The sequence below is a fragment of the Salmo salar genome, chromosome 21 (genome assembly GCF_965601325.2).
Source record: "Salmo salar chromosome 21, fSalSal1, whole genome shotgun sequence".
Taxonomy (NCBI): Eukaryota; Metazoa; Chordata; class Actinopteri; order Salmoniformes; family Salmonidae; genus Salmo; species Salmo salar.
Window position 1 is genome coordinate 50,345,666 of NC_138311.1, and position 72,089 is coordinate 50,417,754.

A 72,089-nucleotide genomic window follows, 5' to 3' on the forward strand; every position below is an offset into this window, starting at 1 on the left:
CGATCAACCTCCAAATGCATTTCCATCGCCCTTACCTCGATTTGTATATAGCCATCAAAATATATATATTAAAAAAGTTATGTTTCTTATTTTCCATAGTTAGCTATTCATATTGGTAGTAATGTAGGCAATTTTTGCAAAGGATTTTACCTCTCACCAGTCTCGCCATTACCAAAATTACATTATTGCAAGCAATTATTATATTCGCAAACAATTGTTGTGAATCATCCTCTATTGTCCCTGACATCTTTTACTCCTTCTCAACAGTTGTAGGATACATACATACACCCACACCCTCATACACACTCAACCCTTTCCCCCACACAACCATAGGCTCACATTCTCAACAGTTGTGGGATACACACTTACATACACACTCAACCCTTTCCCCCACACAACCATAGGCTCACATTCTCAACAGTTGTGGGATACACACTTACATCCACACACTCATACACACTCAACCCTTTCCACCCACACAACCATAGGCTCACATCTTCAACAGTTGCATTATCCCAGAGCCCAACTCAAGAAAGGTCTTGATTTAGGAATGCATATATGAGAAGGCCTGCAATACTGTCCAACAAAATAGCCAGAAATTTGAATATTTTATTAACCATTGTCACGTCCTAGATGATGGAGGTCAAACGTACCCCTTTTCCCTGAAACACCCACAACACGGTCCCCCGTACTGACCATATTCCCAAGCATCTCCATGCAGTCAGACTTTTGATTTTGTGCCACCAGGGCCACAATAATATACCCCCTCTTTGAATGTCCGAGTGTGATCCCCCTCCCCATGGGTTACTACAGATAGTGTTGCCAGCACTGCCACTGCCTAGGTGGGGACACCCCACCGGAAGCCCCACTGGCTAAGTACAAGGTCGTCAAGGTTCTCATTAGCAGCTTTGAGAATTTCCTTGTCTATTATGCTCTCCCTTTAGGGGGCTTTGGCTTTGCAGGACCAACCCTGCCAAGCAGGCTCAGAATCTTGAGGGGGCAGGGCTGCTCTAGGTCTCTGACCACATTTTGGCTGCATACAGATCGCTTACAGCAGGCCCAAAAAACAGTTAGGGACTTCTCCTTGGTATCCGGGTCATTCAGGTGGGGATCTAGGGTATAGGGTTGTGGACCGTTCCATCAATATAGGATCATAAATAAATAAATGATATGTATAATTTATTTTAAAATGTAGTTCCCATGATAGAACAATAAATAAATTAAAGGTATATTTTAAAACGCTGTTCCACCATGATAGGACAATGAATAAATAAATAAATAATAAGATGTATAATTCATTAGAAAAAGTATATCCATCGTCTGAACAACATTGAAAGCTCTCTCACAACCCCCGCTCACAGCAATACGTTGGTTCTGGGATATGCAAGCATTTCCTTTCTCACTCAACGCCACACTTTCCCAAACATAAAAAACAAACACCACACCATCCACACATACTGTGCCTTCTGTTTACTGAGTTTTCCTGATAAGTGCATGAATAAGTGCATGAATTGGACCATGTTCCTGTCCTGCTACGAGTGTCAGGGAAAATGTATGTAGTAAAAAGTACATTATTTTCTTTTGGAATGTAGTGAAGTAAAAGTAAAAGTTGTCCAAAATATAAACAGTAGCGTAAAGTACAGATAGCCCAAAAAATTACTTAAGTAGTATTTTAAAGTATTTTTACAAAAGTACTTTACACAACTGCTCCAGCAATATCATAATTTCAACATATTTATTGTATGAAATGGTATAGAAATGAATAGCCTAGTTTGTGACAGATGCAATTATACAACGGGTGGGTCTAATCCTGGATGCTGATTGGTTAAAACCCCATTCCAGCCGGTGACTTTTCCGCAAGTTACCACCGGCTAATGCTATGACATTGAATTGCCTATTTACTTTGTTCCATCTCACTGTGGAATTCACTGTCACATCAGCTCAGCAAGGCAATTTATAAACTGGATTGCCACTATGAAAATCATGTAGAAATGATCTCACATTTCTTTCAGACTAGCATTTGGTTTAACCTCCCTGGGCTTGCGTCCCACCCTAGTCAACAGCCAGTGGAATCGCGTAGCGCGGAATACAAATACCTCATAAATGCTATAACTTCAATTTTCTCAAACATATGACTATTTTACACCATTTTAAAGACAAGACTCTCGTTAATCTAAACACATTGTCCGATTTCAAAAAGGCTTTACAGCGAAAACAAAACATTAGATTATGTCAGGAGAGTACCCTGCCAAAAATAATCACACAGTCATTTTCAAAGCAATCATATATGTCACAAAAACCAAAACCACAGCTAAATGCAGCACTAAGCTTTGATGATCTTCATCAGATGACACTCCTAGGACATTATGTTATACAATACATGCATGTTTTGTTCAATCAAGTTCATATTTATATCAAAAACTGCTTTTAACATTAGCATGTGATGTTCAGAACTAGCATACCCACCGCAAACTTCCGGTGAATTTACTAAATTACTCACGATTAACGTTCACAGAATACATAACAATTATTTTAAGAACTATAGATACAGACCTCCTTTATGCAATCGCTATGTCCAATTTTAAAATAGCTTTTCGGCGAAAGCACATTTTGCAATATTCTGAGTAGATAGCCCGGCCATCACAGGCTAGCTAATTTGACACCCACCAAGTTTGGCCCTCACCAAACTCAGAACTACTATAAGAAAAATTGGATTACCTTTGCTGTTCTTCGTCAGAATGCACTCCCAGGACTTCTACTTCAACAACAAATGTTGTTTTGGTTCCAAATAATCCATAGTTATATTCAAATAGCTCCGTTTTGTTCGTGCGTTCAAGTCACTATCCGAAAGGTGACGCGCGACCGCATTTCGTGACAAAAAAAATATTCCATTACCGTACTTCGAAGCATGTCAAACGCTGTTTAAAATACATTTTTATGAGATTTTTCTCGTAATATAGCGATAATATTCCAACCGGGCGACGTTGTATTCATTCAAAGACTGAAAGAAAAACATGGAGTCCTCTCGTGGACGCGCATCTCCAGTGTCATTGTTCCCAGCTTGACCACTCACAAAAGCTCCTGCTGTTTTTCGCCCAGAGACTGCAGAGACGTCCTTCCACTTTCTGGCGCCTTCTGAGAGCCAATGGAAGCCTTAGAAAATGTCACGTTACAGCAGAGATGCTGTATTTTTGATAGAGATGCCACAGAAGGAGAACAAATTGTCAGACAGGGCACTTCCTGTATGGAATCTTCTCAGGTTTTGGCCTGCCATATGAGTTCTGTTATACTCACAGACACCATTCAAACAGTTTTAGAAACTTTAGAGTGTTTCCTATCCAAATCTACTAATTATATGCATATTCTCGTTTCTGGGCAAGAGTAGTAACCAGTTTAAATCGGGTACGTTTTTTTATCCGGCCATGCAAATACTGCCCCCTAGCGCCAACAGGCTTTAGCAGAGATTTGCTGTCTGTGTCTTACCGACTTTTCCAACATTGTTTCAATATTGAAATTCTATCTCCAGTTGTCCCATAGTAATGAACGTGTTGGGAGTCGGGAACACAGCTTTTCTCAGCCAGTCGAAATCATGAATCTGCTGGCATAATTTTTTATAAGAAATGTCAATAGAAAACAAGTAAATCTAAACTAAATGCAGCTAGTTTGTGGTCTTTCCAGCTTCAATTTGAAGTGATTGTGTTAGATGTGTTGCTGGCTAGCTCCTCTGAACAACAATGTCCTGATGAGAGAGCACATTTTCTATGCCAGGCAAAATTGTGCATCATTAGCCCATTGTTATGGATGTGTCCAAATAAATATCACTAGAAAACAGCTTAAACAAATGCAAATGCAGCTACTGTCATTATTCTGGCTGCACTGTTTTATGTGACTGTAAGTTAGCTGTAGTTGGCTAGCTATCAAGCAAGGGATAAGAACATTGAAAACCAGTATGGCAATGGAGCATTTAGAATGAACGACTGGGTCATGTCCACAGATCCAGAAGAAAAAGACTTAACAACTGGGTCTCGTCTCTGGCAACCGAACTGATAGAACGAACGACCAGCCTGCTTGGGCAGCAACCTTAGATTTGTGTTGGGACTATAGTTAGTGGAAGGATGAAATAGTATGAATAAATTCATCAAAACAATGTTTTTTATGAAAATATGTCAAACATTATTTTAATATGTTGGTAGCCCATTGTATATATGTGATGAAGCCCTCGAAGCCATTTAATGTCAGTTTCATTGTGGACTTTTTCCCATAACACAAGCACGCAAGGGAGTTTCATGACTTCCATTTCAAATGTCAACTCGTGCAGCTTTCGAGACTCAAGAACTGAGCATGTGTAAAACCCTTAGATTGACAAAGTTTTCCCATTATAAAAGTCGACATCAAAAAACTATTTACTTTAAACCATCTCTGAGTGAATTCATCTAAAGCCTCTATTGTGCCTAAAGTCATTTTCCAGTGCTTTGTCGCTGTTTTATTAGTTCTAGCATGTTAAAATGTTTTACGGAAAAATGACTGGAAATAGGTGTCTCCATAATGACCATCTAAATAGCCTACCTACCAATGGTAAAAAGTTGACACCACGTATGTGAATGCTGCTCTATCTCCATAACTCAGCTGCAGCGTTCTCTCAACCAGTGCTCTCCATACACACACACACCTCCGGCCCTTCCCCTCCCCACCCCCACCACTCACTCACTCAGTAACAGCCTGCACACTGCTTGATAGTCAGCAGCATCAGGTCACAGTGAAATATATTAAACAATATATATATAAAAATATATAAAGACAAATGCCACAGCGGCCGCAACAGTTCTATCAATTGACAATTCTCAAAATGATCTAGAATATATTAATGGTTAAAGTATAAACACACAACACAGAGGATGTTTAAGGAATCATTTTATTCTGAAACAGTCACACTGTAGTGTGCTGAAGGAAGTCATGTGTTTATGGTCTGCAAAAGGACTTATCAAATGATTAGTAAATGGTTGATAATGACATTCATGAAACATCTCATGAATTTTTTTATCATTATTAGATACTATAAAAGTTGTTTATAAATGTGTGAATAACTAGCTTACTAAAACAAATTTGGGAGTAATGATAAATTGCTTATTAATAAACTATTTACTAATCCATTATAAATTATTTTTTACAAGGTGTTATTATAAAATGTTACCAAACTCTATATTAATTCAGAAAAAACTGCTTCTGAGAGAGCTGCTCTGGTGTGACCCCTGACCTGGCAGCAGTGATGTAGTGAGAGTAGTGGTAGTGAGAGTAGTGAGAGTAGTGGTAGTGAGAGTAGTGGTAGTGGTGAGAGTAGTGGTAGTGAGAGTAGTGGTAGTGGTAGTGAGAGTAGTGGTAGTGAGAGTAGTGGTAGTGAGAGTAGTGGTAGTGAGAGTAGTGGTAGTGGTGAGAGTAGTGGTAGTGAGAGTAGTGGTAGTGAGAATAGTGGTAGTGAGAGTAGTGGTAGTGAGAGTAGTGGTAGTGTTCATAACCAGTATGTTGAGGTTGAAGTGTCTGCTACAGTCTTCTGCACTGTTGTGTTTAATCATTCATGCATATAGTAGTTATTTATAAATGTGAGAATACCTAGCTGACTAACATTTAGCAAATGTGGGAGTAATGATTAAAATATGGTGCATAAACTGTAAATGCCTTACAAATGGTTTATTACTGAACACCGTTAAAAAGTATTACCCATAATTGCATATCCATATTCTTAAATTTTACCATCAACTTCTTACACAACACACCATTGAGTTAGACTTGGACGTTATCTGATATCACGCAGTATTGTTCATTTCAACTTTACTACACTTGTTGAAGGCGTTGTGTCTCAATTGAGCCACTAGAGGGCAATGTTAAGCAATATATAGACCGAGTTTACGGAACATGATTTAGACTGATCAGGTGAATCCAGGTGAAAGGTTTAATCCCTTATTGATGTCACCTGTTAAATCCACTTCAATCAGTGTAAATGAAGGTGAATTGCCTTAAGACAATTGAGACATGGATTGTGCATGTGTGCCATTCAATCAATCTAAATTATTTATGAAGCCCTTCCTACATCAGCTGATGTCACTAAGTGCTGTACAGAAACCCAGCCAAAAACCCCAAACATCAAGCAATGCAGGTGTAGAAGCACTGGGTGAATGGGCAGTACAAAATATTCATGAGCCTTTGAAAGGGGTATGGTACTAGGTGCCAGGGGAATTGGTTTTGAGTGTGTCAAGAATGTCAACAGTGTTAGGTTTTTTACACTCAACAATTTCCGGTGTGTAACAAGAATGGTCCACCAATCACAGAACATCCATCCAATTTGACACAATTGTGGAAAGCATTGGAGTCAATATTGGCCAGCATCCCTGTGAAACACTTTGGACACCTTGTAGAGTCCATGCCCTGATGAATTCAAGCTGTTCTGAGGTCAAAAGGGGGTGCAATTAAATATGTTTTGTACACTCAGCGTATAATAATTTATGACATCCTCAAAATGTGCTTTTAGAAAACGTACAAACTATTTATCATTAAATAACATGGAACTACCACAGACATTGGTATTTGGAATATACAACCCAAAATGACAACAATGTATTTTATAAAACAAGCTTATACCTTCTTATGCATTCTCCTAGTCATTCCAATTCAATCCAGCCAAATAATTCTGTATCAACACCACATGGATCTATGATGACAACACAGAGATAAATATTGAAAGAGTATTGTTACATGAAAAAAGCAATTACAACAATTGTTTATTTATTTATTTATTTCACCTTTATTTAACCAGGTAGGCAAGTTGAGAACAAGTTCTCATTTACAATTGCGACCTGGCCAGGATAAAGCAAAGCAGTTCGATAACATACAAAAACACAGAGTTACACATGGAGTAAAACAACATACAATCAATGATGCAATAGAAAGAAAAAAAAAAGACTATATACAATGTGAGCAAATGATGTGAGATAAGGGAGGTAAAGGCAAAAAAATGCCATGGTGGCAAAGTAAATAAAGTATAGCAAGAAAAACACTGGAATGGTAGATTTGTAGTTTGAAGAAAGTTCAGAGATAAAATATAAATAATATGGTGCAAAGGAGCAAAATAAATAAAATAAATAAATACAGTTGGGGAAGAGGTAGTAGTTTGGGCTAAATTATAGATGGGCTATGTACAGGTGCAGTGATCTGTGAGCTGCTCTGACAGAGCTGGTGCTTAATGCTAGTGAGTGAGATAAGTGTTTCCAGTTTCAGAGATTTTTGTAGTTCGTTCCAGTCATTGGCAGCAGAGAACTGGAAGGAGAGACGACCAAAGGAGGAGTTGGCTTTAGGGGTGACCAGAGAGATATACCTGCTGGAGCGCGTGCTACAGGTGGGTGCTGCTATGGTGACCAGTGAGCGGAGATAAGGGGGGACTTTACCTAGCAGGGTCTTGTAGATGACCTGGAGCCAATGTGTTTGGCGACGATTATGAAGCGAAGGCCAGCCAACGAGAGCGTACAGGTCGCAGTGGTGGGTAGTATATGGGGCTTTGGTGACAAAACGGATGGCACTGTGATAGACTGCATCCAGCTTGTTGAGTAGGGTATTGGAAGCTATTTTGTAAATGACTTCGCCGAAGTCGAGGATTGGTAGGATGGTCAGTTTTACGAGGGTATGTTTGGCAGCATGAGTGAAGGATGCTTTGTTGCGAAATAGGAAGCCAATTCGAGATTTCACTTTGGATTGGAGATGATTGATGTGAGTATGGAAGGAGAGTTTACAGTCTAACCAGACACCTAGGTATTTGTAGTTGTCCACAAATTCTAAGTTAGAACCGTCCAGAGAAGTGATGCTGGACAGGCGGGCAGGTGCAGGCAGCGATCGGTTGAAGAGCATGCATTTAGTTTTACTTGTGTTTAGGAGCAGTTGGAGACCACGGAAGGAGAGTTGAATGGCATTGAAGCTCGTCTGGAGGGTTGTTAACACAGTGTCCAAAGAAGGGCCAGAAGTGTACAGAATGGTGTCGTCTGCGTAGAGGTGGATCAGAGATTCACCAGCAGCAAGAGCGACATCATTTATGTATACAGAGAAAAGAGTTGGCCCAAGAATTGAACCCTGTGGTACCCCCATAGAGACTGCCAGAGGTCCAGACAGTAGGCCCTCCGATTTGACACACTGAACTCTGTCAGAGAAGTAGTTGGTGAACCAGGCGACACAATCGTTTGAGAAACCAAGGCTACTGAGTCTGCCGATGAGGATGTGGTGATTAACAGAGTCAAAAGCTTTGGCCAGGTCAATGAATACGGCAGCACAGTATTGTTTCTTATCGATGGCGGTTACGATGTCGTTTAGGACCTTGAGCGTGGCTGAGGTGCACCCATGACCAGCTCTGAAACCAGATTGCATAGCGGAGAGGGTGCGGTGGGATTCGAAATGGTCGGTAATCTGTTTGTTGACTTGGCTTTCAAAGACCTTAGAAAGGCAGGATAGGATGGATATAGGTCTGTAGCAATTTGGGTCAAGAGTGTCACCTCCTTTGAAGAGGGGGATGACAGCAGCTGCTTTCCAATCTATGGGAATCTCAGACGACACGAAAGAGAGGTTGAACAGGCTAGTAATAGGGGTTGCAATAATTTCGGCAGATAATTTTAGAAAGAAAGGGTCCAGATTGTCAAGCCCAGCTGATTTGTAGGGGTCCAGATTTTGCAGCTCTTTCAGAACATCAGCTGAATGGATTTGGGAGAAGGAGAAATGGGGGAGGCTTGGGCGAGTAGCTGTGGGGGGTGCAGTGCTGTTGAATGCAGTAGGGGTAGTTAGGTGGAAAGCATGGCCAGCCGTAGAAAAATGCTTATTGAAATTCTCAATTATAGTGGGCTTATCGGTGGTGACAGAGTTTCCTATCCTCAGTGCAGTGGGCAGTTGGGAGGAGGTGTTCTTATTCTCCATGGACTTTACAATGTCCCAGAACTTTTTAGAGTTGGAGTTGCACGAAGCGAATTTCTGTTTGAAAAAGCTAGCCTTGGCGTTTCTAACTGCCTGTGTGTATTGGTTTCTAACTTCCCTAAAAAGTTGCATGTCGCGGGGGCAGTTTGATGCTAATGCAGAACGCCACAGGATATTTTTGTGTTGGTTAAGGGCAGTCAGGTCTGGGGAGAACCAAGGGCTATATCTGTTCCTGGTTCTAAATTTCTTGAAAGGGGCATGCTTATTTAAGATGGAGAGGAAGGCATTTAAAAAAAATAACCAGGCATCCTCTACTGACGGGATGAGGTCAATATCCTTCCAGGATACCAGGGCCAGGTCGAATAGAAAGGCTTGCTCGTTGAAATGTTTCAGGGAGCGTTTGACAGTGATGAGTGGAGGTCGTTTGACCGCTGACCCATTACGGGTGCAGGCAATGAGGCAGTGATCGCTGAGATCTTGGTTGAAAACAGCAGAGGTGTATTTAGAGGGCACGTTGGTTAGGATGATATCTATGAGGGTGCCAGTGTTTGCGGCTTTGGGGTTGTACCTGGTGGGTTCATTAATAATTTGTGTGAGATTGAGGGCATCAAGCTTGGATTGTAGGATGGCTGGGGTGTTAAGCATGTCCCAGTTTAGGTCACCTAGTAGCACGAGCTCTGAAGATAGATGGGGGGCAATCAGTTCACATATGGTGTCCAGAGCACAACTAGGGGCCGAGGGGGGTCTATAGCAGGCGGCAACGGTGAGAGACTTGTTTTTGGAGAGGTGGATTTTTAAAAGTAGAAGTTCAAATTGTTTGGGTACAGACCTGGATAGCAGGACAGAACTCTGCAGGCTATCTCTGCAGTAGATTGCAACACCGCCCCCTTTGGTCGTTCTATCTTGTCTGAAAACGTTGTAGTTAGGGATGAAGATTTCAGAGTTTTTGGTGGACTTCCTAAGCCAAGATTCAGACACAGCTAGGACATCCGGGTTGGCAGAGTGTGCTAAAGCAGTGAATAAAACAAACTTAGGGAGGAGGCTTCTAATGTTAACATGCATGAAACCAAGGTTATTACGGTTACAGAAGTCATCAAAAGAGAGCGCCTGGGGAGTAGGAGTGGAGCCAGGCACTGCAGGGCCTGGATTCACCTCTACATCCCCAGAGGAGCAGAGAAGAATAAGTATGAGGGTACGGCTAAAAGCTATAAGAATTGGTCGTCTGTGACGTCCAGAATAGAGAGAAAAAGGAGCAGGTTTCTGGGGGCGATAAAATAGCTTCAAGGTATAATGTACAGACAAAGGTATGGTGGGATGTGAGTACAGAGGAGGTAAACCTAGGCATTTAGTGATTATGAGAGAGATATTGTCTCTAGAAACATCATTGAAACCAGAAGATGTCATAGCATGTGTGGGTGGAGGAACTGAGAGGTTGGATAAGGTATAATGAGCAGGGCTAGAGGCTCTACAGTGAAATAAGCCAATAAACACTAACCAGAACAGCAATGGAAAAGGCATATTGACATTAAGGAGAGGCATGCTTAGCCGAGTGATCAAAGGGTCCAGTGAGATTCAGACAGCTAGCCGGGCCATAGGTAGCAAGCTGGTGGAAGATGGGAGGGAGGTCTGTTTTTAGCCACCTCGTGCGTTTCCGTCTGTGGGTTAGTGGGGTTCCGTGTGGAAGGGGGGACCAGTCCAAGTTGGCAAAATAGTTAGTTACAGTGGCCCAAGAAAAGTGTCCGATAGACCTATTCAGATCGCAGCCGAAAAGACAGCTAACGATTAGCAGGCCGCAGATGGGCGATCAGGTTACGTCGCGACGGAGGGGCCAGTTGGATAACTCCCTCGGGCAGATAACGTCGGTGGTCCAGTCGTGAAGACCCGATGGGGCTCCGCATCGGCAGTAAAACGGGTCAGGATAGGTGAGTTGTAGCCCAGGAGTTTAACCTGTCTGGGCTAGGGGGCAGTATTTTCACGGCCGGATGAAAAACGTACCCAATTTAAACAGGTTACTACTCTGGCCCAGAAACTATAATATGCATATTATTAGTAGATTTGGATAGAAAACACTCTGACGTTTCTAAAACTGTTTGAATGGTGTCTGTGAGTATAACAGAACTCATATGGCAGGCAAAAATCTGAGAAAAAGTCAACCAGGAAGTGGAGGATCTGAGAATTGTAGTTCTTCTTTCTAGTCCCTTTCGAAACTACAGTATCTGTGGGGTTACGTTGCACTTCCCAAGGCTTCCATTGGCTGTCAAAAGCCTTCAGAAAGTTGTTTCAGCCTTCTCCTGTTACTGGGCAGATAATAGGAGCTCAGTTACTGAGTGGACTGCCTATGGACAAAGGGATTGAATATGTGCTGTCACGCGAGCGCGCCGTTCCTTCTTTTTCTCCTTGAATGAATACGCTATTGTCCGGTTGGAATATTATCACAATTTTACGTTAAAAATACCATAAAGATTGATTTTAAACAGCGTTTGACATGCAGAAAGAGGAGGAAGGGAAGCGCTACTAAGGTACACAATAGTAAATGTTGGTAGACAGAAGGTGCTCTTTGGTAAAAGGGGTGAGTTGGTCATCAAAAAGAAAGGAGGACCAAGGCACTCTTCATATAATAGATTAAAATGCCTTTATTAGTATGGCATGTTCAATAGAAACAATGTTTTAAAAATCCGACGCGTTTCGGCTGCATGGCCTTTGTCAGGGAGTACAAAGAAATAATACAATGTTCTCTTTTTAACAGCTTTTCCAATTAGCCCTAATTTGAAGAGGGAGTGGTTACAAGATTGATTGGACACACCTAGTAAGCAATACTATACACACTTTAAAGTGAAATGCTGTAGCTATGTTATTATAAAAATACAACTCCAAGCTCGAAGTATCAGAACACTTCGAAAGCTAGTTCTAACCTTAACTTGTTATGGCTAGGGGGCAGTATTTTCACGGCTGGATAAAAAACGTACCTGATTTAATCTGATTATTACTCCTGCCCAGAAACTAGAATATGCATATAATTATTAGCTTTGGATAGAAAACACCCCAAAGTTTCTAAAACTGTTTGAATGGTGTCTGTGAGTATAACAGAACTCATTTGGCAGGCCAAAACCTGAGAAGATTCTGTACAGGAAGCACCCTGTCTGTCCATTTCTTGGCCTTCTTTGTCATCTCTATCCATTACAAAGGATCTCTGCTGTTACGTGACACTTCCTACGGCTTCCATGGGCGCTCAGAGCCCGGGAAAAAGCTGAATGACGTAATTCAAAGCACTGGCTGAAACACACGAGCGCTATTGCTAAGTGGTCTATCAGAGGACAAAGGGCTTAGGCGCGTGCACTGGCCGCCCCCGTCTTTCTTTTTTTCCCTCTATTTACCGAAAAGTAGATTCCCGGTCGGAATATTATCGCTTTTTTACGAGATAAATTGCATAAAAATTGATTTTAAACAGCGGTTGACATGCTTCGAATTACGGTAATGGAATATTTAGACATTTTTTGTCACGAAATGCGCCATGCGCGCGACCATGATTTACCATTTCGGATAGTGTCTAGAACGCACGAACAAAACGCCGCTATTTGGATATAACGATGGATTATTTGGGACCAAACCAACATTTGTTATTGAAGTAGAAGTCCTGGGAGTGCATTCTGACAAAGAACAGGAAAGGTAATAACATTTTTCTTATAGTAAATCTGATTTTGGTGAAGGCTAAACTTGCCGGGTGTCTAAATAGCTAGCCCGTGATGGCTGGGCTATGTACTTACAATATTGCAAAATGTGCTTTCACCAAAAAGCTATTTTAAAATCGGACATATCGAGTGCATAGAGGAGTTCTGTATCTATAATTCTTAAAATAATTGTTATGCTTTTTGTGAACGTTTATCGTGAGTAATTTAGTAAATTGTTAGTAAATTCCCCGGAAGTATGCTAGTTCTGAACGTCACATGCTAATGTAAAAAGCTGGTTTTTGATATAAATATGAACTTGATTGAACAAAACATGCATGTATTGTATAACATAATGTCCTAGGTGTGTCATCTGATGAAGATCATCAAAGGTTAGTGCTGCATTTAGCTGTCTTCTGGGTTTTTGTGACATTATATGCTAGCTTGAAAAATGGGTGTCTGATTATTTCTGGTTGGGTACTCTGCTGACATAATCTTATGTTTTGCTTTCGTTGTAAAGCCTTTTTGAAATCGGACAGTGTGGTTAGATTAACGAGAGTCTTGTCTTTAAATAGCTGTAAAATAGTCATATGTTTGAGAAATTGAAGTAATAGGATTTTTAAGGTTTTGAAAATCGCGCCACAGGCTTAAAGTGGCTGTTACGTAGGTGGGACGAATTCGTCCCGCCTAGCCCATAGAGGTTAACTGTGGTTTTGGTTTTGTGACATATATGCTTGCTTTGAAAATGGCTGTGTGATTATTTTTGGCAGGGTACTCTCCTGACATAATCTAATGTTTTGCTTTCCCTGTAAAGCCTTTTTGAAATCGGACAATGTGGTTGGATTAACGAGAGTCTTATCTTTCAAATGGTGTAAAATAGTCATATGTTTGAGAAATTGAAGTTATAGCATTTTTGAGGTATTTGTATTTCGCGCCACGCGATTCCACTGGCTGTTGAATAGAGTGGGACGCTAACGTCCCACTGGCCCAGAGAGGATAACTTTATTTAGAACACTTAATAAAACAAGAAAAACATGACAGCCAAACAGTACTGTCAGGTATACAAAACACTGAACAGAAAATAACCACCCACAAACTCAATGAGAAAAAAACCCCTACTTAAATATAGTCTCTAATCAGAGGCAACGAGATACAGCTGACTCCAATTAGAGACCAATCCCAAACACTTCCAACCTACACAGACAACCTAGGATAAACATAGAAATAGACTAACATAGAACATAACCCAAAAATCCCGAAACACACAAACCAAACACCCCCTGCCACGCCCTGACCAAACTACAATAACAAATAACCCCTTTTACTGGTCAGGACGTGACAAAAGCATAAATTATTGGATTAATTAAGAAATTAACAGGTGGCAGAAAGCTGATGATGAATGTTAATAAATTGTCAATTAAAAAAGGACTATCTATCTCATCCAACAAATGAGCTAGGTGAAAACAACAATAGAGTTTTTGATGCTGCTAATTTGCCAGTACAGTTTTAACACCAGACACACTGGCAGCCTCTTTTGAAAATACCTTTCTGGCCTATGATCTGGCCACCACAAAGATTTCATATAAAGTGTTACAATAATAGAGCACGGGACAACCATTGTAATTACAAGGTCAATTATATTAACACAGTTTGACCCTTCTACAGTAAAACATTCTTTCAAACACCTACTGGGTACCTGTACATTTACAACGTTGTTTTATAATAGCAGCATCGTATATGATACAACAACACCAGGTAATGGATATACAACACATCATTCTTGTTATTGTTATTTTAGAGTTTGTAACGGCTGTCATAGGAGAGAGAGGACCAAGGCGCAGCGGGTTGCGTGCTCATCATTATTATTATTTATTCAAATGTGAACACGGAAAAACAATAAACAAAGAAACGACAGGAACAGTTTTACAGGCTATAATAACAAGCAGTGCAAAATCAACTACCCACAAATCCCCAGGTGAAAGCACGCAACTAATATGTTCCTGATCGGGAGCCACACAGACCACACAGAAATAAACAAACTAGAAAACCAACCTAGAATACAAAACCCAGAACATACACCAAAACCCCGTAATACATAAATAAAACACCCTTCTCCAATACACATAACCCCTGAACCACATAAAACAAATACCCTCTGCCACGTCCTGACCAACCTACAAATACAAATAACCCCTATACTGGTCAGGACGTGACAGAGTTGTACAATAAGGGATCACACACAGCAACATAGCGGTCAATAGATATCAAGATCAAATTGCCCAGAGATAAATAAGTACACAAACAAGTATTGTAGAATTTAAAAACACAGAAATATTACCCAAAACCCCAGCATGATTCCATTATTGCTACCGTCGTTACTGGTATCACAATCAGTCCTACCAGGAGATCTGACACAGCCAGAGAGAGGATGAGCAGGTTGGTGATCCGGGCAGTCGGGCCACTCTGGCTGATCCGGGCAGTCGGGCCACTCTGGCTGATCCGGGCAGTCGGGCCAGTTGGAGTGTGGAGCTGCTTGAAGTGAGAGATGGAGATGACCACCAGTACGTTCAAGAATACTGTAACTGCTGAAATCAATGAGATTAATAGGAGCAGTGCTGTGTAAATAGAAGTCAATGGCGAAGCCTTTCTGCAAGAAGAGTCTCTGTCTTGAAAACAGTATTGAACAGCTTTGTGTTCCTCCATTTGTAATAAAGGGTAAAAATGTTGAGGTCCTGCTCCTGCTTGGTCCTGTGTGTGACCCTGTCAGGTCAGCCTTCTGACAAACTCAGAGCTCTGCCTCTCTATTTATCTGACAGCCACACCCCTCCCTGGAGTCTCTCTGCACACACACACACACACACACACACACACACACACACACACACACACACACACACACACACACACTCACACACACTCACACACGCTCACACACACACGTGAGCTCACAAACTAATAAACGGTTATATAAACAAACAATTTATGAAACATGATGTAATGTATGACAAGAATGGATGTTGCTGTGTCCACCTAGCCTGTCCTTCTGTCTTACTGATTGTTAGATATGAAGGTAAAGGTACATTTTCTATAATTCTGAGCATTTTAATGGGGAAAATATAGTATGGGTGATGTGTTGGTCTCTCAAAGGTAATCATACATGGGAAATAGGATAACTGTTTAAGACTAACAGTTTTGGGTGATGTCAGTGCTCAGTTTGGACCATAATCCACAACCTCAGGAGACATGACAGCACGCCACATGTGAGCTGGCCAGTGTGTAGTCCTTAAGGTGCCTTTTAGCAAACTCCAAGCGGGCTGTTACGTGCCTTTTACTGAGGAGTCGATTATGTCTGGCCACTCTAGCATAAAGGCCTGATTAAGATAGTTAGAGTCTTGGTGTTTTCACATTTTTTCCATTTAAGAATCATGGAGTGCATTGTGTTCTTGGGAACTTTCAACGGTGCAGAAATGTTTTGGTACCCTTCCCCAGATCTGTACCTTAACACAATCCTGTCTGGGAGCTTGATGGACAATTCCATCAACCTCATGGCTTGGTTTTTTTCTCTGACATGCACTGATAACTGTGGGATCACCAAGTTTGAAACCACCAAGACTCTTCCTAGAGCTGGCTGCAATCAGGGGAGAAGGGCCTTGGTCAGGGAGGTGACCAAGAACAAACTGGTCACTCTGACAGAGCTCCAGAGTTCCTCTGTGGTGATTGGAGAACCTTCCAAAAGGACAACCATCTCTAAAGCCAATGAGTCTTTTATGGTAGAGTGGCCCGATGGAAGCCGCTCCTCAGTAAAAGGCACATGACAACCCACGTGGAGTTTGCCAAAAGGTACCTAAAAAGACTCAGACCATGAGAAACTTTATTCTCTGGTCTGAAGAAACCAAGATTGAACTCTTTGGCCTGAGTCACGTCTGGAGGAAACCTGGCACCATCCATACAGTGAAGCAAGGTGGAGGCAGCATCATGCTGTGGGGATGTTTTTCAGCAGCAGGGACTGGGAGACTAGTCAGGATCGGGGGAAAGATGATCGGAGCAAAGTACAGAGAGATCCTTGATGAAAACCTGCTCCAGAGCACTCAGGATCTTAGACTGGGGCGAAGGTTCACCATCCAACAGGACAACGACCCTAAGCACACAGCCAAGACAATGCAGGAGTGTCTTCGGGAGAAGTCTCTGAAAGTCCTAGAGTGGCCCAGCCAAAGCTCGGACTTGAACATGATCGAACATCTCTGGAGAAACCTGAAAATTGCTGTGCAGCAACACTCCCTATCCAACCTGACAGAGTTTGACAGGATCTGCAGAGAAGAATGGGAGAAACTCTCCAAATAAAGGTGTACCAAGCTTGTAGCGTCAGACCCAAGAAGAATCGATGCTGTAATTGCTGCAAAAGGTGCTTCAAAAAAGTACTGAGTAATTTTGAAAACATTTCTGAAAACCATTTTGTCTTTGTCATTATGGGGTATAGTGTGTAGATTGATGAGGGAAAAAACAATTTAGTTCATTTTAGAATAAGGCTGTAACTTAACAGAATGTGGAAATTGTAAAAGGGGTCTGAATACTTTCCGAATGCACTAAATATATATATATATATATATATATATATATATATATATATATAGTTGAAGTCAGAAGTTTACATACACTTAGGTTGGAGTCATTAAAACTCATTTTTCAACCACTCCACAAAATACTTGTTAACAAACTATAGTTTTGGCAAGTTGGTTAGGACATATACTTTGTGCATGACACAAGTAATTTTTCAAACAATAGTTAACAGACAGATTATTTAACTTATAATACACTGTATCATAATTTCAGTGGGTCAGAAGTTTATATACGCTAAGTTGACTGTGCCCTTAAACAGCTTGGAAAATTCCAGAAAATGATGTCATGGCTTTAGAAGCTTCTGAAAGTCTAATTGACATTATTTGAGTCAATTGGAGGTGTACCTGTGGATGTATTTCAAGGCCTACCTTCAAACTCAGTGCCTCTTTGCTTGACATCATGGGAAAATCAAAAGAAATCAGCCAAGACCTCATAAAATCAATTGTAGACTTCCACACGTCTGGTTCATACTTAGGAGCAATTTACAAACGCCTGAAGGTACCACATTCATCTATATAAACAATAGTACACAAGTATAAACACCATGGGACCAAGCAGCAGTCATACCACTCTGGAAGGAGACGCGTTCTTTCTCCTTGAGGTGAACGTACTTTGGTGCGAAAAGTGAAAATCAATCCCAGAACAACAGCAAAGGACCTTGTGAAGATGCTGGAGGAAACAGTTACAAATGTATCTATATCCACAGTAAAACGAGTCCTATATCGACATAACCTGAAAGGCCACTCAGCAAGGAAGAAGCCACGGCTCCAAAACCATCATAAAAAAGCCAGATTACGGTTTGCAACTGCACATGGGGACAAAGGTCGTACTTTTTGGAGAAATGTCCTCTGGTCTGATGAAAGAAAAATAGAACTGTTTGGCCATAATAAACATCGTTATGTTTGGAGGAAAAAGGGGGAGGATTGCAAGCTGAAGAACACCATCCCAACCGTGAAGCACGGGGGTGGCAGCATCATGTCGTGGGGGTGCTTTGCTGCAGGAGGGACTGGTGCACTTCTCAAAATATACGACATATGAGGAAGGAAAATGATGTGGATATATTGAAAAGTCAAGGTATTGGAGTAGCCATCACAAAGCCTTGACCTCAATCCTATAGCAGATTTGTGGGCAGAACTGAAAAAGTGTGTGCGAGCAAGGAGACCTACAAACCTGACTCACACCAGCTCTGTCAGGAGGTATGGGCCAAAATTCACCCAACTTATTGTGGGAAGCTTGTGGAAGGCTACCCGAAACATTTCACCCAAGTTAAACAATTTAAAGGCAATGCTACCAAATACTAATTGAGTGTATGTAAACTTCTGACCAACTGGAAATGTGATGAAAGAAATAAAAGCTGAAATAAATCATTCTCTTGTCACGTCCTGAGCATAGAAAGCTGTTATTTTCTGTGGTAGAGTAGGTCAGGGCGTGACAGGGGGTTTTTCTAGTTTAGTTTTTCTATGTTGTTATGTTCTAGTTTTGTATTTCTATGTTGGGTTTTGTTTGGGATGATCTCCAATTAGAGGCAGCTGGTCATTGTTGTCTCTAATTGGAGATCATACTTAACTAGGTGTTTTTCCCACATGGGTTTGTGGGAGATTTTTTTTGAGTACGTGTATGTTAACTCTGTCACGGTTTGTTGTTTTTTGTTCTTTAGTTTATGTGTATGTATTGCATAGTTTCACAGTGAAAATAAAATGTGGAACAACACACACGCTGCACTTTGGTCCGCTCCTTCCTACGACAACCATGACATCTCTCTATTATTCTGACATTTCACATTCTTAAAATAAATTGGTGATCCTAACTGACCTAAAATAGGGATTTTTTTCTGGGATTAAATGTCAGGAAAAACTGAGTTTAAATGTATTTTGCTAAGGTGTATGTAAACTTCCGACTTCATTACCAGTCGAAAGTTTGGACACCTACTCATTCCAGTTTTTTAAAACGATTTTATACATTGTAGAATAATAGTGATGTCACGGTTGTCGTTAGGAAAGGAGGACCAAAATGCAGCAGGAATGTGGATGCTCATCTTTACGTTTATTTAACTCAAAAGAGAACACCAAAATAATAAACAACGAATACTCACGATCAACACAACAGTCTCGTTAGGCTCACACACGCTAAACAAGAAACAGGCAAAACAAGAAACAATCTCCCACCAAAATACAAACCCAAACACAACACCTGCCTTCAATTGAGAGTCCCAACCCCAATTAACTAAACATAGAAACAAATTCACAAGACAAAACATAGAAATACATGAATATGACACAGTGCCCAAAACCCCCGGAATTAATAAATCAAATGACCTTCTACAAAAACCACCATCCCGAACCACATAAAACAAATACCCTCTGCCACGTCCTGACCAAACTACAATAACAATTAACCCTTATACTGGTCAGGACGTGACAGTACCCCCACCCCCCCCTGAAGGTGCAGACCCCGGACGCACCTCCTAAATAAACATAACCCAAAACAACGACAAAATATCCCCCTAAACTAAAGGGAGGGAAGGGAGGGTGGCTGCCGTCACCGACGGCACTTGTGCTACACCCCCCCTCCCCAACCCACCTATGCAGGTGGTGGTTCAGGCTCCGGCCTACTGTCCTCCAACATGCAGACCGACCCGATCAGCCTCGGGCCATAGGCAGACCTCCTCCTTTCCACACTGTAGGCAGACTCAATCATTATTATTAGTTCTATATTGTCAGGCTTACTCAGTTCCAGGTTGCTGCTAGACTCCCTTGGTTTCGGGTCATCGGCAGACTCTGGGCAGACGGGCCACTCTGGCTGATCCTGGCATACGGGCCACTCTGGCTGATCCTGGCATACGGGCCACTCTGGCTGATCCGGGCAGTCGGGCCACTCTGGCTGATCCGGGCAATCGGGCCACTCTGGCTGATCCGGGCAGTCGGGCCACTCTGGCTGATCCGGGCAGTCGGGCCACTCTGGCATCTCCTGACTGACGGGCAGCTCTGGCGACTCCTGACTGACGGGCAGCTCTGGCGACTCCTGACTGACGGGCAGCTCTGGCAACTCCTGACTGACGGGCAGCTCTGGCATCTCATGACTGACGGGCAGCTCTGGCGACTCCTGACTGACGGGCAGCTCTGGCGACTCCTGACTGACGGGCAGCTCTGGCATCTCATGACTGACGGGCAGCTCTGGCGACTCCTGACTGACGGGCAGCTCTGGCGACTCCTGACTGAGCCGACGCACTGGAAGCCTGGTGCGTGGTGCTGGGGTTATCAGCCTGGGAACACGCACCTCCAGGCTAGTGCGGGGAGCGGGAACAGGACGAGTCGGACTGGGCTGACGCACTTGAAGCCTGGTGCGTGGTGCTGGTACTCGCCGTGCCAGACTGGGAACACGCACCTCCAGGCTAGTGCGGGGAGCGGGAACAGGACGAGTCGGACTGGGCTGACGCACTTGAAGCCTGGTGCGTGGTGCTGGTACTGGACGTGCCAGACTGGGAACACGCACCTCCAGGCTAGTGCGTGGAGCGGGAACAGGATATATTGGACCGTGGAGGCTTAGTGGCGGTCTCGAGATCAAACCTGGCATCGCCTTTTCTGGCTGGATGCCCACTACCCCCTGGTAAATGCGGTCGCTGGTATAGCGCGTACCGGCGTAAAAATACTTGGCCTCGCCATAATACGCATTACCCCGAAGCACGAGACCTGTCCATTAACTGGCTTCCCAGAAAAGGTACGGGGATTTGGCCTGGGGCTCCAAACATGCCCCGTCAAACTACCCATATGCCCCCCCAAAAAAATTATTGGGGCTGCCTCTCGGGTTTAATCGCCAGTCGTGTTCCTCGGTACACAAAAAAATCCCCCTAAACTAAAGGGAGGGAAGGGTATACCTTCCCTCCCTTTCGTGCAACACCCCCCCCCCCCAACCCACCTATACTGGAGGTGGCTCAGGTTCCGGTCTACTACCCCCACCCAACCTGTCCACTCCTGCAGAATACTCAGGGCTGCAGAGCGTCTCTGGGGGCTCCGGACTGTAGGCCGACTCTAGCTCCAGACTCTAGGCAGACTGACTCTGTTCCGAACCGTAGGCAGACTCACTCGGTTCCGGACCATAGGCAGACTCACTCGGTTCCGGACCGTAGGCAGACTCACTCGGTTCCAGACTGGACACTGTTGCCGGATACTCTGGACTGAAACTGTCGCCGGATACTCTGGACTGGACACTGTCGCCGGATACTCTGGACTGGACACTGTCGCCGGATACTCTGGACTGGACACTGTCGCCGGATACTCTGGACTGGACACTGTCATCGGAAGCTCAAGACTGAGCTGACGCACTGGAAGCCTAATGCGTGGGGCTGGTAGTGGAGCTACCAGACTGGAGACACGCCCTTTAAGGCTAGTGCGAGGAGCGGGAACAGGCTGAATAGGACTGGGCTGACGCACTGGAGACCTGGTGCGTGGTGCTGGTACTGGATATACCGGGCCGTGGAGACGCACTGGCGGTCTCGATCGCACTTCCTGCACAACCGTCCTGGCTGGATGGAACTAGTAGCCCTGTACGAGCGAAGTGCTGGTACAGGGCGAACTGGGCTGTGCAGGGGCCTGATGGTTGCCGTGCGTAGAGTGGGCGTAGGGTAGTCTGGACCTAGGAGGCGCACCGGTGACCAGATGCGCTGCGCAGGCATCCTCCTACGAGGCTTGATGCCCACTCTAGCACGGCACTTGCGAGGGGCTGGGATCACTCGCACCGGACTGTGCGTGCGTATGGGCGAGATCGTGTGCACTTCCGCATACCTAGGCACTCTCCACTCCATTCGTCCTTCCCAAAAAGCACGGGGAGCTGGCTTAGGGCTCACCCTTGGCCCAGCCAAACTACCCGTGTGCCCCCCCCAAAAAAGTATTGGGGTTGCCTCTCCGGCTTTCTTGCCAGCCGTGTTCCCCGGTAGCGTTCCCGGTATTCACCCGACTTCCTCCATGGGCCCTCTCCGGCCAGAATCTGCTCCCATGTCCAAAACTCCCGATAGTCCATATTAGTGTTCCTTTGCTCCTTAACCCGCTGCTTGGTCCTTGGTTGGTGGGAGATTCTGTCACATTCTTCTTCGTCAGATGATAAAGAAAAATCATTGTCGGACCAAAACGCAACGGGGTTATGTGCACTCATCTTCTTTTATTAAATTGGCAAAGAAGGAAAACCCAAAATAAACACGTACACAAAACACAATGACGAATAACAGGCCAGTAAGGCATAAAAGCTATACCTAGCACAATCTCCCACAAACTACCAACACAAACACATACCTAATTATAGGACTCTCAATCAGAGGCAACTAGGAAACACCTGCCTCCAATTGAGAGTCCAACACCCAATGACCTAAACAAAGAAAACTAATACTAGAATGAACCTAGAAATACAAAACATATAACATAGCCCAAAACCGGAAATAATAAATCAAACACCCTTCTAAACAACCAGCCACCCCGAACCACATAAAACAAATACCCCCTGCCACGTCCTGACCAAACTACAATACAAATAACCCCTATTACTGGTCAGGATGTGACAGCGATTTAAAAGTTTGATATCACAACATTTTCATTTGAAGTCAGAGCAATCTCGAGGGAATCCTATTAGAGTCAGAAAAAGGATATTAATATGATAGGTAAGCCATACAAAACCTTGCAGAGAGCCTATCCAACAGACAATCTCTTAGAAAAAAATATAAACTATTGGAACCAAGACATAAAAATAAGTGATATTGGCGAGATTACAGTTGACAAAAATGTACACAAAATCCAGTAAAAATGTATGTATATAATTTATTGTACAAGAGACAAAATTCACAAATTCTACATCACAATGGCAGAGTCATGTCTGAAGTGTAAACTAACAATGACTCAATAATCCATGCCATCTGAGAATGTTACGAAGTCAAAAAGTAATGTGCGGAGATAGAAAGTTGGCTGTCAGAAGTATCACAATGTGAATTTACTTTTAAACCGTCTGTCTGCATAGTTCCAGACATGGCATCTAAGGGTGCAGTGAGATACCCGATGGGTTGGACGGTACTTTTCTCGTCAATCATCTTTAAACAAAACGCATACTTTAAAATTGGAAATCAACCAATCTTCTGTCATTAACGCAATGGACATGTCAAAATCTTTATCTTCTAAATATTGAAAGTATGTGGGTGATGGAGAGAAAGAGAATGGTGCTGTTTGAGGCCATGTGACGGAAAGTGATGTGGGTGCTGGAGATGGGGTGTGTGCTAGTGGGCAGGTGTAGTTGATCTTTACATTATGTAGTCGTTTGTATGTGCATGTGTAGGTTTTGTATTGTTTATAAAAGATGAAATAAAAATACAATTAAATAAATAAATAATATTGTCCCCATGATGTAACTGAGCCAAAGTCTCCCTCAACTTTAAGAAGTATGATGCAGAATTCAGTTTGTATGGACATTTTTACAAGTCTACGGAATGTTTCAATGGAATGCCACAATTTTTATTTCATTTACTATAAGCGTGTACAGCATAAACATATGCCCTCATCAACTTCCCTACTGTCAGCTTTCCTACACACTGGCCAGCTGACATGTGACGTGCCGTCATGTCTCCTGAGGTTGTGGATTATGGTCCAAACAGAGCATGGACATCACCCAGAATAAATTTTCTCATTAAAATGCTCAGGATTTGAGAAAATGTCCCTTTCTCTTGTAACTAACTATCAGGAAGTCTAAAGGACAGGCCACAGCAACATACAATCCTGTCATACATTACATCATTCTGTGCTCACTTGTGTATGTTTTCATGTTTTTGTGTGCAGAGAGACTCCGGGGAGTGGAGTGGCTGTCAGTAACTCAGGGATAAATAGAGAGGCAGAGCTCAGAGTTTGTCAGAAGGCTGACCTAACAGGGTCAAGAACAGGACCAAGCAGGAGCAGGAGGACATCAGCATTTATATTTTCTATTACAAATGGAGGAACATAAAGAGGTTCAATACTGTTTTCAAGACAGAAACTCTTCTTGCAGAAAGGCTTTGGTATCGACATCTATCTACATAACACTGTACATCTTCTTCTCATTGATTTCAGCAGCTACAGTATTTTTGAACATACTGGTGATCATCTCCATATCTCACTTCAAGCAGCTCCACACTCCAACCAACCTGCTCATCCTCTCTCTGGCTGTGTCAGATCTCCTGGTGGGACTGATTGTGATACCTGTAATGACTGTAGCAATAATGGAACCATGCTGGGGTTTTGGGGAATATTTCTGTGTGTTTCTTCTCTACATTAGTTGTTTGTGTACTTCTTTATCTCTGGGCAGTTTGGTCTTGATATCTATTGACCGCTATGTTGCTGTGTGTGATCCCTTATTGTACCACTCTAAAATAACAATAACAAGAGTGATGTGTTGTATATCCATTACCTGGTGTTGTTCTATCATATATGATGCTACTATTATAAAAGACATTGTAAATGTACAGGCACCCAGTCAGTGTTTGGATGAATGTTTTACTGGTGAAGGATATATTTGGGGCAATATAATTGACTTCATAATTTCAATGGTTGTCCCATGCTGTATTATTATAACACTTTATATGAAAATTTTTGTGGTGGCCAGATCACAGGCCAGAAAGGTGTTTTCAAAAGAGGCTGCCAGTGTGTCTGGTGTTAAAACTGTACAGGAAAATAAGTCTGAGAGAAAAGCATCAAAAACTCTAGCTATTGTTGTTTTCACATATCTAAGTTGTTGGTTTCCATTTCTATTTTGTTTTTTCTTTCTTTCTTTCTTAAGTGACAATTTATTATCCTTCATCATCAGCTTTCTGCCACTTGCTAATTCTTTAATTAATCCTATCATTTATGCTTTCTTTTATCCATGGTTCAAAGTGACAGCTAAACATATTTTAACTCTGAAGTTAAGGCGTTCATAGAACCTATATATTTTTTTCTAAGTTTGAAAAACATAGGTTTGACAGAGTTATGTTACACAATTGTTCTTTCATGTAACAATACACTGACAATACATAGATTAATATGGTGTTGATACAGAATTATTTGGCTGGATTGGGATGGAATGACTTGGAAAAAGTTTAAGAAGGCATAAGCTTGTTTTATAAAATACATTGTTGTCATTTTGGGTTGTATATTCCAAATACCAATGTCTGTGGTTGTTCCATGTTATTTAATGATACATAATATGTAAGTATTCTAAAAGTACATTTTGAGGAAATGATGAGTCATTCTATATCTTGTTTAACATCACCCTCTACTGGCTTGATTGTTACACAACACCTTAAACAAGTGTACCAAATTTGAAATGTTCAATACTGCATGATATCAGATAACGTCCAAGTCTATCTCAATGGTGTATGTAAGTAGTTGAGGGTAAAATGCAAGAATATGCAATTTTGTGTATCACTTTATAATGTTCAGTAATAAACCATTTGTAAGGCATTTACAGTTTGCTCACCGTTTATTATTACGTCCACATTTGGTAAATGTTACTCACCTCGGTATTATGACATGTATAAATAACTACAAAATGCATTAATGATTCAACTCAACAGTGCAGGAGACTGTAGCAGACACTTCAACCTCAACATACTGGTTATGAACACTACTACTACTCTCATTACCACTACTCTCAGTACATCACTGCTGCCAGGTCAGGGGTCACACCAGAGCAGCTCTCAGATGCTGTTTACTCTGAATTAATATAGAGATTGGGTAACACACAAAATAATTAATAATGGATAAGTATATTGTTTATTCATTATTTATTTATAATTACTCCTGCATATGTTTTAGCAAGCTAGTTCATCACAAAATCATAAACAACTTTCATAGTATGTAATAATGATTTATAAGATCATTCATAAGATATTTTATACATGTCCTTATAAACTAATTACTGATCATTAGTAAAGTCAATTTGCAGTCCCTAATCTAAAGTGAGGACTATTCATACTTTCTTAATACTTTATAAATGTTTTGAACAGTGACCAGTGTAATTTATCATAAAAAATATGGACATGCTGTTGGTAGATATTCCAGCAGTACCTGACGCTCCTTAACCTGTTGGGGCTACAGGTTAGCAATGAACCCTGAGACGGGATTGCTAGCAAGGCTGGAAATTCAAAACATCAAAAATCTAATAATTTCAATTTCTCAAACAATCAACTATTTTACACAATTTAAAATTTACACAATTTAAAATGACCTCTCAAAATGACCTAGAACATATCAATGGTTAAACAATAAGCACACAACACAGTGTATGTTAATTGGAAATATATTCAACATTTTATTCCACAACAGTCACACTGTTGTAGTAGTGTTCTGAAGTAGTAATGTGTTTTGTCTGAAAATGATAACTTTCTTGTTTGTTGGCAGTGACTACAAAAACCAAAGTGTGAATTGCAGTCACTCATTAGAGCAGTTCATAGACTGCTTACAGGGTAAGGGAACCAATATCTAAATACAATATTTAACTGAACATTACATTTAAAGGGTTACTACCTTTAATACAATACAAGTGAAGTTGTCGTTATCCTTATGAATTCTTCAAATGGGGGGACGAGATGCATAAGGTGTTTTCATTTCTAAACGGTAAAACAGATATGTATGAACATAGCCTCAAATAAAAGGTGACATTCTACAACGTGGCCTCATATGAAACATTTGATCTCAAATCCAAAATGCTGGAGGAAAGAAACAAGTTTAAAAACAGTTTTACTGCAGTTTTACACATGCTGGGCACACACTGGTTGAATCAACATTGTTTCTTTTTGAACCAACATGGACTAGACCTTAAATTGACGTCTGTGCCCAGTGGTCAGAGATTGTTTTCAGCATGTACAGTGGCCATAGGATGGCAGTAAAATTCACAATCTGTAAATGAGAGGGATAACTTGACTCATTCTATATGAAAGATAATTATGTATGTTCTATGAAGTCAATTTCTATCTGAACTTTCTGTGTCTGTATCAAACTGAGAAGAGACTATCTGTCTGAATAATACCAAAGCCTTTTCATTACAGGAGACTCAATGAATATAAAGGTTTTATTATGAGTGATGAAAAAAAATATGCACAAAACATGTCAAACTTTCCTTCAATTTACTCCACCTACCACCCACACCCTTCAAGTTAACCCTAACAGTCCTGAGGCCCCAGCATAAAAAATGGTCTGCAGGATGGCTTGGTTGGTGTCGTTCAGTCTCTCGCTCAACGTCAATGGGCACTCTCTGTGGAGGAAGTTGGCCAGGTTGCCCTGCGGAGGGATTATTCGAATTAGTCAAATGTTCAGCTCTATGTATAGTCCACCTCCCGATTGATTGTGTCGTGGTTGCTGCTTGAAGTTTCATCAACACAAAGCTGTCATGGAAGTTACTTGAATCTGGCTGTAACGACTGCCGTGAGAGAAAGTGGACCAAAACGCAGCGATGTTAGTGTTCATCATATTTAATTAAGAAAAAACACTATACAAATACAAAATAAGAAACTGACAGCCAAACAGTCCTGTCAGGTGAAACACAATGACAGAAACAATTACCCACAAAACCCCAACGGAAAAACATGCACTTATGTGTGACTCACAATCAACAACAACGAACTTCAGCTGTGCCTGATTGGGAGCCACACCCTGGCTGCGCCCGGCTGGTGGGCGGCGATGGCTGCGCCCGGCTGGCGGACGACCCTGGCTGCGCCCGGCTGGCGGGGGGCGATGGTTGCGCCCGGCTGGCGGGTGTCTTTTGCTGCGGGCCACTCGGGCAGCTCCGAATAGGCGGGCCACTCTGGCAGCTCCGAACAGGCGGGCCACTCTGGCAGCTCCGGACAGGCGGGCCACTCTGGCAGCTCCGGACAGGCGGGCCACTCTGGCGGCTCCGGACAGGCGGGCCGCTCTGGCGGCTCCGGACATGCGGGCGGCTCTGGCGGCTCCTGTTGCGCTCCCTCTCCTCATACCATCGCCTCTCCGCTCTCGCCGCTTCGATCTCCCACTGCGGGAGGCGATACTCCCCAGCCTGAGTCCATGGTCCCTCTCCGTCCAGTATTTGTTCCCACGTCCATGAGTCCATCATGCTGCTCTCCTGGTGCTACTCCTTCCGCCGCTGCTTGGTCCTTGTTTGGTGGGTAATTCTGTAACGACTGCCGTGAGAGAGAGTGGACCAAAACCCAGAGCCCAGAGCAGACAGTGGCAACCGATGTGGTTACTGTGGCGTAGGCTAGTGTATAAGGAAAGTAGCCTACCTTAAAACCTGTTGGGGATCTGATCCCGGTATTGGGATTTATTGTCAAGTGACCATGGCGGGAAATTCAAAACTGCAAGAATCTAATAATTTCAATTTCTCAAACAATCAACTATTTTTCACCATTTGAAAGATAAACATCTCCTAAATCCAACCACATTGTCCGATTTCAAAGAGGCTTTACGGCGAAAGCATAAAGTTAGGTTATTTTAGGAGAGTACATTGAAAATAGCTGTGTGTAATGTTTTGTCAATTCAAAGACAGGCGTCACCAAAAGCAGATAACCAGCTAAAATTATGCACTAACCTTTGACAATCTTCCTCAGATGACACTCCTAGGACATTATGTTATACAATACATGCTCCATCAAGTTCATATTTATATCCAAAAACAGCATTTTACAGTAGCGGTGAAATTCAGAATTTTTTTCCCCTCAAATGCTTCCGGTGAATCAACGTTACAATTTACAAAATTACTATTCGAAAACATTGGTAAATTATAATATTGTCATTCAAAGAATTATAGTTTAACATTTCGTAAATGCTACTGCATTGCCAGATTTCAAAATAACTTTACTGGGAAATCACACTTTGCAATAAACGGGGTGCTGTGCTAAGAACAATAGGCTAGGATATACAGGTTAGCACCATCTTGTAACCATCTAATATCAATAATACTATTGTCAATAATCCCTTACCTTTGATTATCTTCATCCATTGGCACTTCCAGGAATCCCAGGTCCACAACAAATGTGGTTTCTTTCGACAAAGTTCATAATTTATGTCCAAATAACTCCAAGTTGTTCCATGTTGTTAGCGCTTCGGTAGGCTACTCAAAAGTAGGGCGGGGGGGGGGGGGGGAGTCCCGACGAAAAGTAAAAAAATAAATCTATTTACGTTCGTTCAAACATGTCAAACGTTGTTTAGCATCAATCTTTAGTGCCATTTTTAACGTGAAACATCAGTAATGTTTCAACCCGACCTCTCCTGTGTCTTGAAAACGTTTTTGAAAAATGTCTCGCCTTACATGAACAGGTGCGCGCAATAATGAAGTGTCGACATCCCAGGGACGTCACCTTCTCTTCCTTGTCATCTGGTCTCTGTTCATCATAGACGCTTCAAACAACTTTATAAAGATCGTTGACATCTTGTGGAAGCCGTAGGAAGTGCGAAATGAATCCTTTGTCACTGTGTGATCTATTAGCAATGACTCGAAAAATAGTACAGCCACAAAATTCTCATTTCATGGTTGTATTTTTCTCAGGTTTTTGCCTGCCAAATGAGTTTTGTTATACTTACAGACACCATTCAAACAGTTTTAGAAAATTCAGAGTGTTTTCTATCCAACTCGGTTAATAATATGCATATTCTAGCTTCTGAGTTGGTGTAGGAGGCAGTTAAAAATGGGCACATATTTTTTTTTTTATTCTCAATACTGCCTCCTATCCGCAACAGGTTAAACCACTCGAGTGTTGCTTTAGCAGTATGCTTAGGGTCATTGTCCTGCTGGAAGGTGGTCCCAGCTTAAATCTCTGGAAATACAAACAGGTTTCCATAAAGAATTTCCCTGTATTTAGCGCCATCCATCATTCTTTCAATTCTGACCAGTTTCCCAGTCTCTGCCGATAAAAAACATCCCCACAGCACAATGCTGCCACCACCGTGTCACGTCTTGACCAAAATAAGTTGTCATTTTCTATGGCAGAGTGGTCAGGGCGTGACAGGGGGTGTTTTTGTGTTTGTTCTATGTTCTCTATTTCTATGTTGGATTTCTAGTTTGTCTACATCTAGGTTGGGGTTTATTGGCTTGACCTTGGAGGCAGCTGTTCCTCGTTGCCTCTAATTGGAGGTCATATTTAGTAGGGGTGTTTTATCCTGTTTGTGGGTAGTTGTTTCCTGTTTAGTGTATGTTCACCTGACGGAACTGTTGTCGGTCGTTTTTGTTCTAAGTGTCTTCATAATTAAAGTAAAGTATGAGCACTTCACACGCCGCTCCTTGGTCCCCTTTGTACGACCCGCGTTACACACCGTGCTTCACTGTGGGGATGTTGTTCTCAGGGTGATGAGAGGTGTTGGGTTTCCTTGATGGCCATAGTGTTTTCCTTGATGGCCGTAAAGCTACATTTATGACTAATTTGACCAGAGTACGTTCTTCCATATGTTTTGGGAGTCTCCCACATGCCTTTTGGCAAACACCAAACATATTTGCTTATTTTTTTCTTTCAAGGAATGGCTTTTTTTTGGCCACTCTTCCGTAAATCCCAGCTCTGTGTAGAGTACAGCATAAAATAGTCCTATGGACAGATCCTCCAATCTCCACTGTGGAGCTTTGCAGCTCCTTCAGGGTTATCTTTGGTCTCTTATTTGCCTCTGTGATTAATGCCCTCCTTGCCTGGTCTGTGAGTTTTGCTGTGCGGCCCTCTCTTGGCAGGTTTGTTGTGGTGCCATATTCTTTCCATTGTTTAATAATAGATTTAATGGTGCTCCGTGGGATGTTCAAAGTTTCGGATATTTTTTAGAACCCAATCCTGATCTGTACTTCTCCACAACTTTGTCCCTGACCTGTTTGGAGAGCTCCTTGGTCTTCATGGTGCCGCTTGCTTGGTGGTTCCCCTTGCTTATTGGTGTTGCAGAGTCTGGGGCCTTTCAGAACCGGTGTATATATACTGAGATAATCTGACATATCATGTGAAACTTAGATTGCACACAGGTGGACTTTATATAACTAATTATGTGACTTCTGAAGGTAGTTGGTTGCACCAGATCTTATTTAGGGGCTTCATAGCAAAGGGGGTGAATACATATGCATGCACCACTTTTCTGTTTAGTATTTTTTGTAAATTTTTATTGCACTTTACCAATTTGGACTATTTTGTGTATGTCCATTACATGAAATCCAAATAAAAATCAAATTAAATTAAAGGTTGTAATGCAACAAAATAGGAAAAACACCAAGGGGGATGAATACTTTTGCAAGGTGTTGTAGGTGTCCTGTACGGTAGACAGCATTCACCCAACGGTGCGTTCGGCTGCACGTATCACCCTCTGAAGCTCCTTACGGTCTGCGGCAGTGGAGTTGCAGTACCAGGCTGTGATGCAGCCGACAGTATGCTCTCAACGGTGCTCCTGTAGAACACTGTGAGGGCCCTCCTGGACAGCCCTAATTTCCAAAGCATCTTTATCCGGGTAGTCTGAGATTAGAGCATTGTAGTAGCCCAATCTTGAAGTGACAAAAGCATGGATTAGTTTTTCAGCATCATTTTTGAACAACAGGCTTCTGATTTTTGCAATGTCATGAAGATGGAAAAATGCTTGATATGTTCCTCAAAAGAGAGATCAGGGTCCAGAGTAATGCCGAGGTCCTTCACAGTTGTATTTGAGACAACTATACAACCGTTTGTCAGATCAAACAGCAGAGCTCTTTGATCCTTTGTTCCTAGAACTAGCATCTCTGTTTAAAGAAATCAAAATATGTTTTATATTTCAGATTCTTCAAATAACCACTCTTTGCCTTGATGACAGCTTTGCACACTCTTGGCATTCTCGCAACCAGCTCCATGAGGTAGCCATGTGGAATGCATTTAAATGAACTTGTGTGCCTTCTTAAAAGTACATTTGTGGAATTGCTTTCCTTCTTATTGCGTTTGAGCCAATCTGTCAAGGGCGTCGTAAGGATTGGACCAAGGTGCAGCGGGAACGTGTATACTCATCTTCTTTATTTATTTAAAAGAAGGAAAAACAAAAGAAACACGTATACAAAAACAACGAATGACACTAAACAGTCCTGTCAGGTGCACAGACACAGAACAGGAGACAACTACCCACAAACACCCCTATACATAGGACCTTCAATCAGAGGCAACGAAGAACAGCTGCCTCCAATTGAAGGTCAATCAACAAACCCTAAACATAGAAATAGAAAGACTAGACTGAACATAGAAATACACTAACATAGAACATAGACCAAAAACCCAGGAACACTCTGAACAACCACCCCTCTTACATAAGCACATAGACCAACAAACCCCGAGACACTCTAAACAAACACCCCCTCTTACATAAGCACATAGACCAACAAACCCCGAGACACTCTAAACAAACACCCCCTTTACTGATCAGGAAGTGACACAATCAGTTGTGTTGTGACAAGGTAGGGGGGGTATACAAAAGATAGCCCTATTTGGTAAAAGACCAAGTCTAATAGGCAAAGAGAAATGACAGTCCATCATTACCTCTATGGGCTAGGTGGGAAGCGTAAGCGTCCCACCCGTGGTGCACTCCATCAACAGCAGGTGCATTTCAAGAGCGGCAAATTTGAATCCAAATAAATGTCAAAATTCAAATTTTTCAAACATACAACTATTTTACACCCTTTGAAAGATAAACATCTCCTTAATCTAACCACGTTTTACGATTTCAAAAAGGTTTTACGGCGAAAGCATAAATTTAGAGTATGTTAGGACAGTACATTTACAAGAGTTGTGTGTAATGTTTTGTCAATTCAAAGACAGGGTCACCAAAACCATAAAACCAGCTAAAATGATGCACTAACCTTTTACAATCTCCATCAGATGACACTCCTAGGACATTATGTTAGACAATGCATGCATTTTTAGTTCTATCAAGTTCATATTTATATCCAAAAACAGCGTTTTACTATGGCATTGATGTTGAGGAAATCGTTTCCCTCCAATAACCGGCAGTCAAGTCAGCACCACAAATTAAATAATTAAAATTAGAAAACATTGGTAAAATATTATATTGTCATTTAAAGAATTATAGATTTACATCTCTTGAACGCAATCAACTTGCCAGATTTAAAAATAACCTTACTGGGAAATCACACTTTGCAATAATCTGAGCACTGCGCCCAGAAAAATACGCGTTGCGATACAGACTAGCCGTCATGTTGGGGAGATCTAAAATCGAAAATACTATGTAAATAATCCATTACCTTTGATTCTCTTCATCAGATGTCACTTCTAGGTATCACAGGTCCATAACGAATGTAGTTTTGTTCAAAAAAGCTCATCATTTATGTCCAAAAATCTCCGTCTTGTTAGCACATGATATAAGCCCGCCGGACTTCACTTCATGAACGAGGGGAAAAAATATATTTACGTTCGTTCAAACATGTCAAACGTTGTATAGCATAAATCATTAGGGCCTTTTTTAAGACATGGTCAGTATATCCGAAAAATGTTTTGAAAGTTTATTCAAGTGCAGTCTCAAAAACCATCAACCGCTATGATTAAACTGGCTCTCATGAGGACTTCCACAGGAATGGAATACCCAGAGTTAACACTGCTGCTGAGTTCATTAGAGTTACTAGCCTCTTGCAGCCCAAATGATTGCAGCCCAAATAAATTCTTCAAGTAACAGAGTTCAAGTAACAGACACATCTCAACATCAACTGTTCAGAGGAGACTGAGTGAATCAGGCCTTCATGGTCGAATTGCTGTAAAGAAACCACTACTGAAGGACACCAATAAGAAGAAGAGACTTGCTTGGGCAAAGAAACACGAGCAATGGACATTAGACGTCCAAACTGGAGATTTTTGGTTCCAACAATCATTGTGAGATGCGGTGTGGGTGAACAGATGATCTCTGCATGTGTATTTCCCACCGTAAAGCATGGAGGAGGTGGTGTTATGCTGTGGGGGTGCTTTGCTGGTGACGCTGTCTGTGATTTATTTAGAATTCAAGGCATAGTTAACCAGTATGGCTTCCACAGCATTCGGCAGCGATTTGCCATTCCATCTGGTTTGGGCTTAGTGGGACAATCATTTGTTTTTCAACAGGACAAGGACCCAACACACCTCCAAGTGGTGCAAGGGCTATGTTACCAAGAAGGAGAGTGATGGAGTGCTGAATCAGTAATCTGGAGACAGGTGTTTTATACAACAGCCTTCTGTGTTCTCTTTTTGACCCCTGTGCATATTTGCAATCAAAAGCCAGAATTGTCTACATCTTAGCTATCATCCTCTGCTTCCATCGGGCATTTCACTGATTTCAAAACTCGGTGTTCCGTGACAACACCATTGATTGCCGTTTCTTTCCCATCACTGTCATCAGAAGACTCTACAATGTCTGGTTCAATGAAAATGTGTTTACCTAAATCAGGGATTTCCTCATCGTCTGATACATTTTCAGAATCAGAGTGTCTCAAAATGGCACGATCGTCCTCCAAAATTTGGAGAGCTGTAGCAACACTTCTTGATATCTTAAAAAAAAGCTGAGGTAGAAAGGGTTATTTACACATACTGAGCAGCTCATGTTATAGACAGACGCACGCTACATGACAGACGCATGCTACATGCCGAACTCATCTCTCGGCATGTCCAGCCCATCCATTATCTCAGCCAATCATGGTTAGCGGGAAGGTTCATGTCTTTTTCCATGGCTAAACCAACAAAGCTTGTAATTTAACAATTGTTTTCATATTTATAGATTGCATACATGTTTGTTATTAAGCTACGTGAAAGTTCACATGTTCCAGCATATATGTATATTTTTTGTTATTGTATATTTTCTTCTACTTCTTACATTTCTCTCCAATTTCGTAATATTCAATTGTTAGTTACAGTCTTGTCCCATCGCTGCAATTTCCATACGGAGTCGGGAGAGGCGAAGGTCAAGAGCCATGCGTCCTCCAAAACACGACCCTGTCCAGGCTGCACTGCTTCTTGATGCACTGCTTCCCTAACCCGGAAGCCAGCCGCACCAATGTGTCGGAGGAAACACTGTATAACTGGCAACCGCTGCCAGCAGCATACCACCCTTCATCCCACTGTAGGCTTGTTTCTGAAGCTAAGCAGGGTTGGTCCTGATCGGTCCCTGGTTGGGAGACCAGATTCTGCTGGAAGTGGTGTTGGAGGGCCAGTAGGAGACACCCTTTCCTTTGGTTTAAAAACAATATCCCAATGCCCCAGGGCAGTGATTGGGGACATTGACCTATCTAGGGTACTGTCTTTCAGGTGGGACATTAAACAGGTGTCCTGACTCTCTGTGGTCACATAAGATCCCATGGCACTTATCGTAAGAATAGGGGTGTTAACCCCGGTGTCCTGGCTAAATTCCAAATCTGGCCCTCATACATCACTGTCACCTAATCATCCCTAGCTTGCAATTGGCTCATTCATCCCCCCTCCTCTCCCCTGTAACTATTCCCCAGGTCGTTGCTGTCTTGTTTTGTACGCTTTGTACAAAATAATAAAACGCAGTACTACAGGATATTTCTTAACATAACTCTTTATTAACTAGCTACAACTGCATGTTCGCCTATCTCCAACCATGATCCACTGGCCATGACCTAACCATCTGGGTGGCCCCAACCAATCACAGCACAGCACGATACGGCGGCAAAATGCATCCAACTATAATTCAGTATGCTTTCACATATGAATATTACATCCCCCTTCTTTTAAAACAAAAGAAAAATGTTTTACATATTCTAAGCGTTTCTTTTGAATACATGCTCTGTAGTTTGAACTCAAGGTAAGTAACCATTTATATTGCATAATACACCAGCTGAATCAACATAGACTCTGAAACAATGATCCAACATACTGTTACTTTTCGAACAAGGGATTCTCAGCAACTCAGCTTTCACTGTAGAAATTACATCTTAACATTTCAAACAAATACAATACCAAAGCATGTCAAGTGAACTTTCAATAACAAGTTTACAGTCTGGAACTCTTTTAGGGCAGCGATCCGCCTACACCCTTTGACATTTCACAGGTCTAGAACAGCTCTGGGCTTGACCTCTCTTCCTGACCTTGTGCGATATGATGCTGAGCATGCTTCTGTGTCAGTCAACAGCTCTTGTGGTGTTGCAGGTAAGTGTGGTGTATGTTGTGCTGTGTGTGTGTGTTTAGTCCATCATGTTCTCCTTCATGGGAACAGTTCATCTCATCAGTGTGTTGTTCTTTTGTGTTCAGTAAGTGACGAAGATTGCGGCGGAAAACACAGCTCCTTCTGCGGTGCGGACGTGATATGAACGTTCAGTGTCAGCTGGCTGGATGACGACTGCTGGCTTCCAGAGGCCATGCTCCTGGATTCTAACTGACTCTCCGTCGATCAGTGGTGGCAGTGGTCTAGCTGACCTGTCGTAGTATCGCTTTTGTTGTTGTTGTCTCTGTGCACGTTTTTCATGCATTTCCTTGTAGCTGACGACCTCAGGTTGCAGCTGCTGGTTGGTGCTGGGAAGGGTTGAGCGAAGTCTGCGGCTTATCAACAGCTGGGCTGGTGATTTGAAGTTGTCAACTGGAGTGTTGCGGTATTCAAGGAGACTGAGGTAGGGGTCTCTCTTGTCTGCTTTTGCTTTGTCCATGAGTGATTTAGCAATCTGCACAGTTTTTTTGGCAAGGCCATTACTTTGAGGGTAATGTGGGCTTGTGGTAACGTGTGAACTCCCATGCTTTTGTGAAGGATTCAAACTCATTTGATTTGTAACAGGGCCCATTGTCAGATATTAAAGTCTCTACAATGCCATGCCTGGCAAAGGCTGCTTTCAGCTTGTGTATCACAGCTGCAGATGTGGTGCTGTGAAGCTTGTCGAGTTCGAAGTATCTGCTGTAGTAGTCCACTGTTACGATGTAGTCCTCGTTGTTCCAGGTGAACAGATCTGTTGCCACAACCTGCCAGGGTCGGTCTGGGATACAGTGAGGTAACATTGGCTCTTTGGTGTTTGAGGGGCATCGTTCAAGACAGATGGCGCATCTACCAACAATGTCCTCTATTTGTTTGCATATTCCAGGCCAAAACATAATGTCCCGTGCTCTCTGTTTGCACTTTTCCATGCCCATGTGTCCAGCATGCATCTTTGTCAAAATCTCTTCTCTGAGACTGGTAGGAATAATGATTTTCTCTCCTTTGAAAATGATTCCGTTGATCTGTGATAGTTCATCACGATGGTTCCAGAATTCTGAGATGCTCTGAGGGCATTTTCTCCTCTCCTCAGGCCATCCATCCTGTATGACTTTCCTCAGTTGCGTGAGTTGTGAGTCCTTTTCTGTTTCTGCTTGGATCTCCTTCAGTTTTGTGTCACTAACTGGTAAGTTGCTGTACACAGTATGTACTTGCATGTCCATGCCTTCACTGAGGCTGCTGTCCTTGTAGGTAAGAAACTTCCTGGAGAGTGTGTCTGCGACAGGGATGTCTTTGCCTGGACGGTGAGTGATTGTGAAGTCGTATTTTTGTAGTTGAAGGATCATTCTCTGTAGCCTTGGCGGGGCTGCGGCTAGTGGTTTCCTCATGATTGACTCGAGGGGCTTGTGGTCGGATTCCACAATGACTTGTCGTCCATATATGTACTGATGGAAACATTTACATCCGAACAGAATGGCATAGAGCTCCTTTTCGATTTGAGCATAGTTGATTTCACAGTCTGTGAGAGATTTGGAAGCGTAGCCAATGAGCTTTCCTTCTTGCAGTAGCACTGCACCTAGTCCATACTTCGACGCATCCACTTGGAGTCTGAGCTCTTTGTTGGGGTCGTAGTAGGCAAGGATTGGTCCTGGTTCTCTCGTGATCAAGTCTTTCACATTCTGGAAAGCAATGTCGTGTTGCTTGTCCCAGAGAAACTCACTGGACTGCTTTAGCAGTTGACGCAGGGGTGCATTAGCATTGGAGAGGCTGGGAGCGAACTTGGCTAAGTAGTTGACCATGCCAAGCACTGTTTCCAGCTCTGCACGGTTCTTTGGTGCCTCCATTTCTTTTATGGCTGAGACCTTCTGTGGATCTGGCTTGATTCCATTCGCTGTGAGAAGATGTCCGAAGTAGCTGACCTCTGTAGCACCGACTGTGCTCTTCTCGGGGTTGTGCCGGACTCCTCTCTCGCGGGACCTTTGCAGCATCACGTGGAGGTTTTGGTCGTGCTCCTCTTTGGTTCGACCATAAACAAGGATGTCGTCCACAACTGCCACAACTCCGTCGAGGCCTTCGTACACTTCGTCGATCTTTCGCTGAAACTCGTCTTGGGCTGAGATAATCCCAAAAGGCAGGCGACGGAACCTGTAGCGTCCAAACGGTATGTTGAATGTTGTGAGCTTAGATGACTCTTCTGTGAGCTTGATAGCCCAGTAGCCTGATCTAGCGTCCATGACACTGAAGTAGTGTGCTCCCGCTAGCTTGTGTGTGATACCATCTAGCGTCGGTAAAGGATAATGGGGCCAGTTGATAGCCTTGTTCAAGTCTCTTGGGTCGAGGCATACTCGGAGCTTGCCTGTGCGTGGTTTCTCCACCACCTCTAACGCGTTTACCCAGTCAGTCGGTTCTGTAACCTTGGTGACTATGTCAGATTGCTCCATGCTCTCCAACTCTTTCTTCAGACGGGCACGGAGAGCAAGGGGAATCTTTCTCGGTGGGTAGACCACAGGGGTTGCGTCTGGGTCAAGGTGAATGGTACATTCTCCTGGGAATAATCTGTTAAGTTGCGTCAATTCGAATCTGGTATCGGAACAAAATAGTCAGCACATAGTAACTTCTGATTTCTTTGTACTTTAATTAATGCAAACACTTGAATGGTAAATGTGTGGCTCGTATATACGGGCTCCCTGTAAACCCCGCAGGGCAGACAGAGAACTGGTATGACATCACAAGTTCTTCCTTAAATACTGGACAGACTTAGTTCCCTCTCCATGAGGGCCTGTCATAGTAGAGGCTAGAATATGGTTTAGACTTATTCCAGCCTATCGTTGGCGTGCAGGTTGGTCCCAACCTCTAGACGCACTCCTGTTTCCTGGCGTAGCTGTTGTCTCTGGCGGATGTCTCATCTTGTGACTGCAAAATGCACAGTTCTCTAAAACCCTTACACCCCCCTGCATATACCTTTCACCCATATCCTGTTATTGCTATTATTCTACAGAAAAGCTCTTGCAAAACCCTGTTTTAAAGCATCAGCATTCTGTCCACATGACCCACTTCCTCTAACATATAGCAGTATTCAATTATCTTATAGTTAATAAACTTATCATTATAGCATCTGTGTTATATTATATAGGTTATGCAAACAGATTGTTATATTATATAGGATATGCACACAAATACTTGGTCAAACCCTAACAATCCCCCTTTTCACACCTGATAGGTGTAAACACATAAGTGGTTAAAATTTCAGGGAAATTTTGAGATTCCCCCTTTTGACACCCCCTAGGGTGTCACTCAACACAATAGTACATTTTCAATTTAATGATTAGATGATTAGTTAAAAACCCACACGTCCTTCCGGCTACACCTAACCTGTACTAGGTTGACTACCAGTCACCTAGGAACTTCAAACCCTCACATCAGGAAAGACAAATAGTACACAGGATAAATTCAGAACATATTATTTAAAACGTATAAAAAGAAGACTTTCTTGCGGCAGGGGCTACACCTAACATGTGTGGGACAGACCCTTTGTCCCAGAACTTAAAACCTTCACATCCACTTGTCACTACATTCAATACATATGAGAACATTTTGGGTAAGCTTTATTCATCCACTTCCTCAACAGCAAACCAAGGATCATTGCCCAGAGCTGGATTCAGTATCCACTGGGGTCACTTCCATCAAGGGCATCATTCCGGTTGCCCATCTGCTCCGTTATCAATCTCTCCAGAACTCTGGTGATTAAACCTTTCATACTTGGCATATACTCACCAATCACACAATATCAACACACTCATACCGGTGAAAGAAGCCCACAACACAGTGATTATAACATTTTTCCATTTTTCCAAACATACTGTCGCATCACCCAGTCAGTGAGGTATCCACCCCAGAGTTCTCTACTAACTCGTTAGCCAATGTGGTTAAACCTGCCAGGGCCTTGGCCACTGATCCATCTGGAGCTGTGATATTTGGGATGAAAGTACAGCACATTGATCCGAATATCACACACACACCACCCTTCTCCACCAGTAACATATCCAATGCTATTCTATTCTGCCAAGCCATCAAACTAGTTGCCTCTGTCTGTTCTGCTAATCCTTTTATCGCATCTCTAGTATAGTTGATGAACTGCTGTTGGTTATAATAAATATAATTTATCCAATCTACATTTTTATTGAGGGTTGATCACCAGAAGATGCTTGATTCCAATCCAGCCTAGCTTTAACCTCCATGGGCTAGGCGGGACGAATTCGTCCCACCTACGTAACAGCCACTTGAAGCCTGTGGCGCGATTTTCAAAACCTTAAAAATTCTATTACTTCAATTTCTCAAACATATGACTATTTTACAGCTATTTAAAGACAAGACTCTCGTTAATCTAACCACACTGTCCGATTTCAAAAAGGCTTTACAACGAAAGCAAAACATTAGATTATGTCAGCAGAGTACCAAGCCAGAAATAATCAGACACCCATTTTTTAAGCTAGCATATAATGTCACAAAAACCCAGAAGACAGCTAAATGCAGCACTCACCTTTGATGATCTTCATCAGATGACAACCCTAGGACATTATGTTATACAATACATGCATGTTTTGTTCAATCAAGTTCATATTTATATCAAAAACCAGCTTTCTACATTAGCATGTGACGTTCAGAACTAGCATACCCCCCGCAAACTTCCGGGGAATTCGCTAACATTTTACTAAATTACTCACGATAAACGTTCACAAAAAGCATAACAATTATTTTAAGAATTATAGATACAGAACTCCTCTATGCACTCGATATGTCCGATTTTAAAATAGCTTTTTGGTGAAAGCACATTTTGCAATATTCTAAGTACATAGCCCAGGCATCACGGGCTAGCTATTTAGACACCCGGCAAGTTTAGCACTCACCAATATCAGCTTTACTATTATAAAAGTTTGATTACCTTTTGTTGTCTTCGTCAGAATGCACTCCCAGGACTTCTACTTCAATAACAAATGTAGGTTTGGTCCCAAATAATCCATCTTTATATCCGAATAGCGGCGTTTTGTTCGTGCGTTCCAGACACTATCCGAAATGGTAAACCACGGTCGTGCGCATGGCGCAGAACGTGACAAAAAAATTCTAAATATTCCATTACCGTACTTCGAAGCATGTCAACCGCTGTTTAAAATCAATTTTTATGCAATTTATCTCTTAGAAAAGCGATAACATTCCGACCGAGAAAATGTAATAACCTAAACAGCCTAATGAAAATACTCCACGGGGGGCTAATCGCGCACGCGCCTCATTCCATTGTCACCTAATGGGACACTTGGATAAGGCGATAATCTGTTTCAGCCTGAGGCTGCCTCGTAATCGTTCATGATTTTCCGGGTTCTGAGAGCCTATTGGAGCCCTGGGAATTGTCACGTTACAGCTAAGATCCTTACTCTTCAATAAACAGATGCAAGACGCACGACTCCTTGTCAGACAGGCCACTTCCTGCATGAAACCTTGTCAGGTTTTTGCCTGCCATAGGAGTTCTGTTATACTCACAGACACCATTCAAACAGTTTTAGAAACTTTAGGGTGTTTTCTATCCAAACCTGAACAATAATATGCATATTCTAGCTTCTGAGTTGGTGTAGGAGGCAGTTAAAAATGGGCACATATTTTTTCCAAAATTCTCAATACTGCCCCCTAGCCCAAACAGGTTAAATATGTGTAAAAAAAAAATCCCTTCCCTTTTGCCAGATTCTGTTACGGTACAGGCTTATTCAGAAATGTATTAAATTAATGTTCTTCCTCATCAATCTACACACAATACCCCATAATGACAAAGTGAAAACAACCTTTTAGAAATGTTTTTAGAAATAGCTTATTTACATAAGTTTTCAGACCCTAGGCTATGGGACTCGAAATTGAGCTCAGTTGCGTCCTGTTTCTATTGATTATCCTTGAAATGTTTGTACAACTTGATTGGAGTCCACATGTGGAAATTCAATTGATTGGACATGATTTAGAAAGGCAAACACCTGTCTATATAAGGTCCCACAGTTGACAGTCCATGTCAGAGCAAATACCAAGCCATGAGGTCAAAGGAATTGTCCGTAGAGCTCAGAGACAGGATTGTGTCAAGGTACCGATCTGGGAAAAGGTACCAAAACATTTCTGCAGGACAAAAGGTCCCCAAGAACACAGATGCCTCTATCATGCTTAAATGGAAGAAGTTTGGAACCACCAAGACCTCTTCCTAGAACTGGCCGCCTGGCCAAACTGAGCAATCAGTGGAGAAGGGCCTTGGTCAGGGAAGTCAGCAAGAACCCAAAGGTAAGTCTGACAGAGCTCCAGAGTTTCTCTGTGGAGATGGGAGAACCTTCCAAAAGGACAACCATCTCTGCAGCACTCCACCTATCAGGCCTTTATGGTAGAGTGGCTAAACGGAAATCACTCCTCAGAAATCACCCCCCCCCCCCATCTGCTAAATGACTGAAATGTCAAATGTGAAGCAGAGGTGAGTCAGACTCATGCTCTTGTGATGAGGTAGCCCTGCCTGGTACTTCAAAGTCAGGGTCACCCTCAGTTCAAGAGGAACTTTCCTCTTGGGCTATTGGTTAAGATGTTTCTTTTCCACTGAGGATACCACGGTTCAGATCAGTTTCACTTTGAATGTTTATGCTGTATTAAGGCCTTATTAGGTCCCTTGAGTAAAGCGTTTGTGTCTCAAACACCTTTAATTGGTAGAATTCCTTCGAGTTTTGGACCTTATTATTCCAGAGCCTTGCATACAGGACCCTCTGATGTGAGAAACTTAACAAAGTCAAACTATCATTAAAGAGGTGTTCACCTACAGTATTGTGCCAGTGACATCAGTCACAGAGCACAGGTTGAGTTTTGTTGATGCAATATGCTCTTTGAGAATCATGAGTGCTAGAGAGATGAAATTACAGTGTACTAGATGTTTGTATGTGTGTGTGTGTGTGTGTGTGTGTATGTGTTTGTGTGTGTCTGTCTGACTGTGTGTGTGTGTGTTTGTGTGTGTGTCTGACTGTGTGTGTGTGTGTTTTTGTTTGACACCTTTAATTGGTAGAGTGATGTAAGTGTCATTATTACAGAGCCTTGCATGTTAGTGCTAACAGGTCCCTCTTGAATCTGAGACCACAAGATCTAATTAGAAAAAAACTATGATTGCGTCAGAATACTGCAGAGTGATCTCTGGCAAATATTATGTGTCCCAATGATGTAACTGTCTCCCTCGACTTGAATCATTGTTTCATAATTCAGTTCAGATGGACATTTTTACAGGTCTATGGAATGTTCCTTTGAAATGCCATTAGAACATACACCATAAAGATGTACCGTCTTATCAACTGCCTGACTGTCAAATTTCTAATGCACTGACCAAATGACATATGCTGTATATTGATGTGTCCTGGAGTTTCGCAAGGCCATCCTTCTGAATCTTATTTTGTTGTCTTGAATATTTGAAGTCTAAAGAACTTCAGTTTCACATTTTGCATTTGAATGGCAGGGCTGGCATCTAACGCTCACCGTTAGTTTTGTATGTTATGATAGCTAGCTTGTTGCTGAACATTTTTCAGAAACACAACCTCAGTTTGGAGCTCCATATAGGCAAAATATTTGATTGGATTGATAAGTGGCAACCTGTCACCAGTTCCCAGAACCTTTGTAAAACCTTATGAAAGGGTTCTTTATGGCACCATAAAGGTTTCAATTAGAACCTTATGGCCATGATTCTTTATACCTTTCACTGTCTCTTCTTGAAAAACATGTTGAAACCTCTCTGGGGTATGTGGGACGGTAGCGTCCCACTCGCAAACAGCCAGTGAAATAGCAGAGCGCCAAATTCAAAACAACAAAAATCTCATAATTCAAATTTCTCACACATACAAGTATTATACACAATTTTAAATATAATCTTCTCGTTAATCCAACCACAGTGTCTGATTTCAAAAAGGCTTTACGGCGAAAGCATAGCATTAGATTATGTTAGGACAGCACCTAGACAAGAAAAACCACACAGCCATTTTCCAAGCAAGGAGAGGCATCACAAAAAACAGAAATACAGCTAAAATGAATCACTAACCTTTGATGATCTTCATCAGATGGCACTCATAGGACTTCATGTTACACAATACATGTATGTTTTGCTCGATAAAGTTCATATTTCTATCCAAAAACCCCATTTTACATTGCCGTGTAATGTTCAGAAATGTTTTGCCTCCAAAACTTCCGGTGAATGAGCACATAAATTTACAGAAATACTCATCATAAACTTTGATAAAAGATACAACTGATACGCACAGAATTATAGATAAACTTCTCCTTAATGCAACCGCTGTGTCAGATTTCAAAAAAGCTTTACGGCGAAAGCACACTTTGCAATAATCTGAGTACAGCGGCCAGACACCAAAACAAGCCATACAGATACCCTCCATGTTGTGGAGTCAACAAAAGTCAGAAATAGCATTATAAATATTCACTTACCTTTGATGATCTTCATCGGAATGCACTCCCAGGAATCCCAGTTCCACAATAAATGTTTGTTTTGTTCAATAAAGTTAATCTTTATGTCCAAATACCTCCATTTTGTTCGCACGTTAGGTTCACTATTCCAAATGCAGAAGGCGCGCTCACTAAAGTCCAGATGAAAAGTAAAAAAAGTGATATTACAGTTTGTAGAAACATGTCAAACGATGTGTAGAATCAATCGTTAGGATGTTTTTATCATAAATCTTCAAAAATATTCCAACCGGACAATTCCTTTGTCTTCATAAAGGAAAGAGAACTGAGCTCGTGCTCATGGCTGCGCGCGTAACTAAAATATTGGCCGACTTCCAGACACCTGACTGAATCAGCTCCCCATTCACAGTAGAAGCCTGAACAACGTTCTAAAGACTGTTGACATCTAGTGGAAGCCTTAGGAAGTGCTTTGGAGCATGGAGGGACTAAAGCCTTTGAAATGACATTTGTTTGGAAACGTTGAGTCTTTGTTTGGAAAATACTTTTGTGTTTGTTTATATACTATCGGATCTTTGGATTCCCTATTTGTGGTTTCTTTGGAAGCGCTTATGACCGCGGCATCACACAACCTATCTGTAGCCCCAAGGCGAGTTTGGAATTAGATTATGAATGGCCTTTATTTTTGTCAAAAACTACCGCTGATGGTTTAGCTGATGGAAACTGCAATGATGAGATAGATTTTCTTCTTCTTTGTTATTATGTTTTATTATCTCGCTGTCATACTGTGTTCAACCGTGTTGGATCTTACCTAGCCAGCTTGTTTCAAGAGGACGACAATAGAAATAAGTCCCATACTTTATTGTGTGTTTTCCTCCATGATTTAACAATGGAAATAAGTCCCAAACTTTGTGTGTTATCCTCCATGATTTTACTCATGTGCATATATGGCTTTTTCAGGTTTTATGTGTGCTTGTTTAAAAAAAATGGTTGAATTAATAAACAAAACTAAAAATCAGCGTGATCACACATAAGATCAGAGGTAAAGAGGTGAAGAGTTAATCTGAACAACGTAAAACATATTATGTGTCTTACTGTTGGATGAATTGGTGGAACTTTGGAGAATTGAGGAGCTTGGAGTCGCTGACGTGTGTCTTTTGTTGTTGGATTCGCGCTTTGAGTTGATAGCTCACTGTGGACGCTTTGCTCATTGGCTGCTGTTTCTGTGTTGTGATGACATCTTGATGGGCTCCCATAGAATTTGAAATTAGAATACTAGGATTTCCATGTTGAGTCCATAGAGATCCTAATTCCTAATTATATGATGGGCTCACTGGTGGAGTTCGTTTAGCGGGGCCCGGTGCAATGGGAGAACGGAGTACGTAAATTTTAGAGTATACCATTGGTCCTTAAGGGAAATCTCCACCCATCCGGGGCACAGGGCCATGCAAAATGAACTCCCTCATTAATAAAGCTGTGTTGTGATGACATAATGGTAAGGGTAGGTAACAATACATCTGCCATGCTGATCCTCAACACAGGAGCCCCTTAGGGGTGCGTGCTCAGTCCCCTAATGTACTCCCTGTTCACCCATGACTGCATGGCCAAGCACGACTTCAACACCATCAAGTTTTCCAATGACACAACAGTGGTAGGCCTGATCACTGACAACAATGAGACAGCCTTTAGGGAGGAGGTCAGAGACCTGGCAGTGTGGCGCCAGGACAACAACCTCTCCCTCAATGTGATCAAGACAGGAGATAATTGTGGACTACAGAAAAAGGAGGACCGAGCACGCCCCCATTCTCATCGACGGGGCTGTAGTGGAGCAGGTTGAGAGCATCAAATTCCTTGATGTCCACATCACCAATAAACTATTATGGTCCAAACACACCAAGACAGTTGTGAAGAGGGCACGACAACACCTATTCCCCCTCAGGAGACTGAAAGGATTTGGCAGTATAGTTAATCACCTAACTGAGCTTTTTTGCAAGATATCACGTAGTATAACTACAAAAGTGTTGCTCTCCACTTTCTGGAGGACCATGTTTTGAAAGCAGTGGAATTATAGTATGATAGCTAAGAAGATGGAGACAATTATTTCATTTGATTGCAAAAATGAAGAGGGATTCGAAAGAGAACACACATAAGGCAATTGTATAAAACACCTGTCGCCGGATTATATCTTCAAAATGAGGACAACCATGGCATCTGTGACAGAGAGGGAGAAGCGTCCATCCATGTATACTGGTAAGACAGTCTAGCTAGCTACAGTTTCAGATATTACACGTTTCTAATTTTGTCAGAAAGTTGTTTTCATTTCAATTTAAAAAGTGCAATGTTAGCTATCTAGCTAACGTTAGCTGGCTGGCTCGCTAGCTAACGTTACGTGTAGTAATATTATTCGTATATCAGAAAAATGTGCATTGCTAGTTATAGCTTAATGTTAGCTAGCTAGCTAACATTGAACTTGGTTTGTTAGCTACCTGCAGATTCATGCAGGGTAGTAACGTTGTGAGTTGGGATTATGGTTCATTCTTTAGCTAGCTAGCTGCATGTCTAAACAAAAGACCGGCACTATTTATGCAAGTAACCATTTCAATAGAATGTTCATGATGTCACAGAGACAACTGTCGATAGACGTTTGTTGTAAATTAGCTCTGGCTATCTACTCCGATTTCAGAGCACTCTCGTTTGTGTCAGAGTGCAGAATAACGGACACATTTATGAACGCTCAACACCCGTTGTATCTTTAACTAGTGACATTTTGTCTTGTGTGTATTTTGTATTTTTCTGTAATATTTTATGTACACGCTGCTATTTCCCTGTTTTATTTTCTTGCCAGGTCACCTCGCTAAATAGTTTTTTAACCGTAATGGGTCTTACCTGGTTAAATAAAGGTTAAATAAAAATAAGTTGTCGTTGTCAGTAAACGTTGTGTAACGGCCGTCGTAGGAATGGGACCAAGGTGCAGCGGGTTGAGTGCTCATCTTGACTTTTATTGTGAACACTTAAATAAACAAAACAATAAACGAACGAACAGTCTTGCAGGCTAAACACAACAGTGCAAAAAAAAACTACCTCCCACAATTCCCATAACAAACACACTCCTAATTATAGGACCTTCAATCAGAGGCAACAATAAACAGCTGCCTCCAATTGAAGGCCCCAATCCCAATTACCTAAACATAGAAATAGAATGACTAGACGGAACATAGAAATACACTAACATAGAACATAGACCAAAACCCCGGAATACATAAACACACACTCCGAACCATATAAAACAAATACCCCCCTGCCACGTCCTGACCAAACTACAATAACAGATAACCCCTTTACTGGTCAGAACGTGACAGTACCCCCCCCAAAGGTGCAGACCCCGGATGCACCTCACAATTTTTTTTTATAAATAAATAAATAAACTAAAGGGAGGGAAGGGAGGGTGGCTGCCGTTACCGACGGTTCCCGTGCTACACCCCCCCCCCCCCCTCCCCAAACCTCCTACTGTCGAGGTGGCTCAGGCCTTAGTACCCCACCTGACCAGTCCACCCCTACTGAATACCTCTGCCTGAAGCGTGTCACTGTAGACCCTGGAATGTACTCTGCAAGCTCCGGACTGTAGGGCGACACTGGGAGCTCCAGACTGTAGGCTGTCTCCCTCGGTTCCGGACTGTGGGCCGTCTCACTCGGTTCCGGACTGTGGGCCGTCTCACTCGGTTCCGGACTGTGGGCCGTCTCACTCGGTTCCGGACTGTGGGCCGTCTCACTCGGTTCCGGACAGTGGGCCGTCTCACTCGGTTCCGGACAGTGGGCCGTCTCACTCGGTTCCGGACAGTGGGCCGTCTCACTCGGTTCCGGACAGTGGGCCGTCTCACTCGGTTCTGGACAGTGGGCCGTCTCACTCGGTTCCGGACAGTGGGCCGTCTCACTCGGTTCCGGACAGTGGGCCGTCTCACTCGGTTCCGGACAGTGGGCCGTCTCACTCAGTTCTGGACAGTGGGCCGTCTCTCTTGGTTCCGGACTGTGGGCCGTGTCTCTACGGGGCACTGTCGCAGGACACTCTGGACGAGGCACTGTTGCCTGACACTCTGGATGAGGCACTGTTGCCTGACACTCTGGACGAGGCACTGTTGCCTGACACTCTGGACGAGGCACTGTTGCCTGACACTCTGGACGAGGCACTGTTGCCTGACACTCTGGACGAGGCACTGTTGCCTGACACTCTGGACGGGGCACTGTTGTCGGAAGGCCTGATGCGTAGGGCTGGCTTAGGACGCACCAGACTGGAGACACGCACCCCAAGGCTAGTGCAAGGAGCAGGAACAGGACGAGTTGGACTGGGCTGACGCACTGGAAGCCTGGTGCGTGGGGCTGGTACTGGAGGTATCAGACTGGAAACACGCACCTCAGGGCTAGTGCGAGGGGCAGGAATAGGGTGTACTGGACTGGGCTGACGCACTGGAAGCGTAGTGCGTGGTGCTGGCTTGGGAGGTGCCAGACTGGAAACACGCACCTGAGGGCTAGTGCGAGGGGCAGGAACAGGACATACTGGACTGGGCTGGCGCACTGGAGGCCTGCTGCGTGGTGCTGGTACTTTCTTCACCAGCCGGCTAGCACGCACCTCAGGACAAGTATGGAGAGCTGACTCAGGTGACATCAATTTAAGGACACGCTCCGTAGGGCGAATGTCGTGCCTAAAACACCAACACAGCAGCTCTCTCATATCTTTCTCCTCCAATTTTCCCATCAACTCCTTTACTGTTTCTGCTTCGCTCACCTCCCATTTCACCCCAACTGACTCTGGTTCCTCCTTCGGCTCCGCCGATCTGTCCGTGTGCATCACCCCATAGCACGGAGCCTGACCAATAACAGGTTGCCCCCAATAAGCACGGGGAGTTGGCTTGGAACTTAACTCTGGCCCAGCCAAACTACCTGTGTGCCCCCCCAAAAAAAATTATTGGGGCTGCCACTCAGGCTTAAATGCCAACAGTGTGTATAGAGCCTCATACCGGCGCCGCTCCGCCTTGGCTGCCTCTATCTCCTCCGGTGGGCGACGATATTCCCCAGCCTGGTGCCATGGTCCAGCCCCATCCAGGATCTCCTCCCATGTCCAAGTTTCCATATAGTCCACATGATTCCTTTGTAGCTCCTTCCCCCGCTGCTTGGTCCGTTGTTGGTGGGAGGTTCTGTAACGACCGTCATAGGAATGGGATCAAGGTGCAGCGGGTTGAGTGCTCATCTTGACTTTTATTGTGAACACTTAAATAAACAAAACAATAAACGAACGAACAGTCTTGCAGGCTAAACACAGCAGTGCAAAAAAACAACCTCCCACAATTCCCATAACAAACACACTCCTAATTATAGGACCTTCAATCAGAGGCAACGATAAACAGCTGCCTCCAATTGAAGGCCCCAATCCCAATTACCTAAACATAGAAATAGAATGACTAGACGGAACATAGAAATACACTAACATAGAACATAGACCAAAACCCCGGAATACATAAATCAAACACCCCTCTACATAAACACACACCCCGAACCATATAAAACAAATACCCCCCTGCCACGTCCTGACCAAACTACAATAACAGATAACCCCTTTACTGGTCAGAACGTGACACGTTGGCAAAAAGCGCAATTAAATTGCTGCCAGCAGCACAGTCACAGTCACCTACGCTCTCGATAACATAAAAACAGCCTAACCAGTTCTGCTAGGGGCGAGTAAAATGGTCAGTGAGCTGTTCTCTCATTTGTGTCTGGGAGTAGCTAAAGAGCTAGCCAACGTTAGCCAGTTAGCTTGGGTGCTTGACTGCTGTTAAGACAGAACGTTCTGATCAACCCTACTCCTCGGCCAGGGGGTCCAGTGTGCGCTCTGAACGCTCGAGAGCAAAACGCTCTGAATTTAAGAACAGACAATCTGACAAGGAGTTTACGAACGCCCAGACCTCCCTCCGAATTTAGTGCATGGCCTCGCATGTGAATCCTTAAAGAGATGGCTGGGGCTGATGCTTAAGAGGGTATGAACGATGCTGAGGGTGTAGACAAAGAAGAGCTCTCCAGTAGGTTTACCAAAACATTTTAAGAGCAATTTTCTCAAAAGTGAAGTTACAAGTTTAGAACTTTCAAAGCAGAATTACTTTCCCATTGTTCCTCAACTGTAATGTATGATATATCATTTTCTAGCTCTGTATCTACTTTCATCCAATGTAAAAAACACAATTTCAGATTTTGCTACATAAGACCGAATCGAGACGGTCGTTCACATACGCATTTTAAAATATATTATAAATATATAATGCCCTCAGCTATGTTTAGACTCTTGTTGTTCATGTTTTGCTGTTTTCTAGTGTACTATGGAATGTATTGCTTTCTTATTCTTGACACTTCGCCCAGACATATTTAAGGTTAGAACTACCTTTCTAAGTGTTCTGATACTTCTAGTTTGGAGTTACATTTTTATGATAACATAGCTACAGCATTTCACTTTAAAGTGTGTATACTATTGCTTACTAGGTGTGTCCAATCCATTTTAACCACTCCCCCTTCAAATTAGGGTTCATTGGAAAACTGTTAAACAGAGAACATTGTATTATTTCTTTGTACACCCTGATGAAGGCCATGCAGCCGAAACGCGTCGGTTTTTAAAAACATTGTTTCTATTGAACATGACAAACTAATAAAGGCATTTTAATCAATTATATGAAGAGTGCCTTGGTCCTCCTTTATTTTTGAAGACCAACTCAACCCTTTTACCAAAGAGCACCTTCTGTCTACCAACATTTACTATTGTGTACCTTAGTAGCGCTTCCCTTCCTCCTCTTTCTACTATATTATAAATATAGTTTATTTATTTATTGTCTTATCATGATGGAGTGGCCTGCAAACCTGTACCCTAGACACCCACCTGAGCTATCCATACACTAAGGAGAAATCATTCTCTGTTTTATAGGCCTACTGTAAGTACCCTATATGCAGCCAAGACAGAAAAAGAAACGCAGTCGGAGACCCACTAAAGCAGCACTTGCCCCTCAAGAGTCATAGCCTGCCTGGCAGGGTTGATGTAATTAAGCCAAAGCCCCCGGATGGTTGAGTATAATATGCAAGAAATGTTTCAAATCTGCTAATGAGAACCTTGATGACCTTGTACCTAGCCGGTGGGGATTCCGGTGGGTTGCCCCAACCCAGGTAGTGGCAGTGCTGGCAACACTAGCAGCAGTAACCCATGGGGAGGGGGTCACACTCGGACAATCAGACAGGGGGCAAATTCTTGTGTCCCTGGTGGCACAAAATAATCAAAAGATCTGACTGCACAGAGAGGCTTGGGAAAATGGTCACAATGGGGGACCAGTGTGGGTGTGTTTCAGGGTAGGGTGGTGTATCTGAGCGCCATCTGCTTGGTCTTGAGTTTGGTTAATCAAATCTCCCCATTCTTGCTCCATGTTGCATGTCTTCTCAAACAGCTGCAGCTGTACATGCATTTACACATCAAGTCTACTCTTGAGTTGGGCTCTGAGATGGAACAACTTCTGAACATCTGAATTTCTGGTTGTTTGTGGGGGAAGGGTGGGGTGTGTGTATGTATCCCACATCATTGCTATGGGGTAATGATGTTAAGGGCAATACATGATTAAACACAATAATTGTTTGAGAAAATAATAATTGCTTGCCAAAAAATGTCGTTATGCCAATCCTGGTATTAGGTAACAATCCTTCATATGAACTGCCAATATTGTTACAAATATTATTTGTTCATTGTGGAAATAAATTAAGATATGCAAGATTTTTTTATATACAAGTATTTTGATATAACTGTATACAATACAATCGAGGTGACTGCGTTAGAAATGCTTTTGGCAGTTAATCTGATTCTGTTCTGTTGGTGGCACTAAAGCAAATCAAAGTTTGTCATGTGAGCCGAATACAACAGGTGTAGACCTTACAGTGAACTGCTTACTTACAGGCTCTAACCAACAGTGCAAAAAAGGTATTAGGTGAACAATAGGTAAATAAAGAAATAAAAATAACAGTAATAAAAGACAGTAGTAAGGCTATAACGGTAGCGAGGCTATATACAGTAGTGAGGCTATAACAGTAGCAAGGCTACAACAGTAGCGAGGCTATATACAGTAGTGAGGCTATAACAGTAGCAAGGCTACAACAGTAGCGAGGCTATAACGGTAGCGAGGCTGTATACAGGCACCGGTTAGTTGGGCTGATTGAGGTAGTATGTACATGTAGATATGGTTAAAGTGACTATGCATATATGATAAACAGAGAGTAGCAGTAGAGTACAAGAGGGGTTGGCAGGTGGTGGGACACAGTGCAGATAGCCCGGTTAGCCAATGTGCGGGGGGACTGGTTGGTCGGGCCAATTGAGGTGGAATGTACAGTTGAAGTATGAAGTTTACATACACTTAGGTTGAAGTCATTAAAACTCGTTTTTCAACCACTCCACAAATTTCTTTTTAACAAACTATAGTTTTGGCAAGTCGGTTAGGACATTACTTTGTGCTTGGCACAAGTTATTTTTCCAACAATTGTTTACAGACAGATTATTTCACTTATAATTCACTGTATCACAATTCCAGTGGGTCAGAAGTTTACATACACTAAGTTGACTGAGGCTTTAAACAACTTGGAAAATTCCAGAAAATGATGTCACTGCTTCAGAAGCTTCTGATAGGCTAATTGACATCATTTGAGTCAACTGGAGGTGTACCTGTGAATGTATTTCAAGGCCTACCTTCAAACTCAGTGCCTCTTTGCTTGACATCATGGGAAAATCAAAAGAAATCAGCCAAGACCTCAGAAAAAAATGGCAGACCTCCACAAGTCTGGTTCATCCTTGGGAGCAATTTCCAAACTCCTGAAGGTACCACGTTCATCTGTACAAACAATAGTATGCAAGTATAAACACCATGGGACCATGCAGCCGTCATACCGCTCAGGAAGGAGACGCGTTCTGTCTCCTAGAGATGAACGTACTTTGGTGCGAAAAATGCAAATCAATCCCAGAACAACAACAAAGGACCTTGTGAAGATGCTGGAGGAAACAGGTACAAAAGCATCTATATCCACAGTCAAATGAGTCCTATGTCGACATAACCTGAAAGGCCGCTCAGCAAGGAAGAAGCCACTGCTCCAAAACCACCATAAAAAAGCCAGACTATGGTTTGCAACTGCACATGGGGACAAAGATTGTACTTTTTGGAGAAATGTCCTCTGGTCTGATGAAGCAAAAATAGAACTGTTTGGCCATAATGACCATGGTTATGTTTGGAGGAAAAAGGGGGACGCTTGCAAGCCGAAGAACACCATCCCAACCGTGAAGCACGGGGGTGGCAGCATCATGTTGTGGTGGTACTTTGCTGCAGGAGGGACTGGTGCACTTCACAAAATAGATGGCATCCTGAGGGAGGAAAATTATGTGGATATATTGAAGCAACATCTCAAGACATCAGTCAGGAAGTTAAAGCTTGGTCGCAAATGGGTCTTCCAAATGGACAATGACCCCAAGCATACTTCCAAAGTTGTGGCAAAATGGCTTAAGGACAACAAAGTCAAGGTATTGGAGTAGCCATCACAAAGCCCTGACCTCAATCCTATAGAAAAGTTGTGGGCAGAACTGAAAAAGCGTGTGCGAGCAAGGAGGCCTTGAAACCTGGCTCAGTTACACCAGCTCTGTCAAGAGGAATGGGCCAAAATTCACCCAACTTATTGTGGGAAGCTTGTGGAAGGCTACCCGAAACGTTTGACCCAAGTTAAACAATTTAAAGGCAATGCTACCAAGTACTAATTGAGTGTATGTAAACTTCTGACCCACTGGGAATGTGATGAAATAAATAAAAGCTGAAATAAATCATTCTCTCTACTATTATTGTGACATTTTACATTCTTAAAATAAAGTGGTGAACCTATCTGACCTAAGAGAGGGCATTTTTACTAGGATTAAATGTCAGGAATTGAGAAAAACTGAGTTTAAATGTATTTGGCAAAGGTGTATGTAAACTTCCGACTTCCACCGAATATTCAGTACCAGTCAAAAGTTTGGACACACTTTCTAATTCCAGTTTTTTAAAACTATTTTCTACATTGTAGAATAATAGTGAAGACATCAAAACTATGGAATAACACATATGGAATCATGTACTAACCAAAAAAGTGTTAAACAAATCTAAATATATTTTATATTTTTATATTTTAGATTCTTCAAAGTAGCCATGCCTGGAGGTGTGTTGGGTCATTGTCCTGCTGAAAAACAAGTGTCCTACAGCAAACATATTTACAAATAATACATTATCTGATGAAATTGCTTAACTTCTCAGGGCTACGTGGGACGCTACCGTCCCACCTGCGGGACACACTATTCAACAGCCTGTGAAATAGCATGGTGCGAAATATAGAACAGCAAAAATCTCATAATTTCATTTTCTCAAATAATCAACTATTTTACACCATTTTAAAAATTAGACTCTCGTTAATCTAACCACATTAACCGATTTCAATAAGGCTTTACGGCGAAAGCATAAAATTAGATTATGTTAGGACATAAACATAAAATCCACACAGCCATTTTCCAAGCAAGGACATGCATCACAAAAACCAAAAGTACAGCTAAAATATTCACTAACCTTTGATGATCTTTATCAGATGGCACTCATAGGACTTCATGTTACACAATACATGTATGTTTTGCTCGATAAAGTTCATATTTATATCCAAAAACAGCATTTTACATTGGCGCGTGATGTTCAGAAAATGTATTCCCTCCAAAACATACGGTGAATGTGCACATCAATTTACAAAAATACTCATCATAAACATTGATAAAATTTACAACAGTTATTGAAAGAATTATAGATACACTACTCCTTGACGCAACCGCTTTGTCAGATTTCAAAATAACTTAGTAGCACATTGTTCAATGTTCTGAGTATATAGCTCAGCCATCGAAGCAAGCTATCCAGCTACCCGCCAAGTTCTGGCATCAACAAAACTCTGAATTAGTATTATAAATATTCTCTTACCTTTGCTGATCTTCGTCAGAATGCACTCCAAGGACTCCTACTTCCACAAGAAATGTTCGTTTTGTTCGAAATACTCCATATTTATGTCCAAATACCTCCGTTTTGTTCGTGCGTTCAGATCATTATCCAAAGGCATAATGCGCGAGTGTATATCAGGACACGAAAAGTCAAAATGTTCCATTACCGGTCATAGAAACATGTCAAACGTTGTTTACAATCAAACCTTAGGGTCTTTTAAGATAAAACGTCGATAATATTCCAACCGGACAATAGCGTATTCATTCCAGGAGAAAAAAGAAGGAAAGGCGTGCTCGTGGGCTCGCGCACACCCAAGCCCTTTGTCCATAGGCAGTCCACTCATTGACTGAGCTACTATTCTCTGCCCAGTAACAGGAGAAGGAGGAAACAGGTTTCTAAAGGCTGTTGACAGCCAATGGAAGCCTTAGGAAGTGCAACATGACCCCACAGACACTGTAGTTTCGATAGGGATTCAAAAGAAGAACTACAATTCTCAGATTTCCCACTTCCTGGTTGGATTTTTCTCAGGTTTTTGCCTGGCATATGAGTTCTATTATACTCACAGACATCATTCAAACAGTTTTAGAAACTTCAGAGTGTTTTCTATCCAAATCTACTAATAATAAGCAAATATTTGACTCTGGGCCCGAGTATTAGGCAGTTTACTCTGTGCACACTTTTCATCCGAAAATGAAAATACTGCCCCCTATACCTTCAAAAGTTTTAAGAAAGGGGCACAAGACAGGGAGGTCCCCTCTCCCTCCTGTTTGCACTGGCAATTGAACTGCTTGCTGACAAAATTAGACAGGACCCAAGCAAAACAGGTATCAGTATTGGAAAACATTAATACAAACTATACTTATTTGCAGATGATTCCCTGATATACCAGACCAATATTGAAAACTCAATAATACTCTAAAATCTCAGGATATCATTTTGGATTGACCAATTTAGATATTTTCAAAATACATGTGATTTAAATGTTTAATATCACAACATTTTGAGCAATCTTGAGGGAATCCTATTTGAGTCAGAAAAGGATATTAATATGATAGGTAAGCCATACAAAACCTTGCAGAGAGCCTATCCAACTGACAATCTCTTAGAAAAAAATATAATATATATAAGACATAAAAAAACTGATATTGGAGAGATTACAGTTGACAAAAGTGCACGCAAAATCCAGTAAAAATGTATGCTTATAATTCATTGTACAACAGACAAAATTCACAAATTCGACATCACAATGGCAGAGTCATGTCTGAAGTTTAAACTAACAATGACTCAATAATCAGTGCTGTCTGAGAATGTTATGAAGTCCAAGAAGTAAGGTGGGGAGATAGAAAGTTGGCTGTCAGAAGTATCACAATGTGAATTTACTTTTAAACCACCTGTCTGCATATTTCCAAACATGGCATCTGAGGGTGCAGTTAGATTCCTGATGGGTTGGAAGATACTTTTCTTGTCAATCAACTTGAAAGAAAATGCATACTTTAAAATTGGAAATCAACCAATCTTCTGTAATTAACGCAATGGAAAGGTCAAATGCTTTATTTTCTAAATATTGAAAGTACATGGGTGATGGAGAGAAAGAGAATGGTGCCGTTTGAGGCCATGTGACGGAAAGTGATGTGGGTGCTGGAGATGGGGTGTGTGCTAGTGGGCCGGTGTAGTTGATGTTTACATGATGTAGTTGTTTGTATGTGCATGTTTTGTATTGTTTATAAAAGATAAAATAAAAATACAATTAAATAAATAAAAAATATTGTCCCCATGATGTAACTGAGCCAAAGTCTCCCTCAGCTTTAAGAAGTATGATGCATAATTCATATGGTTCATATGGACATTCTTTAAGTCTATGGAATGTTTCTATGGAACGCCACAATTTTGATTTCATTTGCTATATGCGCGTACAACTTAAACATATGCCCTCATTGTCAAGAGGTGAGTGTAGCTGGTGCATCGAAGTCAGGCGCAGGAGAGCAGAGATAAGTGGACAAAGCACTTTACTAAAGCAATCATTTGCACAGAACACAACTGCGTCACAAAAACAAATGCCCAACGTACCAGAGAGGCAGAACAAAGTACAAAAAAACACAAGTACAAAGTACAGACTGCCACAAAGCAAGGGTAAATAAAATAAACCTGGCGCAAACCAGCCGGGAAGCGTGCCAACCTCAACAATAAACAATTACACACACAGACATGGGGGGAACAGAGGGTTAAATACAGAACATGTAATGAGGGAATGAATACCAGGTGTGTGGGAAAACAAGACAAAACAAATGGAAAATGAAAAGTGGATCGGCGATGGTTAGAAGACCGGTGACGTCGACCGCGGAACGCCGCTTAAACAAGCCGCCGACATCGGCCTCGGGGGCGACCCGCAGGGCGAGGTGCAGGGCGATCAGGACAGAGACGGTAGAACTCCCGCAGCATTGAATAGTCCAACACGTCCTCTACCGGAACCCAGCATCTCTCCTCCCACTGCCAGGTCACCCTACGGCCCTACAGACTGCGGAGGCCTTATTTACACACGTCTTCCGTCACTACGGGGTGCCTGAGGATATAGTGTTGTATCGGGGTCCCCAGTTCACTTCGAGTGTCTGGAAGGCGTTCATGGAACGTCTGGGGGTCTCGATCAGCCTTACCTTGGGTTTTCACCCCGAGTGTAACGGGCAGGTGGAGGAGACGTCAGGACTTAGAAAACCGGTCCACAATGACCAGGATCGTGGTGTTACCCTGTGAGGGAGGAATATCGGTAAGGAAATCTACCGACAGGTAGGCCATTGTGGAACGGGTAAGGGGTGTAGCTTCCCTCTGGGCAGGTGCCTAGGAGCCTTACACTGGGCACACACCGAACAGGAGGAAACATAAACCCTCACGTCCTTAGCCAAAGTGGGACACCAGTACTTCCCACTCAGACAGCGCACCATCCGACCGATGCCTGGATGACCAGAGGAGGATGACGTGTAGGCCCAATAGATCAGCCGGTCACGGACAACAGACGGAATGTACAGACGCCCAGCGGGACACTGGAGGGGAGTGGGCTCTGCATGTAGCGCCTGCTCAATGTACGCGTCCAGCTCCCACACTACCGGTGCCACCAGGCAGGGGGCCGGGAGTATGGGGTTGGGATCCATGGGCCGCTCCTCTGTGTCATACAGCCTGGACAGTGCGTCTGCCTTCACGTTCTGGGAACCTGGTCTGTAAGAAAGGGTGAAAACAAAATGGGTGAAAAACATGGCCCACCTTGAATGGTGAGGGTTCAGTCTCGTCGCTGCCCGGATGTACTCCAGATTGCGGTGGTCAGTCCAGATGAGAAAAGGGTGTTTATCCCCCTCAAGCCAATGTCTCCACGCCTTCAAAGCCTTGACAACAGCCAACAGCTCCCGGTCCCCCACGTCATATTTTCGCTCTGTCAGGCTGAGCTTCCTCGAGAAGAAGGCACAGGGGCGGAGCTTCGGTGGCGTACCCGAGCGCTGAGAAAGCACGGCTCCGATCCCAGCCTCGGACGCGTCCACCTCCACTATGAATGCCAAAGAGGGATCCGGATGGGCCAGCACGGGAGCCGAGGTAAACAGAGCCCTCAGGTGACCAAAAGCCCTGTCCACCTCAGCCGACCATTGCAAACGTACCGGTGCTCCCGTCAGCAGTGAGGTAATGGGAGCCGCTACCTGACCAAAACCCCGGATAAACCTCCGGTAGTAATTGGCGAATCCTAGAATCCGCTGCACCTCCTTTACCATGGTGGGAGTCGGCCAATCACGCACTGCTGAAATGTGGTCACACTCCATCTCCAGCCCTGAGGTGGACATGCAGTACTCTAGGAAGGAGACGGACTGTTGGAAGAACAGGCATTTCTCAGCCTTGACGTACAGGTCATGCTCCAACAGTTGACCCAGCACCCTGCGTACCAGGGACACATGCTCGGCACGTGTAGCGGAGTATATCAGAATGTCATTAATACACACCACTACACCCTGCCCGTGCAGGGCCATGAAAATCTCGTTTACAAAGGCTTGGAAGACTGATGGAGCATTCATCAACCCGTACGGCATGACGAGGTACTCATAATGCCCTGAGGTCATACTGAACGCCGTCTTCCACTCGTCTCCCTCCCGGATACGCACCAGGTTGTAAGCGCTCCTGAGATCTAGTTTGGTGAAGAAGCGCGCCCCGTGCATTGACTCAATCGCAGTGGCGATAAGAGGTAGCGGCTAACTGTACCTCACAGTGATCTGATTTAGGCCTCGATAGTCAATACACGGGCACAGACCTCCCTCCTTCTTCTTCACAAAAAAGAAACTCGAGGAGGCGGGTGAAGTGGAGGACCGAATGTACCCCTGACGCAGGGATTCGGAGACATCTGTTTCCATAGCCACCATCTCCGCCTGTGACGGGGGATACACGTGACTCCTGGGAAGTACGGCGTCTTCCAGGCGATTTATCGCACAATCCCCCCGTCGATGGGGTGGTAATTCTTTTAAAAGAAGGCGAGAACCAAATCGGCATATTCGGGGGGGAATGCGCACGGTGGAGACCTGGTCTGGACTTTCCACTGTAGTAGCACCAACGGAAACCCCTAAACACCCCCCCGAGCACTCTCGCGACCACCCCGTGAGAGCCCTCCATTGCCATGAAACAGTGGGGTCATGACAAGCTAACCAGGGTAGGCTTAACACCACGGGAAACGTAGGAGAGTCAATGAGGAAGAGACTGATTCTCTCCGTGTGAGCCCCTGCGTCACCATCCCCAGAGGAGTGGTGGCCTCCCTAATCAACCCTGACCCTAATGGTCGACTGTCTAAGGCGTGAACTGGGAAGGGCATAACCACTGGAATGATGGGGATCCTTAAACTATGGGCAAATGATCCATCAATAAAATTCCCAGCCGCGCCTGAATCGACGAATGCGGGGAAAACTCAGGAAAAGTAACAAACAAAAACATGTGTGCGACAGAGGGCTCTGGGTGAGAATGGTGCCTTGCCTGCTGCCTCGACCCCCAGATGAACCAACCCGACACCAACCGGCAGTGTGACCTCTGTGGCCACAGATGGTGCACAAGACGGTACCTCCTCCAGTCTCCCTGAGTGCAGCACCTCCCAGCTCCATGGGCATCCGAGTGGTGGTGCTGGGGGATGGAACCGACAAACCCCTGTCTGAACGTGCGCGGGTGGCCAGCAGGTCATCCAGCCGAATGGACAGGTCCACCAGCTGGTCGAAGGTGAGGGTGGTGTCCCTGCAGGCCAACTCCCAACGGATGTCCTCGCGCAAACTGCAGCGATAGTGGTCGATCAGGGCCCTGTCGTTCCATCCCGCGCCGGCGGCCAGGGTCCGAAAGTCCATAGTGAACTCCTGGGCACTCCTCTGCCTCAGATGAAAGAGACGTTCACCCACCGCTCAACCCTCGGGTGGATGGTCGAAGACTGCCTGGAACCGGCGGGTGAAATCCTCGAAATGGTCCAACGCCGTATCTCCTTCTCCCCACACGGCGTTGGCCCACTCCAGAGCTCTCCCCGAGAGGCATGAAATGAGGGCGGACACCTTCTCACGGCCCGAAGGAGCTGGGTGGACGGTTGCCAGGTAAAGGTCCAGTTGTAACAGGAAACCCTAGCAGCGTGCAGCCGTCCCGTTGTATTCCCTGGGAAGTGCGAGACGATCCAACTGGAACCGGGTGTGGAGGGGGTGAGTAGGGGATACTCCGGTGGTAATGGGGAGGACACTGGAGGGACTCTCTGTCTCTATCAGTGGTCCATCGTCTGGACGACGTGTTCCATGGCGGGCCGAGGCGGTGAATAATCGCCGTGTGCTCCCGGACGCGCTCCTCGACCCCATTACCAGGGGCACCAGCTCCTGCTGACTCCATCTTGTGGGTGTGTAATTCTGTCAAGAGGTGAGTGTAGCTGGTGCATCGAAGTCAGGCGCAGGAGAGCAGAGATGAGTGGACAAAGCTCTTTACTAAGGCAATAATTTGCACAGAACGCAACTGCATCACAAAAACAAATGCCCAATGAACCAGTGAGGCAGCACAAAGTACAAAAAAACACAAATACAAAGTACAGGCTGCCAAAAAGCACGGTTAAATAAAATAAATCCGGCGCAAACCGGCCGGGAAGTGTGCCAACCTCAACAATAAACAATTACACACACAGACATGAGGGTTAAATACACAACCTGTAATGACGGAATGAATGCCAGGTGTGTGGGAAAACAAGACAAAACAAATGGAAAATGAAACGTGGATCGGCGATGGCTAGAAGACCTGTGACGTCGACCGCCGAACGCCGCCCGAACAAGGAGAGGGACCGACTTCGGCGGAAGTCGTGACAGTCATCAACTTCCTTACTGTCAGCTTTCCTACACACTTTGCTAAAAGGCACCTAAAGGACTACACACTGGCCAGCTGACATGTGACGTGCTGTCATGTCTCCTGAGGCTGTGGATAATGTTCCAAACTGAGTACTGACATCACCCAAAACAGTTACTCTAACACAGTTATCCTATTTCCCTTGAAAAATAGCCTTTGAGTGACCAAAACATCAACCATAATATATTTTCCCCATTAAAATGCTCAGAATTTGAGAAAATGTCCCTTTCTCTCATATCTAACTATCAGGAAGGCTAAAGGACAGGCCACATCAACATACAATCCTGTCATACATTACATCATTCTGTGCTCACTTGTGTATGTTTTCATGTTTTTGTGTGCAGAGAGACTCCGGGGAGTGGAGTGGCTGTCAGTAACTCAGGGATAAATAGAGAGGCAGAGCTCAGAGTTTGACAGAAGGCTGAACTAACAGGGTCAAGCACAGGACCAAGCAGGAGCAGGAGGACATCAGCATTTAGATTTTTTATTACAAATGGAGGAACATGAAGAGGTTCAATACTGTTTTAAAGACAGAAACTCCTCTTGCAGAAAGGCTTTGCTATCGATATCTATCTACATAACACTGTACATCTTCTTCTCATTGATTTCAGCTGTTACAGTATTTTTGAACATACTGGTGATCATCTCAATCTCTCACTTCAAGCAGCTCCACACTACAACCAACCTGCTCATCCTCTCTCTGGCTGCGTCAGATCTCCTGGTGGGACTGATTGTGATACCTGTAATGACTGTAGCAATAATTGAACCGTGCTGGGTTTTTGGGGAATATTTCTGTGCGTTTCTTCTCTACATTACTTGTTTATGTACTTCTTTATCTCTGGGCAGTTTGGTCTTGATATCTATTGACCGCTATGTTGCTGTGTGTGATCCCTTATTGTACCACTCTAAATCAACAATAACAAGAATAATGTGTTGTATATCCATTACCTGGTGTTGTTGTATCATATATGATGCTGCTATTATAAAAAACATTGTAAATGTACAGGTACCCAGTCAGTGTTTGAATGAATGTTTTATTGTTGAAGGAATAACCTGGGGTAATATCATTGACTTTGTATTTACAATGGTTGTCCCGTGCTCTATTATTATAACACTTTATATGAAAATCTTTGTGGTGGCCAGATCACAGGCCAGAAAGGTATTTTCAAAAGAGGCTGCCAGTGTGTCTGGTGTTAAAACTGTACAGGCAAATAAGTCTGAGAGAAAAGCAGCAAAAACTCTGTCTATTGTTGTTTTCAACTATTTCATTTGTTGGATTCCATTTCTATTTTCTTTTTTCTTTGTTTCTTTTTTAAGTGACAATTTATTATCATTCATCCTCAGCTTTCTGCCACTTGTTAATTCCTTAATTAATCCAATAATTTATGCTTTCTTTTATCCATGGTTCAAAGTGACAGCTAAACATATTTTAACTCTGAGGTTAAGGTGTTCATAGAACCTATATTTGTATTTCTAAGTTTGAAAAACAGGTTTGACATAGTTATGTTATAGAATTGTTATTTCACGTAACAATACACTGACAATATATAGATGAATGTCGTGTTGATACAATGATTTGGCTGGATTGGATTGGAATGACTTGGAGACGGCATAAGAAGGCATAAGCTTGTTTTATAAAAGACACTGTAGTCATTTTGGGTTGTATATTCCAAATTCCAAAGCCTGTGGTTGTTCAATGTTATTTAATGATAAATAGTATGTAATCATTCTAAAAGTACATTTTGAGGCAGTCATGAATCATTATATATATTGTCTAACATTACCCTCTAGTGGCTACATGGTGACACAACAGCTTTAACAAGTGCAGTGAAGTTGATATGTTCAATACAGCATGACATCAGATGACGTCCAAGTCTGTCTCAATGGTGTATGTAAGTAGTTGAGGGTAAAATGCAAGAATATGCAATTATGTGAACCACTTTATAATGTTCCGTAATAAACCATTTGTAAGGAATTTACAGTTTGTTCACCATTTATTATTAAGCACACATTTACTAAATGTTACTCACCTCGGTATTATGACATGTATAAATAACTACAAAATGCATTAATGATTCAACTCAACAGTGCAGGAGACCACAGCAGACACTTCAACCTCAACATACTGGTTATGAACACTACCACTACTCTCACTACCACTACTCTCACTACATCACTGCTGCCAGGTCAGGGGTCACACCAGAGCAGCTCTCCCAGAAGCTGTTTAGTGAGAATGAATAAAGAGATTGGGTAACACACTAAATATTTAATAATGGAAAAGTATATAGTTTATTCATAAATTCTTTATCATTACTCCTGCATCTGTTTCAGTAAGCTAGTTCTTCATACATTTATAAACAACTTTCATAGTATGTAATAATGATTTATAAGATCATTCATAAGATGTTTAATACATGTCCTTATAAACCATTTAATAATCATTAGTAAAGTTGTTTTGCAATCCCTAATCTAAAGTGAGGACTATTCAAACTTTCTTAATACTTTATAAATGTTTTGAGTGACCAGTGTAATTTCTCACAAAAATATGCACATGCCAGTGATAGACATTCCAGTACTACCTGATGCTCCTTAAGGTCTCAAAATGACCTAGAACATATCAATGGTTAAACAATAAGCACACAACACAGAGGATGTTAAAGGAAATATAATGCATTTTTTTATTCCAAAACAGTCACACTGTTGTAGTAGTGTGCTGAAGTAGTAACATGTTTTGTCTGAAAATGCTAGCATTCGTGTTTGTTGGCAGTGACTATCAAAACCAAAGTGTGGATTTCAGTCACTCATTAGAGCAGTTCATAGACTGCTTACAGGGTAAGGGAACAAATATCTAAATACATAATTTAACTGAACATTACGTTTAAAGGGTTACTACCGTTAATACAAAGCAAGTGAAGTTGTCGAAATACATCTTCAAATGGGGGGACTAGATATATAAGGTGTTTTCATTTCTAAACGGTAAAACAGACATGTATCAAAATACCCTCAAATAAAAGGTGACATTCTATGATGTCACCTCATATGAAACATTAGATTTCATATCCAAAATGCTGGAGGAAAGAGCCAAGTTTAAAAACAGTTTTACTGCAGAGTGTTACACCCACTGGACACACACTGGTTGAATCAAAGTTGTTTCTTTTTAACCAACATGGACTAGACATTGAATTGATGTCTGTGCCCAGTGGGCAGAGATTGTTTTCAGTATGTACAGTGGCCATAGGATGGCAGTAAAATTCACAATCTGTAAATGAGAGGGATAACTTGACTCATTCTATATGAAAGAACTATATCTGTTCTATAAAGTCAATTTCTATCTGAACTTTCTGTGTCTGTATCAAACTGAGAAGAGACTATCTGTCTGAATAATACCAAAGCCTTTTCATTACAGGAGACTCAATGAATATAAAGGTTTTATTATGAGTGATGAATTTTTTTTTACACAAAACATGTCAAATCAAACTTTCCATCAATTTACTCCACCTACCACCCACACCCTTCAAGTTAACCCTAACAGTCCTGAGGCCCCAGCATAAAAAAATGGTCTGCAGGATGGCGTGGTTGGTGCCGTTCAGTCTCTCGCTCAACGTCAATGGGCACTCTCTGTGGTGGAAGTTGGCCAGGTTGCCCTGACGAGAGAGATTCAAATTAGCCTAATTTTCAGCTCTATGTATAGTCCACTTCCCGATTGATTGTGTCATGGTTGCTGCTTCAAGTTTCAGCAACACAAAGCTGTCATGGAAGTTACTTGAATCTGGCTTATTGTGAAGTCAATAACTCTGATAAAAAAAAACTTGTCATGGGCAATGAAACATGTTGTTTTGTGGCCTTCAGAGAGGCAAATATCAAAGGTGTGAGTGTGATGAAAATGAGCAGCCCAGAGCAGACAGTGACAACCCATGTGGCGACTGTGGCGTAGGCTAGTGTATAAGGAAAGTACCTACCTAAACTCCTTGATGCAAGCAGACGGGGTAAGTTGTCTAGAACGGAACAAATGATGTAGAAAAACCTGCAAAACTGTGAATGTAAACTAGGGAAAAACATACTACCCTCCCCTATGCCCACTAAAAGCCACACAACCCTCACCCAAGCAACAAAAAAATATATACACCCCCTCCACTATTTTGGACCCCCCCCAGGAATTTTCAAACTGTCACTAAATGTGCTGTCAATTGAAGTTCTTATTTTATATGTACTAGACAAAATTTGTATCTGAATCCTTTAGCAGGAAACATTTCAACTGTTTGGTCTCGAATGTATGGTTGTGCCAAGCACACACAAACAAAATTCCTATAACTTTTATGAGATAATTACCACATTAATGGAAAATAATGGTCACGTTAAAACAAGATTATTATCACCTTAATACGTGTTACTGAAATTATCTCATATTAACTTCTTAAATGTTAATTCCCCAATTTAGGGGACTTTCATTTTCATTTATATTCTGTGTTTAATAGTCACATGTACAGGGTTGCAGGAGATTGGAGGGTACAGTGAACATCTCAGGCTCTGAGCTTGAACATGCAGGAATAAGTGAAATAAAATAATGAAAATGGTAATGTAAAAACAACAATAGAAATTGAAATAACAAATAAATGTCCATTGGGTTGGAGGCAGATGTCCAAAAACTGTTGAGGGAGTGGGGGGGAATGACCATAGGGGGAGCAGCATGGCCATTGAGCGGGTGTGGGGACCGAGTTACATAAAAACAAAAACAAAATAGGATAAAAAACATCTATGATGTGGGGGCAGAGTATCTCTGGGGGCAGAGTTGGGGTGGGGGCAGAGTAAAAGTCAGTTGGTGGTGTGGGGGGAAAATGTCCATTGGGGGAGTAGCAGGGGGGAGGAGGAGCAGATTGCTGACTAGCGGTGGCTATTCAGCAGCCTGATTGTCTGAGGGTCGGAACTATCAGACAGTCTTCCAGTTTTTGCCATGATGCTGCTGTGTTGCGTCTGAGTGATTGAAGCAGGAAAAACAGGGCATGGCTTGGTGGCGAGGTCCCTGATGATCTTCTTGGCCTCCCTGCGACACCTGGTGTTGTAGGTGTCCTGTAGGGCAGGCAGTGTTCATCCAATGGTGCGTTCGGCTGCACGTATCACCATCTGAAGCTCCTACTGACCATTTCCACGACAGCCCTGTTGATGAAGATGGAGACGTGTCCAGCCTGGTTCCTCCTGTAGTCCACAATCAGGTCCTTTGTTTTGTTAACATTGAGGAAGAGGTTTTTACATGAAACCACTCTTTCAGAGTGCCTACCTCCTCCCTGTAGGCTGTCTCGTCCTTGTTGGTAATCATGGCTACTGCTGTTGTGTCGTCAGCGAACTTGATGACGGCGTTGGAGATCACACAGTTGTGGGTATACAGGAAATACAGGAGGGGACGGAGGACTCAGCCTTGTAGCGCCCCCGTGTTGAGAATCAGGGTTGATGACGTAATGTTACCTTCTTTCACCGTGAGCATTGTAATGAGCTTATAGGGCACTATAGTATTGAAAGCTGTTTAATCATGGAATATGGTATTACTTAATTATGGTACTAATTCATTATTAAATATAAATTCACAGGTGAGACAGCAATGAATGAGAGTGCACCAGATAATCAGTTGGATTTTCCCTGAACACTAATTAGATAAAAAATGATTACAGTATTAAGGCAGCTGAAATGTTATGAATCTTATTGATTGTGAGTATATGTAGATTATCAACAGAAAAAGTATATTATTTTTCATGAATAGGTTGTTCAAAGGATATGAAATTTGAAACTGAAATCTACGATGTACTATTTCTCATCCTATTTACTATAGCAGTGCAAACTAGTACAAAATGTGCATACGAAGCATAGATAAGCAACAAATCAGATTTTTCTAACAGTATAAGGCATTACTAGGCACTGTTCATGGCTCTCTCATGAATATGTGTTTTGACACGTGTTTTGACACAGCCCCCGTAACAGAGAGAAAGGCAGGGTAGGATAGATATAGGACTGTAGCAGTTTGGATCAAGAGTGTCCCCCCACATTGAAGAGGGGGATGACTGCAGCTGCTTTCCAATCTTTGGGAATCTCCGACGACACGAAAGAGAGGTTGAACAGGCTAGTAATAGGGGTTGCAACAATTTCAGCAGATAATTTTAGAAAGAAAGGGTCCAGATTGTCTAGCCCGGCTGATTTGCAGGGGTCCAGATTTTGCAGCTCTTTCAGAACATCAGCTGACTGGATTTGCTGACTGCACCCCCCAACAGCACTGCTGTGGGGGGTGCAGTGCTGTTGACCGTGGTAGGGGTAACCAGGTGGAAAGCATGGCTAGCCGTAGAAAAATGCTTATTGAAATTCTCAATTATAGTGGATTTATCGGTGGTGACAGAGTTTCCTATCCTCAGTGCAGTGGGTAGCTGGGAGGAGGTGTTCTTATTCTCCATCGACTTTACAGTGTCCCAGAACTTTTTTGAGTTTGTGTTGCAGGAAGCAAATTTCTGCTTGAAAAAGCTATCCTTGGCTTTTCTAACTGCCTGTGTATATTGGTTGCATATCACGGGGGCTGTTCGATGCTAATGCAGAACGCCACAGGATGTTTTTGTGTTGGTTAACCTGTTGGGGCTAGGGGGCAGTATTTTCACGGCCGGATTAAAAAACGTACCCGATTTAAACTGGTTACTACTCTTGCTCAGAAATTAAAATATGCATATAATTAGTAGATTTGGATAGAAAACACTCTAAAGTTTCTAAAACTGTTTGAATGGTGTCTGTGAGTATAACAGAACTCATATGGCAGGCCAAAACCTGAGAAGATTCCATGCAGGAAGTGCCCTGTCTGACAATTTGTTGTCCTTCTGTTGCATCTCTATTGTCATTACAGCATCTGTGCTGTTACGTGACACTTTCTAAGGCTTCCATTGGCTCTCTAAAGCGTTCAGAAAGCGGAATGACGTGTCTCCTGTCTCTGGGCAAAGTACAGCAGCAGAGTTTGTAAGTGGCCTGCCTGGGGACAGTGAGACTGAGATGCGCGTTCACGAGACTTCTCCATTTTTTTCTTTCAGTCTTTGAATGAGTACAACGTTGTCCGGTTGGAATATTATCGCTATTTTACGAGAAAAATAGCATAAAAATGGATTTTAAACAGCGTTTGACATGCTTCTAAGTACGGTAATGGAATATTTTGATTTTTTTTGTCACGAAATGCGCTCGGAGGTTACCCTTCGGATAGTGACCTGAACGCACGAACAAAACGGTGGTATTTAGATATAACTATGGATTATTTGGTACCAAAACAACATTTGTTGTTGAAGTAGAAGTCCTGGGAGTGCATTCTGATGAAGACCAGCAAAGGTAATCACATTTTTCTAATAGTAATTCTGAGTTTAGGTTGCCCCAAACTTGGTGGGTGTCAAATTAGCTAGCCTGTGATGGCCGAGCTATGTACTCAGAATATTGCAAAATGTGCTTTCGCCGAAAAGCTATTTTAAAATCTGACATAGCGTTTGCATAAATGAGTTCTGTATCTATAATTCTTAAAATAATTGTTATGTATTTTGTCAAGGTTTATCAAGAGTAATTTAGTAAATTCACCGGAAGTTTTCGGTGGGTATGCTAGTTCTGAACATCACATGCTAATGTAAAAAGCTGGTTTTTGATATAAATATGAACTTGATTGAACAAAACATGCATGTATTGTATAACATAATGTCCTAGGAGTGTCATCTGATGAAGATCATCAAAGGTTAGTGCTGCATTTAGCTGTGGTTTTGGTTTTTGTGACATATATGCTTGCTTTGAAAATGGCTGTGTGATTATTTTTGGCAGGGTACTCTCCTGACATGATCTAATGTTTTGCTTTCGCTGTAAAGCTTTTTTGAAATCGGACAAAGTGGTTGGATTAACGAGATTCTTATCTTTCAAATGGTGTAAAATAGTCATATGTTTGAGAAATTGAAGTTATAGCATTTTTTAGGTATTTGTATTTCGCGCCACGCGATTCCACTGGCTGTTGACTAGGGTGGGACGCAAACGTCCCACTGGCCCAGAGAGGTTAAGGGCAGTCAGGTCTGGAGAGATCCAAGGGCTATATCTGTTCCTGGTTCTAAATTTATTGAATGGGGCATGCTTATTTAAGATGGAGAGGAAGGCATTTAAAAAAAAATTATAATAATAAAAAATAAATTATAATAATAATCTTAAGAGAAACCTTTAGCAAACCTACCTGACCCACTTGCAAGCTTCCGAGGGCTATGGGCTGTGTTGTCTCAAGTGCAGGAGGGCCTGGAAAGGGTCATCACCTATGGCAGCCTGAGCTTGATCCCGACCGAGCGATATTACCAAAACTATAGCTACTACAAGCTGGAACTGCTGAGACTGAAATAGGAGGTAATAGAGAAGTTTAACCCTTACCTGTGGGGATCCAATTTCACTGTTTACACTGACAATAACCCGCTTGTCCATCGGTGTACAGCCAACCTTGGGGTAGTCGAGCAGCGCTGAGTCACACAATTGGCAAACTACCAGTTCAACATCTTGTACCATCCAGAAGGCCACAACATCAACACCAATATCCTCTCTATGCTTCCAGAGAAAGGAGGCAAAGAGATGCCCCAGACCGTGTTCGTTTGAGGGGGACCCCCCAAACACATGGCCCTGGAGTGTTTGGCAACAGACCGACGAGACCCTTCAAAATGTCTGAGCACTGTTAGACCAGGGCTAGCCTTTGGACAACCCAGCATGGCAAGCAGCACCCCAGCTCATCAAAACCTTACTGCAGGAGTGGAACCTGCTCAAAAAACAAGAGGGGGGAATAGTCAGGCAGGTGCCAGACAAACAGACAGGGGAGCATCCCATCAAGACTGTTGTCCTTCAGGAGGAAATGTCAAGAGGTATGGAAACACTACCACGAAGCACAGTCAATCAAATGTATGTATAAAGCCCTTTTTACATCAGCAGATGTCAAAGTGCTTTCACAGAAATCCAGTTTAAAACCCCAAACAGCAACCAGTGCAGATGTAGAAGCCCGTGGATAGGAAAACCTCCCTAGAAAGACAGGAACCTAGGAAGAAACCTACATAGGAAGCAGGTTCTGAGGGTTAGCCTGTCATCTTCTGGCTGTGTCAGGTGGAGATCATAAGAATGCATGGCCATTAAGGCCAGATTGTTCTTCAAGATGTTCAAAAGTTCATAGGTGACCAGCTGGGTCAAATAATAATCATAGTGGTTGTAGAGTGTGCAACACGTCAGCACCTCAGGAGTAAATGTCAGTTGGCTTTTCATAGCCAAGCATTCAGAGGTCGAGACAGCAGGTGCGGTAGAGATGGAGAAGAGAGAGAGAGAGAGAGCGAGAGTGAGAAAGAGAGAGAGAGAGAGAGAATACTTAAATTCACACAGGACACAATATAATTATATCAGACTGACCCTAGCCCCTCGACACATACACTTTTGCAGCATAGATACCCCCGGACAGAGCCAACCAGGCAGGATATTACCCGAACCACTTTGCCAAAGCACAGCCCCCACACCACTAGAGGGATATCAACAGACCACCAACTTACTACCCTGAGACAAGGCTGAGTATAGCCCATGAAGATCTCCTCCACCGCACAAGCCCGAGGGGGCGCAAGACCAGACAGGAAGATCACCTCAGTGATCAACCCATTCAAGTCGAGTATTGCGCAAAAAAGCCTGGCATGACGTGACGGACCCATCCTTATGACGGCATGGAAGAGCACTAGTAAGCCAGAGACACAGCCCCCGTAACAGAGTCAGAGGCAGGGAATCCCAGTGGATAGAGGGGTGCCTGCCAGGCAGAGACAGCAAGGGTGGTTCGTCATTCCAGTTCCTTGCTATTCACCTTCACACCCCTGGTCCAGACTACACTC

General features: G+C 42.8%; 2 protein-coding genes across 2 annotated transcripts; both read left to right on the top strand.

Moving 5' to 3' along the window:
* The first annotated feature begins 24,177 nt into the window (after positions 1-24,177).
* LOC123735053 (trace amine-associated receptor 13c-like) lies at positions 24,178-36,461 on the top strand. The gene is made up of 2 exons (XM_045712948.2): positions 24,178-24,868; positions 36,403-36,461. The coding sequence occupies exons 1-2, from the start codon at positions 24,181-24,183 to the stop codon at positions 36,459-36,461; spliced, it is 747 nt and encodes a 248-aa protein (XP_045568904.2). The 5' UTR covers positions 24,178-24,180.
* Positions 36,462-62,648: 26,187 nt separating this feature from the next.
* On the top strand, positions 62,649-64,183 carry LOC106582432 (trace amine-associated receptor 13c-like). Its single transcript, XM_014165539.3, has one exon. The coding sequence runs from the start codon at positions 62,708-62,710 to the stop codon at positions 63,668-63,670; it is 963 nt and encodes a 320-aa protein (XP_014021014.1). The 5' UTR covers positions 62,649-62,707; the 3' UTR covers positions 63,671-64,183.
* The last annotated feature ends 7,906 nt before the right edge of the window (positions 64,184-72,089 follow it).

What these genes read in the sequence shown, in the direction of transcription:
- LOC123735053 (XM_045712948.2), top strand. Translation starts at nt 24,181, where the DNA reads ATGGAGGAACATAAAGAGGTTCAATACTGTTTTCAAGACAGAAACTCT. An exon ending in GTTTTCAAAAGAGGCTGCCA is followed by an intron (nt 24,869 to 36,402) that starts GTGTGTCTGGTG and finishes TTTTGTGTTCAG; the next exon opens with TAAGTGACGAAGATTGCGGC.
- LOC106582432 (XM_014165539.3), top strand. Translation starts at nt 62,708, where the DNA reads ATGGAGGAACATGAAGAGGTTCAATACTGTTTTAAAGACAGAAACTCC.